Genomic DNA, 72,089 nt, shown 5'->3' with positions numbered 1-72,089 from the left:
TAACTATAAATACAATGTCTGTGTATTTCAAAAAATATTTTCGATATAAATAGTGTTGTGCTGTTAAAGTAAAATATACTTAATATAGTTGTAATTGCCGACAAAGGGTTGACTAAAGCTTGAGTGTATGTTGACGATACAACAGTATAATAAAAAATATTGATTAGGTATCAGTATATTAATTTTACTTCCATATTTAAATTTCTTAAAACGCATAAAAATAAGAACATTGATTTGCGGATATATAACTCGCAGTGCTAGACCTTGTCATAATGTAACCAAACCGTATTGTCGTTACATTGTTTGTTTATGGTCATAATTTTGATGTATCTATGTGACAGTACTTTGTTTATACTATGTGTTGCTCAACATATACTTAGCCTTACATGGTGTTAAGTCAATGACCTAGGTTGGCGTTGTATGTCTTCCTGCAGCTCTATACACTGAATTATAGAGAATTAATTTTTAGGCTAAAATAATGATGTGATAAGTCGATGTGTATAAAAGCGAATATATTTTAAAAATAGATTGATATCGAAAATATTATTTACCGCATAGTATATAGATTAGTTGTAAATTGAAAAAAAATGTGACCAGAATCTATAACCACTTCATTTTCATTACATTACAATTTTAAGATTATTTACATTGTTCGTGTTTTAAAATACAGAGGAATGTTTTTGCATGGTTTATTAAATTAAAAAAGAACTTATTTTTAATATTAAAAATATTATTATAGCGCAACAAACTCTGGAAAATATAAAGTTTTTTGTTAGCACTTCGTTTAATCTTATAAAATGAAAGCTACAAATAGAAATGTTTCTGATTTGCAGTGTTTGAAGCGATTGTTAGTATTAAAAATATTTATGTTAACATCCTTGGGCCATTGTGAAATAAAATGAAATAAAAATAATTTTATTGTTGTACGTTATGTGGTGAATAAAAGCTTTTAAAGATAAACTTGTTTTATTTATTTTTTAATATTAAAAAATCCTTTTTAACGTTGTTTTATTTTTACGTACAAAGAAACAAACAATAGAAATTAACATTATTTGTTTTGATTTTATGCATTATACAATTAAACACAAACTTTCAAGGATATTTATATTTAGAGATTTAAATAATATTTATGGTACTGTAGGCTACAGCAGGAAATATCGTGCTTAAAATCTGGAGCAGCCCGCTCTGAGAAATGCTGAGTAAGGTAGCCATGACTCCTGGGGAGGATCAAGAATTAGCTTAGCAACGCACTTGCGATGCTTCTGCTATTGCAGGTGTCTATAGGCTACGGTAACCGCTTAGTATCCTGTGGGCCGAATGCTTATTTGCTACTCTGGTCAAATAAAAAAAATATTATTTCAGTTACTTAAGTCTGTCTCTCACTGACTGATACATTGACAAAGGGATTAGTCCACAAGTTTAAAGTCACTCAACGCGCTAGGCTGTGCTTGCAAGAGAACGAAATTAGTCGACATCATTGGCCTTAGTCCGTTTATTGCAGACGATTTAGACAGTGTCAGACAGACACTGTGTCGCCTAGGACACACTTCAGGAAAACGTAGAGTTGCCTAAGCACTGCGCCACCCTCTCGACCTTACTGGCTAAGCCCACAGGAACGACGAGTCGATACGTGGAGCCAGTTTGGCTGCAGGAGTCTCTCTTATTTTAGAGCTATGCCACGAATGCTTGACGGAAACCCATTCCGGTTTTCAAATAAACTTTTCCTTCTCCAGGACCCTGATGATTTTAAGCCAAGTTTATCCCTCGGTCGCTTTTTACGACCCCCACGGGAAGAAAGGGGGTGGTGCTATTCTACTTGGCTGACACCACACAGCACTAATCGACATAGACTAACATCTCTGTAACCTATAGAGACACTTTAAATATGTGTATTCAACCTACCCATTAACATTTACATATAACATCTAACTACGTCTTATTTATAGGTATTTTTTGAAAAAAAAAATATCATTTAAACTACACAGAGACCTCTCTGTATTCAACCGGTAGATCTAAATCATTCATTATTTAGTCATATCGGTCTTATATTCTTTTATCTGAGAAATTACAAAGGACATTAATGTAGTTTTTGAATTTTATGGGGTTACACTACATTAGGAAACATTTTGCTCGAAATTTTATAGCAGCTCGACAGGAGAAGGACCTCAGTCTAACTAAAGATGACAGCCAAATTATACTTCCCACAAGTATTATTATATTTCTGTTAGGAGTAATATAAACAGATATCCTAGTAAGAGCTAGCCGAGCTACGTAGGATCGACAACGCGCTTGCAATGCTCGTGATGTTGTAAGTGTCCCTACTACAAATATTAGGGTAAGCGCAACCATTTGGCTAGCAACATGTATATCATTACAAAGTATAAAACAAAGTCGCTCCCGCTGTCTGTATGCTTAGATCTTTAAAATAAATATATGTAACGGATTTTGATGCGGTTTTCTTTAGTAAATAGAGTTATTTCAAAGGAAGGTTTATATGTATAATACATGCATAACATATTAAAGGAACACTGATAGTTTTTGCAACCGTGCGAAGCCGTGGTGGGTCGCTAGTTAATTTATAAAATGAATTTTTTTTCCGCATTTACTTTTTCTTACGGAGACGCAAATTGGTAGCCCAGCAGATGTAACGTACCTGCAGTACCCTGGGTATTCGCTCGAACATAATTTTAATTCTCACGCTGGAGTCTGTATGTTTGCTCGTGATGATGTTTGCTGCCGGCGTCTTCGTAACTTAGAGATACCTAACCTTTCCATCATGTGGTGTTTATTGGATACGGCCATGGAGCAGATTGTGTATGCCTGTACCTATCGGTCGCACAGTGGTGATCGGGAGACGACTCGGATGTTCGACTATCTCAGTGAGACGGCTGACATGGTCCAACGTCGGTATCCAGCTGCCCAAATGCTATTTCTGGGGGATTTTAATGCTCACCACCAGGACTGGCTGTTCCCATACCAGAATACCGACCACGCCGGGAGAGAGGCGCTCAAATTTGCTCTGTCGCTAGATCTTACCCAGCTAGTCCAAGAAGCAACACGAGTACCAGACGTTGACGACCATACACCTAATTGTTTGGACCTTCTGTTGACAACTGACCCAGACCGGTCCTCGGTATCAGTTGCAGCTCCTCTGGGCACATCTGATCACTGTGTGGTAAAGTCAGTATCTAACTTTCACCCTCTACATACAGGTCCTACCGGAACCAGACGTGTGTGGCGATATAAGTCGGCAGATTGGGATGAGATGCGACACTTTTTTGCATCCTACCCTTGGCGGCGGACTTGCTTCTCTTCCAGTGATCCGTCGAGTTGCGAACAATAAATATCGGAAGTGATACGTCAGGGGATGGAGTACTTCATTCCATTTGCTGATGTATCACTTGATGGCAAGATCCCTAGGTGGTATAATGCAGAATGTGCCGAAGCTGCAGCCCGTAAGGACTCAGCGTTTGCAGCGTGGGCTGAAGCCCGTACCCTTAAATCTCCGGACATAACTACGAGGAAGAGAGCGTTTAACTCGGCTGCCAAGTCCTACAAAAGGGTTCTTAAAAAAGCTCGTTTCAACCGTATTAAACGCATCGGAGCCCAACTAGCTTCCCATCCGCGCGGTAGTAGAGCATTTTGGTCACTCTCTAAGTCGGTTGAAATGAGCTTCTGCCGTCCCTCGCTGCCTCCTCTGCTTAAACCAGATGGATCGCTGGCCTTTACTGCGACAGACAAGGCTAACCTTTTAGCGAATCTGTTTGCAGAAAATTCGCTCCTTGATGCAGGTAGTGCCTCACCGCCCAGACATCCACCTTGCGACTCTGTTATCTCAGAACTACGCATTCGCCAAACTGAGGTTTTGAGAGTACTCCGTAACTTGGACGTGAATAAGGCTAGTGGTCCTGACGGGATACCAGCAAGAGTACTTAAACACTGTGCTCCTGAGTTGTCTCCTATTCTCACGCGCTTGTACCGCTTCTCTCTAAAATCCGCTCAAGTTCCTAAAGCATGGAAGATTGCCAACGTACAACCTGTACCTAAAAAAGGTAGTCGTGCCGACCCGGCTAACTATAGACCTATCGCGATCACCTCCATACTGTGTAAAAGTTTGGAGCGTATACTGAATGAAAAGCTCCTAGCATACCTTGAGTTGAATGACCTCCTGTCGGACCAGCAATACGGTTTCCGCCGTAACAGGTCCACGGGGGATCTTTTAGTGTACGCCTCGCACATCTGGGGCGAAGCCTTGGACAAGCACGGAGAAGCGCTAGCTGTCTCACTTGATGTATCGAAGGCATTTGACCGGGTCTGGCATGAGAGCCTATTGAGCAAGCTTTCAGCTTACGGAATACCCCCGGGCTTGTGTGACTGGATATCAGATTTCCTGAGTGGACGGTCATTCCGGGTGGTCTTAGATGGCTCCTAGTCTGACTTGATGGCGGTTAATGCCGGTGTCCCTCAGGGATCAGTTCTCTCTGCAACCCTCTTCTTGATTCACATAAATGACCTCCTCAGGCCCGGTATCTTTGGATACGCGGATGACAGCACTGTTACGGAGAGATACGTATCCGGTCCCCGAGCTGGTGGGGCTGAAACTCATGAGCATAGAGAGGCTCTGGTTGAACGCATGAATTTGGCTTTGAAAGAGGTATCCGATTGGGGTGACGCCAACCTAGTCAAATTTAATGCTTCCAAAACGCAAGCGTGTCTTTTCACCGCTAAACGGAGTCCATTCCCATTGGCTCCGACTTTCCGGGGTGTATCTGTACCGATCACCGATAGTATTGATCTTCTAGGCATAAATATTTAGTCTAATATGAACTTCGGACAATGCATAGAATCCAAGGCAAAAATTGCTGGTAAGAAACTTGGTATCCTCAATAAAGTCAGGCAGTACTTCACACCGGAACAGCTTCTTACTCTCTACCAAGCACAAGTTCGATCGTGTATGGAGTACTGCAGCCACTTATGGGATGGCTCTGCCAAGTACCAGCTCGCTGCTTTGGATTCTGTGGATCGACGCGCCAGAAGACTCATCGGTGACAAATCGCTGGTTCGCTCTAGACTTCAAAGTCTCGAACATCGGCGCAAGGTTGCCTGTTTGTCGGTATTTTACAGGTTATATTTCGGAGAGTGTGCTCTAGAACTATACAATTTGGTTCCACCATCACCTTTCTACCACCGAACCGCAAGGCATCGCATGAATCTGCACCGCTATGTGGTTGAAATCCCACGATCTCGCACTAAACGATTTGCTTCCTCGTTCCTAATACGCACCGCAAAAATTTGGAATGCCCTTCCGGCTTCCGTTTTTCCAACGAACTATAACTTGGGTATCTTTAAATCAAGAGTGAATAGGCATCTTCTAGGCAAGCGCGCACCACCTTAGGCTGCATCTTCACTTGACTTCAGGTGAGATCGCAGTCAAGCGCTAGTCTATATATTTGAAAAAAAAAAAAAAAAAAAAAAAAAAAAAAAGAATTCTAGGATAAATTGTTAAAAATGATTGCTATTGCAAGAAACGTCGTTGTAAAACAAAAGTTATTATAAACACATAATGGTTATAAAAAAGTAGGGATAGTATCATTAGTCTCTAGGTAAAATGTTCGATCCCTTAATATATACAAAGCATACATTTTAAAACAAAATTCTTGTAACTATTTTGCATGTGTTCAAATTTATTATACCTAATCGTTAAGCAATCATCAAAACAGATCTAACCGTTTTTCACTGAGATGTGTTCTTTTTTATTTTTCAGGTTCTCAAATATTTGTTGTGTTTGAAATTTTTTCATTCTGGTAACCAAATTATACAATAATATTGTAATTGTTTTTGAGATAAATGATCATTGGTACAAATGTATTTGAACCAAATTTTCATCCTTAATAAAACAAAAAAAAGCCCAACAAAATACTAAATGCTTTTACCAAAAAATATACTCTTAATAAAAAACTTTTACTAAATAAAAATACACACATATTTTCATTTTTTTGCATATGACTCAATGAATGTGGACTTAATTATTGTGGTGTTGAATCAGTCACGTGCGCTGTTTTACTTTTATTTTGGACTCTCGCTAAAAAAACGATACTCAATGAAACAATACTTTACCCCGAAATTTGATCAATTTTCCCGTGTTGGAACACAGGACACGCTTGCCTGCTCATTTACTATTTCTATAAATAAAAAAAAACGACGGACACGTTAAAGAGGAAAACATCATTTTTATTCGATTGTCCACCTACATAAGTCTTGTTACTAGTTGACATTTGGGTAAAAATTGTCCACTGTTCTTTGCTAACTGAAGCAAAAGTTTTCAGCGATTTCCCTGCCAGACTTGATAAATATTTCCCTGAGTCCATACGTCATTTAAATCTGTCACGTCGTTTCCAAACTACCGAGTAACAAATGGACAAATACTATATGATTTATTACACTAGTAAACTCAAATATTCAAGTAATTTTCACAAAAAAATATATATGAAGGTAAAATATTAGTTTGATTGACAAAAAAAATAAAGACTAAATAAATAAATACATTATTCTAAAATCACACATCGCGATAATCTATTATCGAATTTATCAAATAAATATTGAGTCAAACACCAGTTTCTTTCTTGAGGGAAAATATTATTCTAAAATTTATTATTAATAATATTGTTACTTATAGGCTTGTTGTTTAAAAAGTTACTATTATTCTCAATCATCATATTCATATTCGTCGCTTAAAACTTTATAAATAGGCTTTTATTGCTACGTTGTAACGATTTCTTTCCACTTCCCACAAAAAAATGACATACAAGGAAAAAATGATTTACTTACTTCTTTTTTCACATTATCCAACCAGTAACCTATTAAAAATATAATTTAAATAAAAAAAGTTCGAATTAAGTGTAAAAAAGTAACATATTTAAAACTATTACGAGTCATTCCGACAATTATTTTTATTCTGATATTTTTGAAACGTAATCATAAAACATCACGAGCGATAACTCGGTGAAAGCGTGTGAATTATTCATTATTTATGGTGGTACATAAGTATTACGTATTTCCTCGAAGTTTTCGGGATGAGGAAACCTTCAAAATGAGTTCATAAAAAATGTAGCGTGGTATATGTTGCGTTACGTTCCGTTGACCTTCAAAAGACCACGACGTGTCTACTGAATAGGTAATCAATATTTTTGGCTTATATTTTAATTTTAGATTTTAAAGAACGCTCAACATTTTAAATAAATAAATACAGATTTTTAACATACACGCTAGTACTACTTACTGGTGGGATACTTAATAGTGTATTTAATGTAACAGCTGACTAGTATAGCTAAATTTTCTTTTAGTTTTATTTGTATAATATAATTCGGGGCGGGAATTAAGCCCACAACCACTAGAGCGGAAAGCAGGGAGACTGGAAACCGTGCCAATGGGCTAGTCATATAAAATTAAAATTTTAGTCCCCTAGTTTCAAACCAATAAAAATTTTAAGTTTAATTGACAAATAAAACGCATTCTGAAGCGTTGTTATTGCAGGCATGAAATTTTACGACGGGATTATAAGTGATAAAGTAAGAAATGCATTTGCGCATATAAAGTTTTTAAAAGTTCGTTTTCTAACGGGGCTAAAGATTAAATGATAGTTTTACGGGCGTAAGTTACGTACATAAGTTAGAAAAGTAGGAAATTTTAGTCTTTTGATAAATTGTCGATGGAAAATTCCTTTGGAAATGTGGTACTGCATAATGTACCAAATACGGAGACTAAAAGAAACTTCTATGAAATAAATGGCTTACAATTTAATACGCCATACTACAGAGTTGATTGATTTACGCATGTGTCATTTGACAGTAACGTGACGTTACGTTAGTTACGTTAATTTACGTCATAGTTATCACTGAAAACTAAAAAAGCCCTAAATTATTTTTCACTAGCTTCTCCTAACCATAACCTGTAACCTTCTGTTATAATTTGCACGTACAGCAAATACACAATAAACGCTATTGACGTCCCACCGCTGGGCTAAAGCTTTTTTCCACGTAGGGAGGGTTGTAATTCTACAACGCTACTCTATTGCAGGATGCCGGATAATATCCTTAGGATAAGTAACGATCAGTTTCGAGTTTTCTTGATAAAAACTGACGGCTCTAGGTGTTCTCCGAAGTATGGTTAGAAAACCCATTAGGACATATACTCTGACTAGAAATAAATATATATCTATTTTGATTGGACTGGACTATCTTTCTACCCGTTTGCGTAGGTTTGATGATCATGCTTTGGGTTTCGCTTTTTCTCCACGCTTGTGGATTTAACTTCTGCCCCGAGTCCAAGTATAATATATACTAAACGTATATTATCATCATTTACAACAACAAAAAACAGATACTTAAAAGTAAGACAGTGACCAAAATGAAACTAAACTAGGTTGAAAGCTAGGATTCATTATTATTAGGCAAACATTTATTATTATTAATTTTGAACTCTTGAGACATATTCTGAATTATGACTACTAAAATGTATGTGTTTGTAATATGTTTTATATAGTATAGTATTTATGTTGCAAAGTACTTTCTCCTTTATAACATATTTTTTCTATAGCTCTAACTTTTAATTTGCATATTATTGCAATAAATTGTAGTATTCATATAAATATGTGTAGATACTACATCGTATAAAAATCTGTTTTTTGTGAAGCGGTTAATAATTCCCAAATATATCCGACCGTGACAGCCCTCAGCGTCGGCTTTCTATTGTTGTCTTTTATGAGATATTAGCTTTGATCTTCAGTGTTTTGCTTTTGTGTAAGGGGAGGAAAAATAACATCGATTTGTTTATATACAAAATGCCGTAGAGTTCGTTTGTTTATCGTTTGTTGGAACTCTTGATATTGATATGATATTGAGATTATAAACAACCAGCTTTCCGCTTGCAGCCTAACTCGCCTGGATTACACTTTATGGCTATTCCGTTATCTTCCGTTAAAATACATTTTTAATACTCAGTGATGACGTAGCCTTCTCTTGGTTAGAGAATTTTTTAAATCTCTTTGTAATATTAGTACAGGTAAGGTTATACAAGTACAAATGAATGCTCTAGTATTTTCTACCTCAAGTGCAAATAATAATAAAGTTTTTAAAAAGAAACTGCCGACATTAAACCTAAAAAACCAACATGGTAGCTCCTCTGGTTTAATTAATGTTTAAGCTAAACTAAAACACCTGAGTTACTTTACTGCGTTGTAATAGTGCGAGATATCCTATCACCACCCGAGTGAAATGTGAACAAGAACAATTAGGACGAATAATTGACTCATAATAATTGGCAATACCATTGGCACAGTTTGTGACCCTGATTTCTGCTCCGTGGGTTAAGCGTTCTCATCCCACCTCCAGGTGGGATGAGAACGCTGGATGGAGGATGGAGTCTGGGTGTAATATGCGTATATTATTGATATGTACGTTTATTGAAAAAAAAATTGTAGCAATATCAGTCGGCTGTTACCTATAACATTATCATTAAGTAGGTTACTTTAGGAACAGACGAAAGTGTGTGTATGTTGTAGATATTTATTTCCCTGTATAAAAGTAAAGCTACTTCTACTAAATTATTACCACCCGAATGACATTTATACAAGAATAATTAGAATGATTACACCCACTAAGCTACTCATAAAAACTCATTCAAACTTTGCAAGTCATTATTTTTTTTTTTATTATTTTGACTCACGCTGTGGACTTAGAGTTTTGATGAGTTTATCTTATGAAACGTCGATTCCTCGTAATTGTAGACAGTGACGCGCCAACATTTAAGACTTTTTATTATATCTGTATTTTCTTTTTCGTTTCTTCTTCTTAGACAGTATTAACAAATGGATGATATCCTAAACATTACGTAAATTATTAAAGTAATCAAATTTAAATACGCTAAGTATAATATTCGAATTGTAACAAAAAATATGTGTATTGTACATTAAAAAAAAAATCTACTTGCAAGTGACTGTGTAAAAACTGTGATTGAAGAAGTACAAAATGTTGCAGAAATGGCTTTTGTGAGCGAGTGAACGCTAATGTCGCGAGATAGGGACGTCTACGACGACATAAAAAACGATGGCCTCTATATCTGGCTAACTTTACAATACACATTTATTTAAGTACTCCTTTCAAATGTTACGGAGTTCATTCTAAGAGTGATATTAGCAGTAACTGTAGGAATAAATAGCAAAGAGAAATCGTAACATTGTTATTATTATTTACGCTTCAGCCTGTAATATCCCAGTTCTGGGCATAGGCCTCTTTCCCCATGTAGGAGAAGGATCAGAGCTTAATCCACCACGCTACTCCAATTCACGTTGGCGGATATATTCCCTACCATGAGTAACGATCGCTATCAGGTGTACATGGTAACAACCAGGACCGACGGCTTAACGTGCTCTCCGAGGCACGGTGGGAAGACCCACAAGGACTGTACAAACACCCAGACCACGGTTAACACTTGTATGGCCAATACAAATATCAATGCAAATATATCAACGCAAAAATATTTAAGTGAGCAATGACTAAATGAAGTGAAAATATGTGAGGAAATCCCAAAATATTTAAATTGAAAGCGTCCATCCTCTAATCCCTAGAGGTGAACGGTTTAGACTTCGTGACCTCATATCTAAAACTGAGACTTAAATAATGTATATTGTTATTACCTGGTTGACTTCTCTATCAAAAAAGTATTATAATGTAATTATATAGTAATGTAATACGGTCACCAACCCGCCTGCCCAGCGTGGTGACTATGGGAAAAACACATGAGTTCACGTTATTTTTGGCGTTAACTTGTGGAGGCCTATGTCCAGCAGTGGACTGTATAGGCTGTAATGATGATGATGATGATGATGATAATAATATGTTTTTAAAGGTTCACAATTACTCGATGTAAGGGTGGACTAATCCAAAATATATTGATAATTATTTCGCCACGCGGTTTCTTCCGCGTAATTAAATTACTTATAAGTTTCCGATTTCTCGAGAATATCGGGATAAAGAGTAATATATGGGTCGTTTCGTATCTTTAGCTATCTATGTACTGTTTGTTTCATTACACTGATTGTAATTTTTACATGAAAGAGTAAAAAACATTCATTTATTCTATGTTACATCAAAATTACTAAGGAATTAGTTTTGTAGTTTAAATACACCTATTACGATTCAACCTACAACATCTCACTAGCCATGGCTCTATTTCTCGATGTATGAGAAAGATCAGAGCTTAGTCCACCGTGCGGTTCAATTTAGGGTCGGTGGATATATTCGTAATATCGCTATCAGGTGTATATGATAACAACTGAGTCCGATAGCTTAACGTGTTCTCCGAAGTTCGATGGAGAAACCCACAAGGACAGACATCCAAACTTGAAAAAAATATTTGTACAAATACTAATATATATCCCGAGTCAGAATCGAACCCACAAACCGTTTTTGCCATTAACCCTCCCTGCCCTCCTAACAACTTCCCGACCCCAGATCGCCCGTAATTTATTTTTCCTTTCATTTTCATTGTATTGTCTTTCTTTTACAATGAGTTTCATCCTAACATTTTTTTTTTTTGTTTCAAAAGCTCTCTGCACTGGTCTAACTGCAACCTGGAGGCATATTATTACTTAAGATTACAGATAGACAGTCCTGTGACTGCCCAGTAAATCTAGGACGCCTACCGGACGTGGTATCAAACCATGGAAACGCTGACGGAATGTTTCTGTTACAATATCTTATTAAGAAAAAAAAATCTTGTAATCTACACATTTTTCATTGCTTGTGTGTATAGTCTAAGCATTATGAGTGGATACTGTTTTTTATAGCTTGTTTCTATGTTTTTGTTTCTTAATGTTGTATACACTGACACATACTCACAACACACTCGCACTTACACTCGACATGCACAAAGACATACACACTTACACATAATTATCTTAAATTAGTTATAAAAATCATATTAATTTATGAAAAAACCTGTCAGATTACAGTATCGCTTTAATTTTATTAGGGCAATATATTTAAAAAAAATACTAATTACTAAAAAATCTGATAAATATGCCTCATATGAAAACAATTACTAAGTTTGTTTTTTTTTGTTCTTATTAATAGTAAACGATCTAAACATAATGTATATTCCTTCAACGTTTACTTTGAGGTGTAAATGAGGTGACGCGTAAATAATTTGACCTGAGTACTTTACAGCTACCAACGGTCACTATTGATTTGAGCATGTCTCAAAAGTCGAACTAGTGAAGTATAAGGTAGGCCTAACTATTTTGTCCTTGGCTGGACTTATTATATTAATGAAATGCTTGGATTGTAAGCTTGCTTAAGACAAAATAGTTTGTTCGAAATTGACAGTCCGTATTTTAAAGTACTTACACGGCTCCTTATAAACATATATAAGACAGATAAGAAGGAGAAAAGCGAGCACGCAACAACCACTTGTGTTAAATTTTTAACTACACGGACATAGACATTAAAGGAGTTCCAGCTTTTGTCAAAAAGGTCGCTTTATACTCGACTCAAAAACTGCCAATTTTAAGATAACAATAAAAATAAATCACTATTTTATCATATGAAATATCCAATCGCATCCAAAGTATAAACATGTATACAACTTGAAGCGTTTTAAGCGAATACGGAAGTTAAAAACTCAAGTAAAAATTCAGTTAAAAAAACTGAATTCCGTAAATAACGTTACAAGCGCTACTTAATACCGCTCACGCAAAATGTCTTGTAACCTGTCGGCACTTTGTAAGATTAACTTTTAAGCATATTAAGCTACAGAGAATAACACAGAACATTCTTTTCTGAGATTTTTAAATATGTGTATACTGATGAATTTATTATTAAAGGTACTTGTCAAACAAACAACAATTTCGAGTCTGAATACAAATTTAGAGTGTCAAAAATGGAACGACAAAAGATTACCAAAAAAAGACCTTATGGGGAAACAGCTTCGCTTGCCCTAATTATAGTTACACACGTTACACACAAGATAGTCGGGTAATGTCCAAACATGTTTATTCTTGCCTGACGTCACTTAAAACGTTTGGGTTTGAACAAATACGTCACACTTGAAATATCATTTGGACGAGAGGAACACTCTATTTTAGGGACGGTGTTCCTTTGACGAATTTTTGCCCTATATTTTTTTTTAATTTTGTTTTTCTAATAATAGCTTCTCATTAAAAATAAACAGAATGTTAATATTTATTACATATCGAGCGTATTTTTATGTTTTTTTTTTTAATATAGAAATTCAAGACAAATTATAATTAAAAATGAGAGGCATTATATATATATTTAATAATATTATGTCACGTAAAATTATATAATGATAATAATACAGTTCTACTACTTTCGTATTTTTAAAAATTATTCCATACAATTTTTTTGTACTCTCAAAATAGTAAATCAAAGCTTGACTGCATAAGCAGAAATTGTTATGCGGGTCACGCTTGGAACTTATTTAAGCTATGCCATGAGTGCAATTCTAAAATGACGCGTGCTACTACTTCAGTCGTTAAAATTCTTTCAGATGTATTAATAAAATCTTATTATAATCATGTATTATTAATATAAAACCTTAGATAATACTTTTGTTTTTTCAAAATAATCGAAGACGCTCTGTAAACTTAATTTTGTTTGTGACGATTGTGCAAGTAAGCTTGGATCAATGTACATAATACGATAAATCTTAAACGAAACTTATAAAACAAAGATTCTGAAAAGTTACTTAAGATTTTTTTATAAAAATAGAAAAAAAATTACTTTTCGCTATAAAACCTCTTTGACACCGACAGCGAGTTATTGCCAACTTACCGTGAGATAATTGTTCTCGAAAGAAGTTCGAAGTATCGAATAAGATGGAATGAAATACTCTATTTTAAAGTTAGAAAAAAGCTTTGGATAGAACCTTACTAAAATATGGAATAATTTTTCATGTTTTACTTAATCGACTTAACTGAAATAGAGATATATTTATTTTTCAATTATGTCGAACAAAACTTTTGATTTTTGTGAATAGTTATTCAGTAAAAATAAAAGTGCAGTATCATTACAGTATAAAACAAAGTCGCTTACCACTGTCTGTATGCTTAGATCTTTAAAACTACACAACGGATTATGATGCAGTTAAATAGAGTGAATCCAAAGAAAGTTTATATGCATAATATAGTAGAGAAACAATGATAGTTTTTGCAACCTTGTGAAGCCGGGGCGGGTCGCTAGTATCATATATAGTGAATAATAAAGACATGCCGTTACTACGATGTAAGCTAAAAATAGAACAAATTGAATGATTTGAATGAAACTTGTTGTAGTGATTAGTTCAACATATCGAATTATATTTGCAAACAAAACTAAAATACTTTATGGACCAAGAATAGGACGGACGAGGACACTTGAAAAATGGAGTCGGATGTATACGAGTAGGTAAACTATTCTTTGATTTATTGAAAACATACTTAATTAAATGCTTAATGGAGACAAACGTTGCATTTTTTTTTTATAAAACTTTAACTATACTATAGGTACAGTATTTTCAAATATTAATGTTAGTTGAAGTCATTCTTTTAAAAAAAAATTTTTAAGAGTAAATTGATACTTTAAAGCTGTATTACTGAGATTTGGCAAAAGTACATCTCATGGAAATTTTTGACAAATATACATACAAATTATAAACTTTAAATGCATTGTTTTTGTTTAAACTAACGGAATCGTATTGAGCGAATGGAAGGGACCGGACTCCACGACACAGGGAATCCTAGTGTGGGGACCAGAGACATACTGTTCTTTCTGTGACTAAATATAACTGATATAATGTGTGTTAATGTTATGTACTAACGTTTGAAGAAATAAAGATTTATTTATTATTTATTTATTTAAATAAAATTAAAAAAAAATAAAGTAAATTTCAATCCTATAATTATACAGTTTAATATGGTTTAATATTATAGTTTAAAAACAAATCAAATCATATAAAATTTGAAGAGTATTTTAGTAGCAAGCAGTAAACAAATATTATTGACAGGAAATCAGAAACGTAATTACATTGAAAATGTCTTCTCTATTCCCTAAAGTTGAATGTTTAGAGTTTAGTACTTTGCAAAATAACGTCCTAATCTCTAAGGTTTCTAAAAGCTTTGAATTATAAATGTCACTGAAAAAAAACTTTATCTATTGTTTTATATTCCACCAGAAATAGTGATAACTCGATAGACAATCAATAGCCTATCGACAATCCAAAAAAGCTTGAATTGAAAATAATGGAAATGGCACTATTGATAGGTCAAAGTCAGTGTCTAGATGTGAAATTCATGTATTCAGTGAAATGAATTTACGATAGTTTTACTGACTGTTTTAACACTATTGGTCCTTTTTTTCTTTTCTCGCATTTTTAAGAATACTTTAATTACCAGTTTTCTATTTAAAAATTGGAATAATATTGGCTATCATTACATCATTACAGCCTATACAGTCCACTGCTTGACATAGGCCTCCACAAGTTGACGCCAAAAATAACGTGAACTCATGTGTTTTGCCCATAGTCACCACGCTGGGCAGGCGGGTTGGTGACCGCAGTACTGGCTTTGTCGCACCGAAGACGCTGCTGCCCGTCTTCGGCCTGTGTATTTCAAAGCCAGCAGTTGGATGGTTATCCCGCCATCGGTCGAATATTGGCTAAGCGAAGTTTAAAACGTTTTAGGGGGAAAAATCCAATCGATTAGCGGTATTTTGGTAGAAGCTTAGCTTAAAATTTTATTTTGTCTAAATATCTTCTAGACTTTAGAAATTTTGTAAATTAATTAAGCCACGCTTTCTTAAGATCATTACCATATACTAGCTGTGTTCCGCGGCGTCACCCGCGTTAATCGAAGATTTCTTCTCTGCGGAATCTACATTCCGAATCGGTGGTAGCTTTACTTTTACAAAAATAATAACTTATTTTTAAAGTTTTAATTTGTAAAATGACAATTCGAAAATGCTCACTATTTGAATAAAGTTATTTTTGATTTTGATCTAATTTTGATTTTGATTCTGAATAATAACGCAATAAAATCGCCTTATCTTTTTTTGTAATAATTAATTCGTTGCGGAGTTATCTTCTAAAATTGCGATATCTCCTAAGATATTCATTGAAATCAAATGATGTCAAGAACAATTTCGTTCAAAAAGAAATGCTTGTAATAAATAATGTATTTATTTGGATAAGGATTTATATAATGTCTATTAAAGCACCTTCGCAAAAAATGCGTTATTTTAGAACAAACTTGATTAGCATAAAAAGGTTATAACTAATAAACGAAGTATAGAAATGTGCTGTCGCGGACTTTTAGAACTATTAATGGCAATTATTTTCGTTTGACATGATTTTTGTGTAGCTTTAACCGTTTACACAGAACACGCAACGGAAACCCTAAATATTGAATATTTTTCCCGTTATCGTTACATTGCTTATTAATGCTCAGCTCCTATTAGTCGTAGGGTGATGTTATATAGCCGATAGGCTTTCTCAGTAACTGAACTATCCAACACAAAAAAATTCAATTTGAACCTATAGCTCCTAAGATTTGTGTGCTTAAATAAACAAACAATCAAACAAATTCTTTAGCTTTAAAATATTAGTAGGTATAGATGATACAAAATGTATGGACTGAAAAGCAGCTTTAAGCGGAGTCTACGACCTTTTCACCAGGATTTTTGAAATAGAGACTTGGGGAGTAAGATGGTGAGTGCATGACGAAAGCGTTACAAAAAGTGTGATCGGGCGAGGCGAACGGAGCAAGAGAGACCAGACGAGCACACACTTTCAGAGCCGCCAGTTACAGTGCCGGCTTATTGCTTAAGAAGTTTTACTTCAGTCAGTTTATTTTTCATGCTTGGTGAATCAACCTACTTATTATTGATACACTGACATACGTGAGTCCCATTGTTCATCAACGTTAATTACCATATCCGAGAAGCTTATCTAGCTTATTCATTATTCACGTATCCTATAGTGCAATGTAATACAACCTCTAATTATTTTGAACTAAGATTAGAGTGTCCTCTTAAATTTTAATGAATAATAAAAATAAAAATATAATATAAATAATAAATCCACTGAACTAATTAGTAGTACCTATATTCATTTCAGAATATCCGCAAGTATTAAAATTAGTGTCGCGCGGTATTAAATTGTATGCACTTTTTTATACAACTAGAATGACAAAAAATCGTTAAGTCCGCTTAATGGTAAGCGATTTTAACTATCTATAAAAAAGAGGAATTTGTCAATTCGTATATTTTTCTGTGTGTTATCTCTCATAACTTTTTATTGATTGGATCGATTTCGATGATTATTTTTTAATCGAAAGGTAGTGCTTGTAGTTTTATATTAATTTGTTAGACACCGTCGTGCGTATTTACTTTAAATATTATTTTTTCATCAACGTTGTATTAACTTTTAAAGTTGTATTACTTGCCAATATAATTTTAATGGAAGTCAGTTTTTTTCTTTTGCGATAACGTGTTGCCACGCATCATTTTTCTAGGACCTTTCGTTACTTACTTACCATCTTTGGTAACGACTTTATGAACAGTATTATATGGCTATAAAATTCTGTGAGATTCAGGTGCTTCCACAATTGGGCTGCTCCAGATCAGTTAGAGAATAATTAGTAAGACAATATCTTTAATTCAATATATATTTTTGAAATGTATTGTTTTTCAATATAATTTTGATATAACGAGACGGAGAACATATTATACATGTATGTGTATAAAATAGAAGTACCTTGCATTATACAAGGACGACGCAATCTTTATGTAAAATGCATTAGTTACCCTTTATGATTATCCGAATCTACTAACTAGATACGACATAGACTAAAATCAATCATTACGAGGTGAACTCTATTTATGAGCAATGAAGTAAACGAACATAATTAGACAAATAAAATCGATTTTTTTTTTTGCTTTTTGTTTTTATTTTACGGAAACCATCTTTCTCATTTTTCTCCGCTTCCAGATTCAGAGTTGAGCTGATTTTTTTTATATTTTAAAATAAAAAATATGACCAATTTTTTAAACGATATCTCTTTTTATTACATTTTGGCTCACAAGTCCCCATCCCCTTTGTAGAAGTTGTCTCAATAACAACCGGCTTTAACAACCATATGGCTGCAAAAGATGGCAATACAATGACGAACTTACCGGGTCCTAATTGAAATGCTTTGCTAGTATCATGTTGTGTAGCCTTTAGGTAACTATTGAAATGTGTTTATTTTAAAACGACAAAAAGAAGCCATATTTTATTATTCATTAACGATTATAATTTCATCGTTTATTTGTTTTATAGCTAATGTATAAATCGTTTAACGCACGTATTTTTGAATTATATAACTTCTTTAAAATCTTAATATAAACATTTTTGAAATATTAATACCATTTAAGTGTCCATACGTATTAAAACATTCAACTCAAACCTAATCCCAAAAATTCCGTCACATTTATCCAGAAAAGGTCCGTATACTGTAATTAACAGACAACCCAGATCTTTTCAAACTAATAAAGAATTCTCTCAATGCCCCCGTAGGATGAGACCTTGATGAAATAAACTTTAACAAAGTCTAATACGAAAATAAATTATGTAATCTAAGAAAACTCTTAATAGTTCTTCGAGGTTACTCCCACTTACTAAAAAAATGGGCCACTTACTGAAAAAATTACTAAAAAAATAGACTAAAAGAGTCAGTTAAAAAGTATGTTAAAATATCCTTCAAAGGACCTAGTATATACCATTTAGCTTCAGCCAGTTATATCCCACTGCTGGGCATAGGCCTCTTTCCCCATGTAGGAAAAGGATCAGAGCTTCATCCACCACGCTGCTCCAATGCGGGTTGTCGGATATATTCCCTACTATGAGTAACGATCGTTATCAGATTTACATGATAACAACCGGGCCCGACGGCTTAACGTGCTCTCCGAGGCACGGTGTGGAGACCCACAAGGACTGCAAAACACCCAGACCACGGCAAACATCTGTATGGCCAATACAAATGTCTGTCATATGCGGCGATCGAACCCGCAACCACCAACGCAACAGCCACAAACCAGTGATTTGCGCCAACGCGTCGTCTATACCCTTTATTACACAAAAATAAATTTAAACACCAACAAAAAAAGAGACGTACAAGAGGCATAAATAACATAATATAGATTGGGTTGAATAAACCCTTTAAAGCTTGTAATATAATCGTGAAAATAAAATTATGGCTAGCGTTAATTTCTCTTTTTACCGATGTGTAGCTTTCGACTACTAAAATATTGCCGATTGCTGCTAGCTGCTAGTTGCGCGCATTTATTAATTTTTTTCCATCGTATTTCGTACGTAGCCTTTTTAAATAGTTTTAATAGAATAATAATTCTTGTTTAGAGGTTTTATATCGAAGTGATTTTTAAAATCAAATATTTTTTTAGGGTATTTCTGAAGTACCAGAGAAAAAATTCTATTTAATATATTGAAATTCTCGTGTAATTACAGCTAGTCTTCAAATTATTAGTTGTTTTTTTTTTTAAGTACAGAAACATTACAGCTAGTTTTATTTATAGTTTTGGTAAGAGTCGCTAGTTAATACCAAGTTTCGCTCCTAAATAAAACATCTAAATCCTATTTAATAGTTACAGAACATCTAGACTACAGAACTGTCTACATCTAGTAGAACTGTCTGATTAGAAAGAGAAAGAAGAAATAAAATATTTATAACGAAGATCAATTTTATGAGTGCTACTGAATATTTTCACCTCTACAAGGACCGAGTCATAGCCAAAACTTTACCGTGAGGTAATTACTTTAAAAGATATTAGAAATTTTAAGAATTAAGTTAATTAAAATCAAATTTTAATATGATAACAAATTTTATACAAATTAAAATAAGACCAATAAGAAAACTTATTTCTAAACTTAAATATACATAGTTAAAACTTTTATCTCTTCCCATGTTTTTGTAATTAGATATACTAAAATACAGAGATTTGATTATTTAATCTATTATTTTAAGTTAATCAATTTTTATTAATAAATTTGAAACAACTTCATGAAAAATCTTTTTAAAGACCATACAAAAAATTTCTTGTTTCCATTAGGGTATTATCTGTATCTTACTGTTTATTAATTAAAATAATTTACGTTACATAATAATAAATATCTAATATCATAAAGTGAAAAAAAAATACATTTGCGTGTTGAGTGTATGTGCCATATGAGATTGACATCTTTGTGTTACAACACACCATATTATCAAGATATTAGAACCTAATCATAAAAAATTAATATGTAACCGAAATCGACGTTGTTAATATTTAATGTTAGATAACTCTTTAGGTTTCAAATACCATACTAAGTCATCTGTTCTTTAATTTGGCAATTTAATGGCTGTGTTTTAGGTAACTTAATATATTTAATATGGTCGAGTTATATCTATAATCAAAACAATAAAGCTAGCATCTATATATAGTATAATATTTTACTTATATAGCCCATTTCTCAAGAGGATATAGGCTGTAAAGCATCACGATAAACAACAATGCAGGAAACATAAACGCGATAACAGAGCGGAAAGCATACACAAAAATCGATTTCTGGTTCCCGTAGTATCTTACGATTGTATGTAATCCTATATGTGACAGGATCAAAACATGTTTGGTGTCACATCTTAAGCTTTTTAGTCTATTAGAGTAAGTGATAATCTGATAATATATATGTATACTAGCAATACCCGTGCAAATAATACGCATTAAATAAGTAAAATAATTGTCAATCATTTTGACTGTTTCAAAATTTAAGCCGTCATATATATAATTTTAATAATTAATTAATCTATAAAAACAAAAGCAATAATTTTTTTGTTGTAGATGCCGTTAGAGCAAGCTATTATCTATAAAATGATGTATAGTTTATGTGGAGTAATTGTGAGATTTTTTTTAAAGGGAGTCAAACATCTTAACCATAGCGTATTAATATGTGATCATGTACATTCTCTATAAATAATACGTTATGTTTTGACTAATAGTGGCTTGTGATTTGACTAATGTTATATGACTAACAGCCTCATCTATGTTTTGTATTTTATTCTATTTCACTATAATATAAATTAACACATCAATGTTAAAAAAAGTATGTATTGAAACCTAATCGGTTTTAATATTAATTACTTTTTACAGTTTTTTTTTACTTATTACAATTAAATAATGATTTCTCTGTGTTGTATTTGTATACATAAGATTATATATAAGATTTTATAAAGGTAGAATATAAATTTAATACAAAATGAAAATTCAATAGTTTATCAATAAAAAAGAAAATTTAATTAAACATTAGGTTACTTAACATTTTGAATATCATATCAAAAATTGACCGCTCCAGCGGGGTTCAAACCCGCGTCTCCGACTTACCGTGTCGGCGCTCTAGCCAATTAAGCTATGGAACGATGCACCCGCTCGAGCGAAATTTTCGATATGATAATTTTTAATTTTCGGTTTAAGCGAACCGTGGCGCCGTCTATAGTGAGCTCTTTACAGAAAACCCGTAACTATTCAAAGTTTCATATTACAATGAAAATCTTTGACAGGAGACGACACCGTGCTATTTTTAATATCTAAGATTTTTATTTTTGTGTTACCCACATTAGGAATTCTAAACATTTTGAATATCATATCAAAAATTGACCGCTCCAGCGGGGTTCGAACCCGCGTCTCCGACTTACCGTGTCGGCGCTCTAGCCAATTAAGCTATGGAACGATGCACCCGCTCGAGCGAAATTTTCGATATGATAATTTTTAATTTTCGGTTTAAACGAAATTTAAAAATTATCATATCGAAAATATTAGGTTACTTTCGAAATCATTTGCAAAATATGAAGAGCAAAAAAATAGCAAAATGCAACTACTCAGACTGATGTATCTCATAAATAAATAATACGACTTTTTATCGTTTAATGAAACTGTTGACATTTCTTTAAATCCTACTTTTTAATTGTCTAGTGTCAAATATTTATATACTTTCTCAAATATATAGACTGCTCATTTGGCACTATCGAACGCCATTTTAAGAAGAAGAAGAAGAAGAAATATATAAACAATGAAAAAAAAGTGACAAACCTTCCTACTAAGATTTTAAATCTAATAAAATGTCCCAAACTCTCTTATATAAGAGATGTTGTTAAATTAATCGGCCATATATAAAAATCTAATAATGGTAGATATATTTTATTACTTGAAATACATTTTTCGACTTTATAAACCACAAATACAGAAACATTATATATAATTGTATATTTAATATATTATATTAATGAACAAAACAGAAAATTAAAGCAAATATAAAAAAGTCAGTAAATAAACAATTAGCGTTACATCCAAGACTAGTATTAACGTCATAAGTGGGATGAAAATGTGGCACAGATGAAACGAGTGGTACTGCAATCAGAGTTTCACGCCTACAACACACACCCTTTTAGCATTTAAGGGTGCCTCCTCCGCTGATGACATATTGTCTGTATCGCTCTGAATGACTGTTGAACTTTCATGATCTGAATACTTAACGAGGAGATCATAACTCATAAACATTTATGTCTCTGTTGCTCGATATTTCTTAGATTCTACCGTGATTTTGACTTTCTGTATGTCCAGGTTAAAGTAATGAACATAGATTAAATAGAAAATGTAAAAAAGTAACAAAAATAGATAAATATAGCCTCTATACACTGACCATTTTCTTTTGTTTAATAATTACAATAGTAAAATTAATATAAAGTAAATACAATTATAATTAGCACTAAACAATTACAGTTTTTAAATATTTTAGTAACCAGTTCCTTTGTCAGATTGTCCTTCGACATAGACCTCCCCTAGAAACGAAAATATTGTGTAATTATAAAACTAATATCACTTACTCTGTTTTTTTTTTTCTTTTTAATAAAAGGATCACTTAAAGTATCAGAAATTATTTTAGATAGTGTAAAAAAATAAAAATTACCTATAAATTAAATTTGATACGAGGATTGGAGGCTAAACAATGTCGAGGGAGCCTCTCAGGAGTTACGAATCGCGTCGAGCTTGAAAGGCAACCGCTAGCGGTATCGCGGAAGTGCAACTGTGTCCCTGTGATTCCGTCCAGGCGTGTCGAAGGAACACCCCAGAGGTTTTAAAATATTTCCTCTGGGTAAAAAAAAAAAAAAAAAGGCTAAACAATGTAGATTAGTATCTTCTTTTATACATATATATAATATATAATATATAATATATAATATATATGTCCTTTATTTATCATTCGCTTACGAAGTCTAACAGTATTATTTAGCTGTGATCGTCTGTAGGAAATTTCCTGCTGTGCCCTACCAGGCTACCACACTAAAATCAAAGCAATATCCAATATGTAAGCAAACAATTGATGATGTCGAATTAATACAATTCACCAAATTTTATATATAACTGTTGTTGCAATTACAAATAAATTTTTATTAATTAGAGGTGATAATTGCATTTAATAAAATAACATAGACATCGCTTAACGTCAAGTTTTATAAATAAATTAATTAATTAATTTTATTAACAAACTAGCTGACCCGGCGAACTTCGTATCGCCTAACAGTGACTTTTAAGTATTATCACAAATCTTTTGTATGGGAGTATAGAAAAGTGTTGTTTTTAGACTTTTTCAGAAAATTTGAATTTTTTTTTTTTAGAATTTTTCTCTCCGTAAGAACCATCCTCGTACTTCAAGGAATATTTAAAAAAATAATTAGCGAAATCGGTCCAACCGTTCTCGAGTTTTGCGCTTAGCAACACATTCAGCGACTCATTTTTATATTATAGATTATCACAATAAGGTTTTATCTAATTTAACAGATTAATATAAATAATTCACAGTCAAATAGAACAGATCATATTTTTAAATTAAAGTAAAAAACATCCAAAATGATTATTATACATATAAATGAGCTCTGTCAGTACCGTAAAGGCCTTTTGGATAAATTAAAAATTTACATAGAACCGAAACGTTATCCTTCAGGAATAAAAATGTTGCCTAAATTGAAGGAACGACTGCCAATTTTCAAATGTCACGACTCATTTGTTCGTAGGGGCTTTAAATAAAACAGGGGTCGGAGAGGACGATGATGAGGTCATCAAAGGACGTAATTAAATTAGGCCGAATAAAGCCTAGCTAGTAGGGATTCACGAGGGGGCTTAACCTAAATGTCCTTTACTATAATTCCAGGCTATGTATCTATCTAGAGATTTGCTTAAGCTTATCTAGCTTTGTGTTATGTGTGTAGCAAATTCGATTTTTTACAATAGTAACTTTTTATTTTATTATAATTATATTTTTGTTTTCCATAATTCAAACTTATATACTTTTACGTACAGTATATTTTTTATCATTAATTAAAAAAAGAACATTGTCTTATTCGAATAAATATGTAACTAAGATATATATAAAGTAAATAACCATAAATAGCTATAATTACTGGATGCTCTGCACTCATGAAAGGGACAGCGTCTAGCGCTGCAAAACCCTTGAGGCTAACCGAGCGAGCTTTTTAGTCAGATGAGAAGGTTGAAACAGATGACGACAGATAACATATTGGTTATGTTGCTACAAATTAAAACGCACTGGTTTCTTTTATGAAAATGCAATAAGAAACTTGTCAATGTGCATTCTCTATTATAATTTTTTATCTTACACTAGCTGCCCGGACAGACTTCTTTCTGTCAAAAGTTGATAGTAAATATTATTATTTTTTAATTATTATTTTTTAGTACTTAAACCTTCCGTGGGCCTTGAGGAACATACAAAAAAATAATTAGCCAAATTTTAATTATTAAATGAATCATAGAGTTCATCTACGATTTTATTTACGAGTACATTTCTGCAACCAAAAAATCATCAATCTAAACTTTTTAGCTAAATGGACGTCAAACCACGTTACATTAAATAGGCAAACTCTCTGGTCTTTTCGCCGAGGCCAGCCTGTCGCTGGAGGGATCCTGTTGCCTGCAGATCCGGGACCCTCCAATTAAAGCGGCTGAAGGCTCCCGCAGGGGTTTTGGTCAGTAGTGCACCCCCAAGTGCTAAGCCGACATACGGTCTAGGAATGCCTACCCGGGCATCCTGGATATCACCCGTAAATGGGTTACCCTGCGATATCAAAAAAAAAAAAAAATAGGCAAACTCTTAGTACAAACTAAAATAGAAACTTTAAAAAAATAAATAAATGAGTCTTTAACTCCATTCCCTCATAAATAATTATTATAATTCAACATTTGACTAACAGTCAGATGCATTCTTGCCATTGCTTTTTCTTCTTCGGGTTAAAATGGCTTAATTATAAATTAATTTAATAACAGTTTCTCTTAGTTTAAAAAACTAGAATTTTTTAATGATATAATTAACTATTTACATGTCAGTTCAGAAAGTAAAGTAACGTACGTAAGTTACGGAAAATATTTTAATACATATTTCTAAGCCAATAAAGGTTCGCTTGCTTTGTACCTGTAACTACATAACACAAATTGAAGAAGTTTTAGTTTAGAAGGCCTAGCATTTGAGGACCTGAGTGGGAATTTAATGAATATAGCAAAATTTTAGTTCCGTTCCCTCTAAACTTTGGTGGGCTTGGCTCAGTTAATCCAATAAGCGTGACACACATTAAAAGATAATTATCTACATTGTTTTTTTTTTTACTTTAAATAATTAAAAAATAATAATATGATAAAAATAATTAAAACAAGGTTACAAATATGTGAGGTTGGTGGAAATAAAAAAAAGCAAATAATAATTACATAAAGTATTTACTTATTGTAAGTAGTTGTATGTTTGGTTAATTAAGAAATTGGAAGAGTTAAAGCTTACGCTGAGTTATTTAATTACTATTACAGATGAGTTATATATGATGCTGCCGAGGAAATTAGATGTCGATACGTTAGCATTGCAAGCGACGTGCTGTCAACTGTGTGACGTTATTTCCGCCATTTTGAATTTCAATCTTTAAACGTATGTTTAAAAGGAAGATAATGATGCAGTATATTTTATTTTATTTAAATGACTAGTTTAGGTAACTTTTATACTAAAATGTCAATTTGTTTTAATTGATATTATATTTTAATTTAAATATTATTAATTCTTGTTCATTATAATAAAAGTAAAAAATATATATATTTATTTGAATTGTGAAAATATAAAAATATAAATTCTGTGGTTCAATCCCTTAAAACTGTAAACCTACTACAGTACTTACTAACTTTATTGATAAAAATATAAAATTTTAAAGTCATAAAGTTGTGATTCCTACTTTAGATTAGATATAGATATTTAGTGCATTACAAAAAAAAGTACGACATGATTTTTTTTATTATTATTTTAGTGTTCTATTATTCAATTTAATTATAATTTGACTCATTAATATTATAGTTTAATTTTTAAATATCGGAGTAATTGCAGTCACGTGACGAAACTGACACACATACTTCTTTTAAACAGAAAACTCACAAATAAACATTACTTTCAATGTCTGCGGTGGACAAGGATGCTGATGGAGATTCTCCTTTGTATCCAATTCGAAAAGCAATTTCTATTAAAATAAAATATATTGTTTACCGTGGCGCGAAATAAGATCAGTCTAGTTTTAGACGTTCCTGAATTACACCAGTGTTGACATTTATAGCTATTGTCTCACTGTCGGAAGTCGTAGCTCGCGGTTTTATGGCCTACGTTTTCCTTGAATAATGAAGCTTTCTAATTCCAAAATAATGTTCAACTTGATTACATTTCGTTTTAAAGTTTATTGATTTATATACCATATGTACATATATATGTATATAAAAATCAAATAGTCAAACCTTTACACATAAATCTTCATAACATCAAATAATAATAATAAAATTACGGTAAAAAATCTAGTCCGCATAAAACGCTAACTGAATCCTCTAAATTGAACCCTAAAAAAGAAAATGGCTTGCCCTCAAGCTTTTAATCTGTGCTTAAGATCTTATTTATAGGTTTTCTGAACAACTCCACGACGTTATTCCTAAGGAAAATTGGATTTTTTTTTAATATTAATAGACAATTTTTATCACTATAGACTTATAATATAATATAGTTAGCATCCTACTGTTTGATAACGTTCTACACTACTATTAAATACTAGGATTGTAATACATTCAGCCTCCACGCTCCACAACGGATTAGCGTATAAATATATCTCAAATTTTCCCTGATATATGCAAATTTACTCATGATGTTTGCCTTTGGCGTCGAGTGTGGAATGAATTTGTCAACCATTTGAAAACTTCACAGTGCTAGCTCAGATTTTGCCATGCAACTATCGGTTTTCCTTTCGCTAGCACACTAATATGACGTGGTGACGGATGAGTGCATAGATATCGTTATGAATCGATATCTGATGAATATATGATGAATCTCGGTTATCCTAGTATTCAATTACTTTATTAATCATAAGTAGAACGTAAAGAAAAAAGATGACCTAGTGAATAGTAATAATCTTTATTGCCATGAAAGACTATACAATGTACTCATTTCTAACGGCATCTACACTAAGCACAGCTTGTATCGCAGATGCCTGGCATGCAATTACCAGACGAATAGTTATTTAGACGCAGCTCGAGCCGATATAAACTATTTTATATACAATTACTAAACAAAATAAATTAAGATAAAATAACACAAAAAATTATGTGGTGTCATGGGACACCAGGTAGGAACGAAGTTCCTTCGGATAGTATAGAAGCAACACAATTTGAAAAAAAAAATGTTGAATTTCATATATATTTCCTGGTTCTTGATTGGTTTTTAATTAAGTACATAAAAGTATTTAGGAAATTTAGTATTTTAGAAAATAGCAAATACCGTAAAATAAAATAAATCAAACAAAATAATAATAATAATAATAATTCAAACTATTAAGTGAAATAAAAAACATATGGCTTTATTTATTTTTGTCGACAGTATAAAATTACATAAATAATTAAAAAAAATACTAGTAATATTTTAGTTTTACAAACGTCATATTATACAGTCGTGTGACTATTACTACGTCACTTCCGTTATGTATTTTTCTTACGGTTTTAGTATCACATTTTTTTTCAGTTCGCTCGCCCAGCCAAATGTCAAGCCTGCCGTAAGGAACTTCGTTCCAATATAATATTAAACGTAATAATAACATATTCTCGTTGTATGCGTGTGTTTATAGGTGTGCGTATCTGTGAGCGCGTGTGTGTGATTACAACAGTTTTCCCCTTTTTTATAGTAAGTTTTCTGTTTCTGCATAATTCAGTCCTAACAACCAATGTTCAAGTACTTGTTTCAGTTCCTGAATAGATAGAATAGAACATGAGGTTAGAATAGACGGTCCTAGGTACAAACCTAGGCCATTAAAATTAAGTTCTAGATTTACCTCACATTTATCGGGTAATTCCTTAACATAAGACTGATACATGGACGTTTCTAGCAAAATTCTGAAAAATTCCTTCTCCAAACTGCAATAAAGCAGCACGACTGAGTTTCTAACAATAATTCATCATAAAGTAGTAGAGACTTTGCAGAACAGTGAGTCAAGTTATTACAATACATTAAAAATAGCAATTACAATTAACATCATACACAATGAATATAAGCACACTCAGTCATGATACAGGATATCTGCGGCGACAAGTTATCGACGACAGCATGTCACCGCCACCGCTCTACTTAGAATCGTACCACAAAATCAAGAATGTATGGCGCAATTACACGCTAAACTAAATATGCGGGGCCGACTTGCGTAACATAACTCTGTAGCCTGTCTGATTTTTTAAAACTTTAGATGTCATTTTTTTTTTTACGTATACACGGTATTATAAAGTATTTTATTTGCACAATAATGTACGTAGTTATAAAGTTAATTTAAATGCCTTGAATGTGCTTATCTCAAAACCTATTTGGGTTTAAGTAAACTTACTGAGATTTTTCATGCTATTAACTATACTTCTTATGTCTTATATTATTCTATGTACCTATTTAAATGTTATTGTTCATAATACTTTGGGTAACGAAACATTTCTTCCTTAAAGGATTTTTTTTTATTAAAAATCATATCGTTAGCTGAGGTAACGACAAGTTAAGGTTACACATTATTAGAGACTTATAACACAACTATCTGACGAGAAAAACTACAAAAACAAGATAAATCCTAAGAAATATTCTCGTGGCTGATTCTGGTAAATAATCCATTTCAATTAGGAGGCTCTCTTAACAAAGAATTAGAGAAAATGAGTCTGGAATTGTCGGTCGTCAGTCACGTCTCTATCTAGCAAATAAATCTCCAATGAATACTTTCAAATCCTTGTTAATCCCAATAATTTGAATATAGACCTTTGTTATCACGTTATGGGACATTGAAATTTATTATAAATCAGAGATACATAACTTTTTTAGAACTTTATTTTTAACGAAGAAAAAGACTGCTTAAGCATGCCATGAGCTTATATTAACACCTAAAATCACTAGGTAAACTTACTTCAGATACCTCAAAACACATCCACTTTTAGTAGTTCCAATTGATTCATTCGTGTTTTTATTTGAAACACATCCATAAATTCCTAGTGTTTTATAATAAGCAGAGGTTTTCGAATGCAATATACGCTTTACTGCTGCTCACAGAGGCATTCCAACATAATGAAATAGTTCCTTGCAATATTACGTTTATTAAACGTGACTTATTACTTATTAGATGCTTTAATTAATTATCTTCCTATAAAGATTTGATAGAAATTGACTTCTTAATTGAAATATGATTTGCTATCTAACGTACATTTGTACTACATATAATATTTATATTGAATCGTCATACTATCATCACCAATCATATAAAATAGTATCATTCAGCAATATTTTACTTCGTATATACCTATACAACGTACATCACATACTTTTCAAGTAAATAAGAAAATTTTGTTATGTGTTCTATAATTAAGTTTTTTGATCAAAATGACAGTATGCATTGTAATAGGCTTTGCTTAGTTAATGAATTAGCTTATAAATGTTCTACTTTTGGTCAAAGATATCTTATTATTATTATTTTTTTGTATATGTAATCAACAACAATCAATACTGAAATTTTTATGTGCTCTCCGAGATGCTATAAGAATACCACCATAAGAACCTAATACTAAACCGGAAAAATTTTTTTATAACAGTAGAGCTAATATTGTAGTACCGAGTGGAATGCACCACGGCCCTAGCGTTGAGTTGTAAACTCGCTTCAATACACCAGCACGGCTGTCGCTTAGTGTATAAATTTTAATTCAAGCATCGCAGTTCCTAAAATTCGACATGAATTTCGTAAACTTTACTAACAAAGTTTCATTCGGTTCAGTTCGGGAAATGACGGTATTTGTTATTTAATAAACACCAGGAATAACTATGTTATATAGATTGAATAACTGCATAGGGAAATGTTTGATTCTTTAGCGTTAATTCTACCATTAGTCTTTCATGGGTACTTATCAATCCTCAAAGTTACGATTAGAATTTAGATTTTTTGAATCTTTTTTTTTTTTACGATTTTACATATTTACTGATTACTTCCTGATAATCATTTTTTTGTGTCAAGGTTCTAAATATTTGTACACCTCCTGTTCACTTTACTTAATTTTGTTCTCTTTACCAAAAATAGTTTAGATATCGCGTTCTTAATAGTAAACTTGTGTAGATTTATTATTAAAATGTTAATTTCAATAGATATATTAATAAATAGTTAAATTTGAAGGCGGATCTTAGAAAATTCAGGATCTTGAAATATTGCTACAACCTTTATATGTAGTACAGAGTTAAAAAAATTGTGTTCTTAACTGAATCATCCCATATATGTGTCATATAAATGACTTAAATGTATTAAAGTTAAAAAAATACATATCTGCGTAAGATTTAAATTACAACTAACTAGATATACCAAATCCTAATAACTCTACATAATAGAAGAAGTAGCTTTTGCCCATTGCTGGTGCATTTACGGACTGTTCCGTTATAAATGTAAACAAAAAATAGTATTAAGTGAGGTGAGCTATTATTTCGGAAATAGTAACGGACGAACAAATAGCTTGTCAAATAGCTCTCCAAATAATTCAGGCTCGAATACGACCACGTATGACTCTACCTACCCGAACACACAAATAATCCCTTGATTCGTAAACACCGACGTCGCCTGATTAGCCGACAAATATTCGTGGAGAGTATCGAGCATACCAATAAATTGTTTATAACTATATATTAGTGCATATATATTTACAACTATATTTGATGAATATTTAAACGTAAAATATAACGTATAGACTAGTGTTATCCGTAAATTTTTAGTATCTGTAATATAAGAATGAAGTTGAAAAGAATTTTTAGATTTTTATGCAGTTATACAGTATCGATCACAGTTAAAAAACATTTTCAAGTTTCAATATGTGATGCGCTAGGTTTAAGTATCAGTTGTCGAGATTTAAATTTAAAAGTGTATTTTAGTCTAAAATAAATAGTAAACTTTTTCCGGTTCAATAATGTGAAAGTTCGACTTCTCGGATATTTTCATAAACATAAATATTTGATTCTAGCCCGCATGTATGCCTATATCACTCTTCTTACTATGCCTTAGAAATCACGTAAAGTTGTCACTACAAATAGTTATCGTATAATAGTTTGTTATAGTATAATAATCTGGCAAAGGTAGAACTGACTTTAAGTGAGATAGGGCAAAATAGGATATCTTATGTTCAAAATTTGGGGCAATCCGACAGGGGAAGTAACTTTACAGAAGATTACGGCTAAATAATATTACTTTCAATCAGTGTTGTGTTCCCGTGGTGAGTAAGGTGACCAGAGCTCCGAGGGATCGAGGTAGAGTCGGCAACGCGCTTGCGATGCTTCTGGTGTTGCATGTGTCAATAAACTACTCTAGTCATTTATCAACAAGAGAGCCGTACGCTTGTTTGCCTATCTAGTAGTATAAAAAACTGCACTTTGATAAAAACATTATTACCCTAACGTGATAAATTAAGCTACAAGCCTGCTACTCTATGAAGACACTTTTTGTTCAGCTTTAAAACATTCACAGACTACATGTTCAATTATTTTCAGTAACGTCAATAAAATATTCATGAAATTGCACGGAATTTAATATCATTGTATTAGTAAGTGAATAAACAATGATCAGAAACTATGTGTGTGGACAAAGTTCACCACGAAATTAATTAGGCGTATTAGCTTGCAGAGAGCATACAGATTGTTTGAGCTCGTTCTTGCTGACCTGTTGAGCACGTCGGGCGAACTGCCAAGTCTCGGCGGGCTATAAAATTAATTCTCAGATCCAATGAGATTGCACGGTTGGCTCGTTCAGATCAATTGTCACTTAGCCAATTATTACATAAACTAGATAACTTACTTTACACCTACTAACTGTGACTACAAACATTGAATTAAACATTTCTGTAAATAATTATTTCTGCGTTTGTTTAAGTTAATGGGTACCGCGTATACATCCATGTGCATTTAGTAAAAGCGGTTATTTTAATAATAATATTACAAACAGACACTTCAATTTTATTTATTTTTATAGATTTGGATAAATTAATTAAACACAAAATTGCAGAACAATATGTGCCCGTAATTATAAAATGAAAACGTTTAAAACCTTGATAAGATAAAAAACTTCAGTCCTCCCGTGACCATAGTTGCTGTAAAGTATCTGAAACTTCGGGCATCTAAAAAACATAATAAACCACGATAAAATCCGAACAAGTTGTTTCATTATAGTAACAAACTACAATTTCAGTAGATATACTATAAAAATAACAATTAACTTTAAGTGTTTGTAGAAGCTAAATTCAAATGTTTGTATACACAGTACATATACGAAAACAACATTTTTTAGAATTTTTGTCTGTCTGTCTCTTTTTTCCAGCTAATACATCCATATGCGTTTAGTAAAAAGCGGATATTTTAATATTGCAAACAGACACTCCAATTTTATTTATTTGTATAGATAGAAATGAAGCGTCAACAAGTCTAGCAAAGTTTAGCGTGAGTGAAATTGCTTTAGAAAGCAGTATACTTTGAATAAAATATATGTTTACTTAGTGTACAAATACTGTAGTACTCCTAGGGTAATGAAATTAAAGAAAATCTTTAAACAAAACTTGAATTTCATTTTAGAGGTATTTACACTTGAGGATAATACTAAAATGTGTCAATATTATATTAAAACTTTCGTTATGAAGTCAATGTAAATGACAATAAGGTTAGATACGCCAAGCATAATCATTTTCACAACCTGCTGAAAATTAATCGAACCTTCTTAAAGACCCATTATAAAGAAGTGGTTTACTTTGTCATAGTTTCTCGAATTATGTTAATTTTAAGGTTAAAGATCTTTATTTTCTCATTTAAAACCAATCAGTCATTTTGCATGAGAAATAACAACATCTATATGACAATTTTAGTTCGGGTCCTGTTTGTAGGTGGCAGACCTGGCAAGTGATTTTTTGAATCATGTAACCAACGCGTGAGAGAAGTCCAAGGAAAAATAAAATGGTAAAAGAAATTCGTAGTCAATCTACGTCATTTTGTGTGATGTATTCTTTAAAGTCTCCGTTTGAAAATAGTTATTTAATCAACGAATTTTGATGACCTTTTAATTTCACCTATTTTATATAACAAAAAATCTACGATAAACTTATACATATAATATATTACTTAGTTATAATATAAAGTTTATTCCTATTCCATTTTAAGCCATTAAACGTTTCAACGTAAATAATAGGCGCTATATTTTACAACTTAACGGCTAGACCAGGTGACGCATGAGTGAACTACAGTTTCGCTTATCAAATCTCCTTCGCCATTATGTGCTAGATTATTACTTCCGATTAGCTACTATACATATATACAGTCAAGTAAATACAATACCGGTAAGTATTTTCTACTTACGTGCATTAAAATGTCATTGTTTGGGCAGACTAAGGATTCGAAGATTGAGTTTATGAAGTGTGCAAGGTAATACAAGCAATGTATTAAAAAATATTTTTTAAGATTTTTTATAATTATTTATTGCAAAAACACATGTAATAATTATATTACAAAGAATATCAGTTAAATAGATTTTCAACATTCTTAATGTATTGTAAATAAGCAAAACTACAAATTTGTGGGTAGTTTTTTCCTTTCTATATAATTGCTATTTTAACTTCTTCTTCCTTTCGTTATACTTTGACAAGCAAAAAATAATTACATACAAATTTTAATCAAAGTTCAGCGGGCTTGGTATTTTAATGAGTTAATTTATTCTTTGACTGACATTTTTATATAGCTGTTGTGCTTCCTAAATTGCTATAAAAATAAAAGGCAGAAACACTGAAACACTCGGCAACGTTCATATTAAACTTAAAGTGATTTTTTTTCATTGGAACTACTTTTACAAAGGACCGCAAATATGTCTGTAAAAACTATTTAACAAGATTTTCGATACAAAAATCGTAACCAGTGTTTTACATTGTACGTGTAGATAAAATAAAACCACCAAAATTAAAAATGCAATATGACAATTTTATTTGATGAATTTTGCATGATTTTAGCTTCTCCTCGTATAATAGGTTACTACCCGCCTCACCTTTTATAACTCTAGAATTGTAGGTAGTGACCTGATTTTGATTACGTTATGTCAGTCACGAGTTTCAGTTGAAATAAGCAAATTTCTCTGGTTTATATTTGAGTGTGTATTCAAGCCAGTCCTGACATTTTGTATTCACGTTAAGTACGGCCGAGATAATTATGTATAATTTTACATGTAATATTGTTTGTAAGGAGACTGATGTACCATATAGTTAGAAATGATTTAACTTTTCATGTTACCTGTATACAATGTTAATCAAAAATAAATAAATCATAAATCTCTGATAATAAGTCTTTTTTCATTTATATGCTATCGTCTTTTATTTGTTTCTTTTTTAACCCACTTCAAAAAAGGAGGAGGTTACTAAATTCGACCGTATATATATATGTATTTTTTTAATTTTTTTTACGTATGTTCGGGGATAACTTTGTCGTTTGTGAACCGATTTTAATAATTCTTTTTTTGTTGGAAAGGATATATCCCTAGTGTGGTACCATGATAAGGAAACTAGGATCTGATGATGGGATCCCAGAGAAAGATCCTGGTACCACACCAGGGATTTCTCCTTTCCAACAAAAAAAGAATTATCAAAATCTTATCATAAATGACGAAGTTATCCCCAAACATACATTAAATTTATATATATATATGTGTTGCACCGAAGGTGCGATATATATATTGAGTTTCCTCAGGCCGAATTGAGTAACCTCCTGCTTTTTTGAAGTTAGTTAAAAAAGACTTCATCCAAACCGGCAGCGAATCATTTTAACTCTTTCTACTACTAATCCTTCACTATTTACTAAAAATACCGAGCTGAGCTCGGTCACTCAGGTACTATTAATTAAATAATCATAACATATTAAGGATCAAAAGGTTTAGCGTTTTGAAATCATAATTATATGTAATCCTTTGCTTCTATTTTTTGATAATTTATTTTCAGACACCCGCTTGCATAACAGTCATCACAGAGAAATTCAAGGTAATTGGTCGTACACGTACTAAGTCACTCGTATGTTAAACCGTTTCACTTAATCATACAGATTAATAATTATCAACAGAGAAGCTATTTCAGTTAATGGCCTGGAAGTATATTACTTAAGTGGAGTACAAATGGAACTGTGGTCAAATAGATAGAATACATACACAAACACTTCAGCCTATCACAGTCCACTGCTGGACATAGGCCTCCACAAGTTCGTGCCAAAAATGGCGAGAACTCATGTGTGTTGCCCCACGCTGAGTAGGCGGGATTGTCGCACCAAAGCCGCTGCTGTCCGTCTTCAGTGCGACAAAGCCAGTCCTACCAATAAAAAACCAGTTAAAATTTGGAACTACAAAATTTTTGTTTCGTAAAAAAAAACGCTTTTTTTAATATTTAGCGCTGTTCTAATATTGTCAATAACATTAAAATATGCCTATCGCTAATCTATATATACAAAATGATTGTTTGTCTAAATGTCCTTTATAGAATCGTAAACTATGCATTTGATCATGTCATGATCTTCAGCAAAGTGAAGTACATGAGCCTACAAAGGTTTCTGATGCGCGCAGGGTACAACTACTAATATTATAAATGTAAATTTAAGTTTTTTTGTTACGCTTTCACGCAAAAACTACTCAACCGATCATCATGAAACTTTGTACACGTATTCTTATATTCATATTAGAAGTAATGTAGGAACTTTTTAGTAAAAAAAAGTCAATGCGAGCGAATCCGGGGTAAAAACTAGTACGTATATAATGGACGTGTATAATAGAAAATTCAGACCGTAATAAGACACGCACTAGAACAGTGTGGCGAATTACGATATCATTTTTCTCTTTAATAAAAGTAGAGACATTGACTCAGCTATGAGACATTTGCGACCTATATAGTAAATTATACAATACAGACTTACATATTATGCTTCATTTATTAGCAGTTTCAACTTACTTTACTTATGTATCAATGCTTTTTCATTCTTACGTTATTACGTTATTAGGGTAAATTGAAATATCATATTGTAATTTCTGCGTATCATTTGTTTATATCTATTATACAATAGCTTATAAACAAATCACTATTTGCAAACTAGTTTAACACCATGATGTGAAGGAGACCTGCCGTGGTTATCACTATGAGATCACTTTTCACTTCTCGATTTATAGACAGAATGACGTCTGCAACGTTACCGTAATATCGATTTCGAGACGCAATGACTGTTTACAACGTCAACGGTTATAATAAAAAGGTAAGTTCTCGGCTTCAGTTAGAGATAAACCCTAACACCGACGTTCAGGACCATCTATTGATTTTTTTTAATTTCATCTGTTGACGAACACTTGTAGCTTACTCGTCAAACCCATTGTCTTCTTCACAGCCCAAGAGTAAAACAGACTTCATTATAAAATCGAAGATGGAAATCTTGATACGCCGGGTAAGCACGTTGAATCCCAGACCGGTTACATTTGGGCAAAGGCGCTTTTTGCTTTTTGATTCGCGCGTCGACGTCGTCATGAGAGCCACCGCTGTTGGTCACGGTGCTGCCGATATATACGAATTTTGCGTCTAATTCCAGCGTTATACAATTAAGTCTGATGGAGCGACTTTCGCATGACTGAACTCGCATTTCGACGGTCTTCCTAGCGTTGATTCGTAATCCCTTATCTTGAGACCTTCCTCTCATAAAGACTCCAGCTTCATTTAGAGATCGGGCCGTGAAGAAGAGATTAACACTATGTCGTTTGCGTAGTCGAGGTACGAGCTATCGGTCCATGCGATTCCTCTAGGTGTTTCAGTTACCTTCCACATGGCGTCATCAAGCAAGACGATGAAGAGCAGCACGACAGGAAGCAGTCCTGTTTGACTCCTGCAGTCATCGAAATTGGTTACCCTAGGAGCAAATTGGTTCACAGTATAATTGTCCGCAATTATACAAGGGCCATCGCATACTGGGATACTTGTTTGCGGAGTTTTAAACAAAATGAATGAAAATTGTCGGCCTCAATCAGTTGGGTCTAATCGCCGAGCTGTCGCTGTCGTGTGTCACATAGTGTGCGCCTACATTAAGCCTGTAACTCCCGTTAAATGAAAAGATAATTTATTAATCCGCAATACAAGTACAAAGTCTCAGTTACACAAAAGGCAAAGTTACTTCGTAAACAACTTGTACACTCTTAAGGGTACTTAATACGGATTCCGAAAAAGACCCGTAGTGAGTTATATTATACTACTAAGAGTCTTTTTCACTGGTTTCTAATAAAATTACGTAAGTGAAGTAAGTTTTTGATAGATTTTATCAGTTGGGATTAAAACTGGACCTAAAGGTTTCTACTACAAACTATCAATTTACGACGCGTTGGCGTAGCGGTCATAGCACTGGCTGTCGCGCTGGCGGTCGCGGGTTCAATTCCCGCTCACGACAGATATTTGTATTGGCCATATAGATGTTTGTCGTGGTCTGGGTGTTGTGCTTGTGTATTGTGTGTGTTTCCGGACCCCCAACACACGAGAAAATCCTACTGGGGGCCGTTGAGTGTGAAGCGTTTATTTATTTATTTATTTATAAATAACTTCTTGGATTCACAGATTGGGAATAGAATTTTTTTTTCGTGCCTCACGAAGCCAAGGACTAAAATTTCTACTTGGGCTTTGAACACTCTCAAGGCCTTCCACACAAACATTTTAAATGTGAAGAAATACATAGTCAGTATCTTTACGGTGAGGTTGAACGTTGCACTAGCTGGGATGTGCTTCTCGAACTCTTTCAACCGGCTATTTATCGAATAAGAGAGCTCTTCCACCGACTTCAGAACTCGTTCAATTCATTTTGTTTAGTGCGCGATAGAGTGAAGTAATAGTAAACCAAGGCAAGTAACAGTTATTATAGCGTAAATAAATAAAATTAACTTTAAAATCAAAATATAATTGAGGTCCAGTTAATAACACGTCTACGCAGTTTAAATTCTAACCGCCAAAATAAACCTTTATTTTCCACTAAATCTATTCCACTAATCGAGTTTTTGCAAAACTAAATCTTTTCTGTTCTATTTTTTTTTACATCATTAATAGCATTATCTTTTTTATTCATCTTTTTTTTGTATTTTGACAACTGACAACTGCAACATATTTTATTTATACTATTTTTTTGTGTATAAAAAATATCCGCGATATGTGTGAATAAATGTGTTCTTTTCTTTCTTTCTTAAAAAAACTGTCTATTTGTTCAAACTCACCTCATTTGTTAATAATACGATTAAAAACTCATTTAATCCTAGATGCTATGCTAAGCGAGCTTGAAGGCTATAAATACCAGGCTCTGACTCGTGTGTTGAAAGCAGTAACCTTTAACGACGATCGATGGATGTTTCAGTTCAGCAATTAGAAAAACCAAAGCATAGTATCATGGTACAGTTTTGTGATTAAAGTTATGCGAAAACCCTCTATTTAGATATTAATAATTAGGTCAATGTTGTAGTGACTGTTTGTTTTTTCAGATTGCTTTTAATTTAATCTTTACGACGGGTATGTACAGTTGTCACAGTAACTGGTTTTAGTGGTAACGATTATAGGTTCGATCATCATCATCATTACAGCCTATACAGTCCACTGCTGGACATAGGCCTCCACAAGTTTACGCCAAAAATAACGTGAACTCATGTGTTTTGCCCATAGTCACCACGCTGGGCAGGCGGGTTGGTGACCGCAGTACTGGCTTTGTCGCACCGAAGACGCTGCTGCCTGTCTTCGGCCTGTGTATTTCAAAGCCAGCAGTTGGATGGTTATCCCGCCATCGGTCGGCTTCATAAGTTCCAAGGTGGTTGTGGAACCTTGTTATCCCTTAGTCGCCTCTTACGACACCCACGGGAAGAGAGGGGGTGGCTAAATTCTTTAGTGCCGTAGCCACACAGTTCGATCCCTGCACATAATAAATGTTCGTAAATACCATATAGATGTTCGACTCTCGGTTTGGGCATATGTGTCTATTGAGTATTTTGTTCATAGTATCCCGATAAGTAGTCGAGTGGGAAGATTTTATATAACAAAATAGACCAGTTCCTGTGGTAAAAATATAGTGAATAATCTGTTAACGAAATAAATAACAAAATATTTGCAACCAGGTAGATCGACTAGTTACAATAAATATATCGTTTTTCATATCCTTCAAAAACACAGTGAAAGAAAATCAAGTATAAATAATTAAAAAAAATTAACTTACTGCGTTATTACCAACAATCGACGACGCACCTGAGTTTTTGATGAAACGAGAGCAAGAGAAATGCAAAATATTCAAAAGTTTATTTAAAATATAAGTTTCTCGGCTGATTTATTGACACAAAGTTGCAGCGCCAGCTTTTAAATTCGGATATTAGCTATGTTGTATATTTGTAATGTATGAGGTAATGCATCTTAGAAGCTGTGTAGACTCTTTGCTTTTATATACTTTGGTCCATATTTAAACCTTATATTTATGACTTTAATAATGTGAAAGAATGGTTACGTCAGACTGGTTTTAATTTTGTTGTTTGTATTGTATTGTTTACTAGAGTAACAGCTAGTTGAAGAAGACTTTTTGAAGAGGCTTTAAAATGTCATTGTACGACAAACTTGGGCGGAGTGTGCATAAAAACGGGTGAAACTGTTACGAACATGCATAAAGACAGCATAAGAGATCTTCTGTCTAATCGCTTTGATCAATCATAAAAGAAACCTTCCTTCAGAAAGAGAATAATACAGTAATCAGTGTAGAATTTCGAAAAAAATATAAAAAACCCTTTTGAGTTTTGCAAACTATCGTAATGTGTATGCTACAGTCAATGGTTGAGTGAAAGATGACATATGAGGGAAGGTCATCAGGGAAACTAAGCCTAATCAAAGTCGATCTAAAACTAAGTTTATTAAGATTATTTTTTATTTTAAGAAGGCAGAAGTACACACGTTATCCGCACCAGGCAAACAGCAATTTCGTAAGAAATAACCTAAATTAAAAAACAAAAAAGAAATAACCTAAATTTTACTCTTGCATTAAAATTTGAACCCACACAACCATACATACGCAAATACTTAATTCAAACCGAGATCAAACTTGCAACTGCAGTGCATTAAATTAAGTCCACAGCTTAGTTACGATTAAAACTTCACATAATAAATAAAAGAACATACTTATCCTAAAGTTTTTAAATAAAAAGAATTGAAAAAAAACCCTATACGCTCTGTTTCTGAGCAATACATTCTGTCCTATACAAATGAAGGCTGAGGCTTAATTCGACACGAAGCTCCAATAAGGCTTGGCAGCCATTTTGAAAGAAATTTAATAATCAAGAGACACGGTCATTAATCGTTGTGTACATACAGAGAACAACAAGTCTATTCTCAAACGCACGGGCTAGAGACTCACGTAAAATCATTCTCTTACACTTAAGAATGTCAAGTCTGTCCAATTTCTGACTTAATGCGTATCTAGGAATAAAACTAAAAAGATTGCTTGAAACATTATATTTAATATTAATTTACTAACTATTCCATAATAAAAAGATCATTTGATATTAAATACGGCTTAATCCACTTATCTCTTAGCTTCATTGTCATAGATAAGTTCGAGAAAGGGAAACACACAAGAGAACAATAAAGCCTTACGCAACGAGCGTAAAAATAAATAAAATTGCGACATAAAATATTTTTCAAGGTGTTTAGTGAGATTATTGTTTCTTACATTTTCTATAGGCGGTATAAAAGATACAGCAAATCATATTTATTACGTCGGCCATCTAAAAAAAGCAGCTTAATGGCCTTAAGAGTTTTTATTTCTGCTTTAAATCATTTTAATTGTGTTTGTAAGGGGTTAACGACGAAGGCGAGAAGCCGATGGTTTTCGCCGGTATGTGCTATTTTGCTAGATTTTTTGTAGTTATTAGTCTCATTATTTGTTTTTTTTTTTTAATATAATAAATACGACGTCTTAGATAGATACCACTATATTATATTATTATTATTATTATTTTTTTTTTTTTTTTATATATCCACACAATACACACACGGTCGTCTGTTCCTAAAGTAAGCAACTTAATGCTTGTGTTATAGGTAACAGCCGACTGGTATATAGCTACATATTTTTTTTTCGATAAACATACTTATAAATAATACATATATAAATATATAAATAAATATTTATATTACACCCAGACTCGGGGTGGAAATCGAACCCACAACCCTCGGAACAGAAAGCAGGGTCACTACAAACTGCGCCAACGGGCTAGTCACTATTGGTATAAAATATTTGTCTTATGTCCGATTTTCCGATATCTTCTTTTATCCGATTTAGATATAAAAAAATGTCATTAAGTACATTTTTTTTACAAAGGTTTATGTTGCAGATATCCTATTTAGATATTTTTCTAATTAATTAAAGTTTCAGATTCTACGAATCGAGGTAACTCTAGGATGGCATGTAGACGCTAATCCCTTTCAGGGTTATGGGGTTTTATACTTATTTACATGTGCTACTAATATGTACATTTACTAAGAAAAAAGAAATAATAAACTAAAACGTAGGCATCAAATATTAGGAACTATAGGGATATTTAGTTTCAAGGTCCGCGGATACGGATACGGATACGGATATCCGGAACATCACTATTAGGAACGTACGACACTGCATGCTAAACATATTTATTGCATTGGTTTTTATCTAAATGTTACCTTTACAACAACCGTTTTTCTCTTCAAACGTTTAATATTGTAACAATCATCGTTCGTTTTTTCCAATTCAGGTTGAAAATTTATTTAAAAATACATTAGTAACTGCGGAACATTTTATGGAAATTAAGATAGCTCTTCTTTTATATAATTTAATTGAAATCTTAAAGAGACGTCACAATTTCAAAATAACGCGCCTCCGAAAATTCATTAGAAATCAAAAGATTAAACAACAACAATAAATAAGCAATTTAGTTATTATAGACAGTATAAAAATTTACATTTATTCGACGTTATCATCAAATACTATTACTATAAACGTGCCAAGTCTACTTGAGCCAACTGGTTTTGCAAGAGACGATGGCAAAACACCGGACGGTATGAGTTTGATTCCATGGATGGGCCGGGTACTGGTATGGGGCGCAACCTGTTCAGATACGCTAGCCCCTTACCATCTACATGGAACCAACAACAGAGCTGGTGCGGCTTGTGAAGCGGCTGAAAAAACTAAAGCATACAAATACGGGGGTCTAGGTTCCGAATATGATTTTGTCCCATTCGGTGTCGAGACCCTTGGTCCGTGGAGTCCTAGCGCTATAAGACTTTTTAAGGAAATAGCAAAAAGGTTATTCGACGTCACAGGAGACTGAAGAGCTGGCAGCTACTTGGGACAAAGAATTAGTCTAGCTATTCAAAGGAGGAACGCTGCCAGTATCTTCGGAACCTTGCCTAAAGGGACTCCTTTTAATAATATTTTTTAGTTATTATATTATATTATATATATATATATATATATATACTAGGTGTGCCCGCGGCTTCGCCCGCGTTGAAATTAGTGTGTCACAAAGTTTTCCCGGCAAACTTCCAGTGAAACTCTCATCAAAATCGGCTTAGCCGTTCCGTAAACCTTCCTCTTACCAATGGTGGAACCCTCTCTCCAATGGTGAAACCGCATTAAAATCCGTTCAGTAGATTTTGAGCGAATCGATCACATACACTTTTGGAGACTTTGTTTTATAATACACGAACTGTTGCCCGCGATTACGTCCGCGTGGTTATGCAGATATGCATTACTATTAAGATGTTTAACGCAAATTATTTTTTTATTTCAGTCACTTCAAATGCTTATCAAACTGAGTAACTTTTTAAAAGGCATAATTTAGTATAATTTAATAGTTATTTTTATAAAACCTCTGTGACTAAGGGGCCCGGTAGCGTTGCACTGATTTCACTTTATAAATAAAACTACCGGGTTTAAACTGTGGTTCGGACGAGATTTATTGCACTAATTTAAACTAACGGTTAAGGCCTACTAGTCACCCTTGACCTCTCGCTTGGCCTGGTCTCTCCAAAACAAATTTTCGTTTCTTCATATGGTATAATATAAAACAAATGATAGCGCGATTTATTCTACTACTAACGCCATCTTGTAGTAAATAATAAAATTATCTAAATTAATAATATATCAAACTTATAACTCAATTTACTTCACAAGTAACGCCCTCTTTTGGTGAATAGAAAAAAATTATACAAAATTAGCTTTATAACATGATCTTAAACATACCGCCCACCAAGGACGTTACTGAGGGGACGTCCTTCAAAATTTTGATAAAAGTTGTACTACGTTACAAAAGACTTACACTACATATAGAACTTATTTGATCTTACTTTAAGTTTGATCTTGAAAAAAAAATACAATCCTTATACAATAATAAATCAAAGAAACGAAATTTAAATAAATGAAAATATTTGAACTTGAACTGCATCAACTGTTACTAGTATAACAAAATTAAAAATAATTCAGAACTTATATAAAACTAAAAATCTATCAAATCCTTTAAATGTAAGATTTGGATTTAAATATAGCATACAATAATTAGAGTTATTAATAATAACAATATCACATTGTTATTACAATATAAAGATGAATTGAACCTTAAATTTATGCTTAATAAACTAGGTATAACTACTATGACAATGGTTTACTTAACTTAAAATAACACAATAAGATGTAATTATAAACAATTGATAAAACTATGTTATTCTGCTACAGGTAAAATACAAATTTTTGATAGTCTACCTGCAACTCTGATAATGCCCTTGGCATCAAGATATGGACATAATGATTTTAATGAACTTGATTTTAATTGTAAATATCCTTTATCCTTTAATTGTGTATATTCTTTTGTATATATTTCCTTTTGTGTTTGTCTTATACAGCATTCTAACGCACCGTCTAACTCTACCTTTTGCAAATATAGTCCGTGATATATTTTGTTCTGTTTTAGAAATCTTCGACAGTACGCGATTGTTCTGAGTAATTTCGTTAACGTCGAAAATCGTTCAAATAATCCGTTTTCAGGAACTAAGGCTACATGAGTCTTCACTGACTCCTCCATATCTACCTTAACTTCAGTCTTATAAGTTGATCTACTGTAGTCTAATTTAGTCGCTTCTAAGAATGCCGGTCCACGAAACCATAAATCACAGGTAAGTAATGAGCTTGGTAGTATTCCCCTTGATGCAATGTCCGCTGGGTTATTCTTGGTGGAAACGTGAAACCATTGAGATGCTTTTATATTATTTAAAATTTCAGATGTTCGATTGGCCACAAAAGTCTTCCATCTACTTGGGTGGCTATTTATCCAGGCTAGCACGACTGTAGAATCTGTCCATGCTCTGATGTTGTCTTTAGGTATTTTCAGGACTTCAGCTGTTTCATTTAACAGTTGTGCCAATAGAACTGCGCCACACAACTCCAAGCGAGGAATACTCACTTGTTTTACAGGTGCTACTCTGGTTTTTGCAACTAGTAGTGATACATGTACTTCGCCTCTGTGATCCATGATCCTCAAATAAATTACCGCTGAGTAAGCTGTTTTAGATGCATCACTAAACCCATGAAGCTCCAACTCATCATTCAATTTAGTACCAAGCCAACGAGGTATCCTTATACAAGTAAGTAGTGATAGCTCTTTATGATATATATTCCATTCTTCAACCAATTCTGTTGAAAGTTTTTCATCCCAATCCACACCTGCAAGCCACAATTTCTGGATGAACACCTTTGCTAGTATCACACTGGGAGCTAACCAGCCTAAAGGATCGAACAATCGAGCTATGTTTGAAATTATAGATCTTTTGGTTACAGGTGCAGTCGTCGTTGGAGGAAGATTCACGGTGTACTGAAAAGTGTCATCCTTGCGATTCCAGGTAAGTCCTAAGATTTTCATTATATTATCCATTTTTATTTCTACTCCTTTTTCTTCACTGTCTATTTTATGTATTTTTGAGTGTTCTTTTATATCTATGTCCTTAAGAATATCTATATTTGTTCTATATTTATTTATTTGTCCTTCACTGCATTCCATTAATTTTATTTTGTCTATTATTTCTTGATTGTTACTATTCCATTTCTGCAATTCGAATCCACCTTTTCCTAATAGCCCTGTCACTTGCTCATATATTTCTATTGCCGTATCTACGGTGTAACATCCTGTCATTAAATCATCCATATAAAAACAGCTGAGAACTTTGTCCTTTGCAAGTGGGTAATTTTCACCTTCATCTAAAGCCACCTGGTGAAGTGTTCGAACTGCTTGGTAAGGCGCAGAAGCTGTTCCAAAGGTGACCGTTGTCAATTCATAGTCTCTTATTTCCTTTTCAGGGTCGTCACGCCAAAGTACACGTTGAAACATGACATCAGTTTCTGCTACCTTGATTTGACGATACATTTTGATAATATCTGCAACTAGAGCTATGGAATACACCCTCCATCTTAATACAGTGTGTCTTAAGTCTGCCTGAAGTGTCGGTCCAACCATAAGAGTATCATTCAGTGAGACTCCGTTACTGTTCTTTTGTGAAGCATTAAACACAACCCGAACCTTTGTGGTAGCTTTATCGTCCCTTACCACTGCATGGTGAGGTAAGTAGACAGCTGCTTCTTTATTCAGATCATTCACTTCAACAAGCCTCATATGTCCTAATTCTAGATATTCATGTATTACTTCACGGTACTTTTCCTTTAAGTCCTTATCATTTCTTAATTTTCTTTCTAATGAGATTAATCTTTTTTCAGCTATAGCACGTGAATTTCCAGACCTCCAAGATAGATCTACTTCCTTAAAAGGTAACCGAACAATGTATCTTCCGCTTTCATCTCTTCTTGTTGTAGAACTATAAAATTCTTCACATTTTTTCTCTTCAGGTGTGAGTATTTTCTTTTGACTACTTTGCTCTTCTATTTCCCAAAATTTCTTGAGGATATCATCTTCATTTACTTGTACATGCATTACATTTATTTTTTGTGACCTTTCCATATTTCCTGTAGAAATTGTTCCTGATAAAACCCACCCTAAAGTAGTATTCTGTGCAATCAAATTACCATAAGGATTTTTAATAATGCCATTTTTTATGATGTAACTATAGGCGTCCGCCCCCAACAATATATCGATTTTATTAGAGTTCTTAAACCCAGGATCTGCAAGAAATAATTTCGTTGTATCTAACCAATTCAGTGTGGTTTCGATGCTGCGCTCAGGTAAGTAAGATGTTATTTTCTTTAATACATACGCCTTTACTTTAATTACAAATTCGGGGTCTATTCGGGATTGTATAGTCAAATACACCATATGCTTTACCACGGTTGACTCATCCTTTCCAAGACCCGAAATAAGACCTTGTATAGGAATCTTTTTCAGTCTCAGACACTGTACAGTAGCCTCTGTTACAAAACAAGCCTGCGAACCCTGATCAAGCAAGGCACGGGCGGAATAATACTCACCAGTCCTAGACTCGATCTTTACTAATGCAGTGGCTAATAAAACCTGACTGGGACGAGTCACCTCTCCCGTAGACAAGCAAGAAACTATTGGTGGTGAATTAGTTGAAGGGCTAGATTGTTGTGCCGAACTGGATTGGTTTGCCTCATGATCTATATGAAGCAGAGAATGGTGACGCTTCTTACAAACTCTGCAAGTCGCGTCCCTTTTACAATTATACACGCTATGATTACTACCCAAACAGTTAAAACAAATACTGTTGTTCTTAACAAAATTACGTCTTGTTTCAATTGGCTCTTTAGCGAACCTTTTACAAAAGCAAAGCTTGTGGAACTCTGAACAGTACTCACAGCGCATAGGTGAACTCGTGGCTAACATTGACTTTGAACTATGAGAACCATCAGCACTCTTATTGGCCCGATGAACAGTGACATTTTTTGGCTCCATACACTCCAAAGCTCTAAAACGTTTTTCAATAAAAACTTTAAATTGGTCAAAGGTTGGCAGATCGTTGTTGGAATCGCTATTAGATATATATAACTCCCACTGTTTACGCGTCTCGTTATCTAATTTAAATGAAACAATATGTATGATAATAACATCCCATGTACTCACATTTATATTTAGATTTTTAAGTGCATTTAAACAATCACATGTGGTGTCGAGCAATTCTTTCAACGACATTGCTGATTCCGTATGTATGCGTTTTTGACCAAACAATCTTTTTAAAATACAATTACTTAAATATTTTTTATTATTATAACGTTTTTCTAACAGTGCCCAACACTCACTGTAATTAGCATCAGTTATTGGAGTGTGGCGAATAAGCTGTTCAGCTTCACCAGACAGGTGACTTTTTAGATAGTGGAGCTTTTGTACATTATCAAGAGACTCATTTTTGTGAACTAATGATATGAAAAGATCATGAAACGTAGTCCATTCACCATATTTGCCAGAAAATATTGGTATAGCGATTTTTGGCAACTTAACAAAAGAATTAGGTGACTTAGTTGAACTAGAATTACTATCACCTTGTACAGAACACTTGCTTACACTAATTTTATTAAGTGTTGTTTTCATAAGGCTTTTATACATTATATAAGTGTCCTCCACCCCATCATAAATATCAACAACTTTTTGACCTATATCCTCTATTTTAAACTTTTCATATATTTTAGTATTAGTATCTTTAAATAAAGACCAATCTTTCTCTAGTAATTCTTGTCTTGCTTCTATATATTCGACCGTTAATTTGTCTTTATTACATTTTTTAAAGTTAGTCAATCCTCTAGTTATAACATTTTGTAAATCCTTTAAAACATTAAGCAATCCGTCCATTTTTATAATGACTTATAATATATTTTTATTTCAATTAATAAAGCTGGTAATCTACTACAAATATATTACAAAAAAAACTAATATCTCAAAGTAAATATTGATATAAAAAGAAAAACACTAAGTTATTAAACAATTTATAAAGCAAGACCCGATTGTAGTTAGTATAAATATTACAAGTTAAATGAAATGAAATATCATAAAATTTTCTAAGTCTCAAAAAATGTTTAAAATTTTACAAGTGTTTTAGACACATTAAAGTTTGACGGAAATCGGACATAGACTTCTCGTTCCCCCGTTTTTTATAAAATATTCTAAGTCCTTAATTAACATGCACAGTTACTAAGTTAATTTTAAATTAAAACAATAATTTTCTAAGTCTAAGAATGATCACAAATATATAAGTCCAAATTTCTTCGAATTTTTTAAAGTTGAAATCTTCATATAAATTAAGTTCAATTTAGCTTGACAAATTAACTTCCAAACAATAGTTAAATAATTCAAAATAATGTACTCACAAAATTGCACTTCACACAAACTCAATATGATGATCTGCTTGTGGCGCCCTCTGGTGGCCAGTTGCACGAGTCCGCCGTTGGGTTGCTGCGTCCGCCCACCAATGCTGGGCTACTTTGCTGTTGCTTCTGCTTCTGCTTTGTCACCGCTTCTTAGGTGACTGGCATGTACCCTTTATTGCAGCGATCCACTGCAGGTACATGTAACGGCCGAACCGTTGAACTCAAAAATCCCGATATTATCCGATCTCGATGGACCAATGACTAAGGGGCCCGGTAGCGTTGCACTGATTTCACTTTATAAATAAAACTACCGGGTTTAAACTGTGGTTCGGACGAGATTTATTGCACTAATTTAAACTAACGGTTAAGGCCTACTAGTCACCCTTGACCTCTCGCTTGGCCTGGTCTCTCCAAAACAAATTTTCGTTTCTTCATATGGTATAATATAAAACAAATGATAGCGCGATTTATTCTACTACTAACGCCATCTTGTAGTAAATAATAAAATTATCTAAATTAATAATATATCAAACTTATAACTCAATTTACTTCACAAGTAACGCCCTCTTTTGGTGAATAGAAAAAAATTATACAAAATTAGCTTTATAACATGATCTTAAACACTCTGTATACACCACATTTTTAGTTTTATTTTCAGGCTGTATATGTTTCATACAAACTATCAACCCTAATTAAACCCCCTTAGAGGTGGAATATCGTAAAATCCGTTCTTAGCGGACGTCTGCTAACTATAATCTACCTCCCTGCCAAATTTTATCTTTGTCCAACCTGGATAGATAGACCATCCAGCGGTTTTTGAGTTCTCGTGATGAGTGAGTTAGTGACCTTTCTCTTTTATATACATATATATAGATTACGATGCATTATTTGGACACCTCTTCACCATCTATAGAGCATATATTTTAAATTTCAAGTCTCTTACTTCAAAAACATAAGACTTTCATACAAACTTCCGACCCCTGCTTTATCCCCTTACGGTTTGATTTTCGTAAAATCAGTTCTTAGCGGATGTCTAAACCCTATAAGAAACCTACCTGCCAAATTTCAAGTTTGTAGCTGTTATAGTTTCGGAGGTTTCGTGATGAGTGAGTCAACCTACCATCCCCCGTTTTAACTCCAAAAGAGAGTTGATTTCTAAAGATACATTATTTGGTCACCTTTCTACAATCTATAGAGCATACATTTTAAATTTCAAGTCTCTTACTTCAAAAACATAAGACTTTCATACAAACTTCCGACCCCCGCTTTATCCCCTTACGGTTCGATTTTCGTAAAATCAGTTCTTAGCGGATGTCTAAACCCTATAAGGAGCCTTTCTGCCAAATTTCAAGTTTGTAACTGTTATAGTTTCGGAGATTTCGTGATGAGTGAGTCAACCTACCATCCACCGTTTTAACCCCAAAAAGGGGTTGATTTCTAAAGATACATTATTTGGACACCTTTTCACCATCTATAGAGCTTACATTTTAAATTTCAAGTCTCTTACTTCAAAAACATAGGACTTTCATACAAACTTCCAACCCCCGTTTTATCCCCTTAGGGGTTGACTTTCGTAAAATTAATTCTTAGCGGATGTCTACGCCCTATAAAAAACCTACCTGCCAAATTTCAAGTTTGTAGCTGTTATAGTTTCGGAGATTTCGTGATGAGTGAGTCAATCTACCATCCCCCGTTTTAACCCCAAAAGGAGTTGATTTCTAAAGAAACATTATTTGGACACCTTCTCACCATCTATAGAGCATAAATTTTAAATTTCAAGTCTCTTACTTCAAAAACATAAGACTTTCACACAAACTTCCTACCCCCGTTTAACCCCCTTAGGGGTCGAGTTTTGTAAAACCCGTTCTTAGCAAATGTCTACGCCCTATAAGGAGCCTATCTGCCAAATTTCAGATTTGTAGGTGTTATAGTTTCGGAGATTTCGTGATGAGTGAGTAAAGCTACCATCCCCCGTTTTAACCCCAAAAGGGAGTTGTTTCTAAAGATACATTATTTAAACACCTCATACATTTTAAATTTCAAGTCTCTTACGTCAAAAACATGGGACTCTCATACAAACTTCCAACCCCCATTTTACCCCCTTAGGGGTTGAGTTTCGTAAAATTCGTTCTTAGCGGATGTCTACTTCCTATAAGGAGCCTACCTGCCAAATTTCAAGTTTGTAGGTGTTATAGTTTCGGAGATTTCGTGATGAATGACCTTTCGCGTTTATATATATTATAGATTTATATATACTTAAGGTTTTTTTGTTTAATGTAATTTATCTTCTCATAACTACGATTTTTATAGTAATAGCATTTGATGATAACGTCGAATAATTTAGTTAATATTATATTTATTAGAACAGAAATGTATGGAAGTATTCAATTGATCAAATATACATTTTTATTAGTAACTAGCTGACCCGGCGAACTTCGTATCGCCTAACACAAACTTTATCGTATGGTATTAAAGTTCAAATTGACTTTTAAGTATTATCACAAATCTTTTGTATGTTAGTATAGAAAAGTGTTGTTTTTAAACTTTTTCAGGAAAGTTTTTTTTTTTTTTAGAATGTTCTCTCCGTAAGAACCATCCTCGTACTTCAAGGAATATTTTAAAAAAAGAATTAGCGAAATCGGTCCAACCGTTCTCGAGTTTTGCGCTTAGCAACACATTCAGCGACTCATTTTTATATTATAGATGGTGATGAGCATAACCATCAAGTGTGACATTTTTTTTTTTATTTCTTAGTACAATAACATTATAGCAGACGTTTTTTTTTCATATGTATTATGAAAATCGTAGCAAATAAAAAAACTATGGAAATCCATTTAGACAACCTTACACAATTTTATAATTGTGTTTGAAATATGGCTTCTCATATTGTATGTAAGGATTTCCGTTTACCCTATCATTTTCAGAAGCTAAAAAGACATCTACGATTCATCGCCTCGAGGAGTCTTATTCCATCAAAACTAAAATGACAAGCTACTTGTGTTTGTTTTCTTACTAAAATTTGTAGATAAAATTAAATGAAATTATTTTATTAAGTTATTTTAAGACAGAGGTTGTATTTGTGCCTTTAATAGTAACAAATTAACTAAATTGTAATTATACACAGCATTTAAAATAGTTTAAATTTCTTTATCTAGTCATGTGAATATGAATGAATATTATTATGGATTTTGTGTTCGTCGGCTGTCATCGTACAGGTAACGAACTCGAAATTTAAATTGTATCTATGTCATTGTAATTTCTTTCCTTGATCTTTTCATAGATTGTTGAGTATAATACATTGTCCACACAACCTGTACATACGTTAGAGATTGTTACATTTATCTAAATTCTTAAACATAAAAAAATAAAAATGATGACTCGTGGATCCAAGGCGCGCCAGGCGGAGGAACAACTCCGGCTGGCGCTCCAGGAGCTAAAGACATACAGGGTACAGTGTGAGCAATTACTAAGGGAGAGAGACGAAAATGAGAAGGAGTTAGAGAAGATTTTCAAAAAAAATACAGAATTAAAAAATCAAATGTCACAAATGTATACTGAATATACTAATGTAAAAAATGAAAATGAAAATCTTCTCAAAATAGTCAATGGGTTTGACCAGTGCAGAGATGAGTATGAGGAAACCCTCAAATTCAACAGTGAATTGAAACATCAGCTGCATGAGGCAAATAAACAAGTTATTCAGCTTAAAAATATAAACCATAGTCTAACAGCCTCTCAAACCCAGTGTCTATACAATGAATTGGTTGAAAACGCACCAAACTTAGTGTCTTCTGTCTCAAACTTGAAAAATAATATTAGTGTAATAGATTTGACCAGTGATGACTCGAACACTACCATCCCTATGCCAAGTAAAAATAAATTAAAAAAATATATCAAAATTAATAAACTCATCAAAAAATGTCACAAATTCTTAAAAACAAAAAATATTTATAAAAAGTATAATAATATTTGTAAAGAGAAAATAGAAATTAAAACAAAAATGATATCATACTGTCAAGAAATTAATATATTAAAAAAAGACTATGAGGCGGATGTTAGCTCACTGCGGTCTGAGATTGGAAATTTAAAGCATAGTTTAGAAATATTAACATCTAAATACAGTACTGCTCAGAAAGAAATTGCTGAACACATATCTGCCATGGATGACCTGGTGAAACTTGGCAACAATAACCTCGAGCGTTTTGACTCTTTTATTAATTATCATAATTGCGAATGCCACCTTTCAGCCTCCGGTCCAACAGGGCAGATAGATACTAGCTTAACTAGTGAATCCCTTACTCGGCCTGCGGGGACTCACACCGACCCCAAATATTATAATGTACAACTACCTGTACATTCCATATCTATTCCTGAGGAAAAAAATAAAATAAAAATTTACAGTGATGAGTTAGGAAAAGGTATGGGAGTATTATTGAGTGATTTTTGTGTGGGCCAGCGAGTAATCAATCATTGCATGCCCGGAGCCACTTATAATCAAATAGTAAATAGCATTTTGAGTGAGGCTCACTGTCCCAACACAACTATTATTTTATTAATTGGGAGAAGGGGTAATGTAAACAAACACCTAATGGAAAACATTTTAAATAGATTGAATCAGTTAAATATAAATAAAATTTTATTGTTTACACTACCTTATTTAGCTAAATTGCCACAGGAAAATAGGTTAAGATATGACATTAATAATCTAATGCACACAATAACTACTTGTAAGTATTTAAATGTAAATATTAAAAAAAGTAACAAAATTGATGTTATTGACATAAATAATTTATGGAACAATAATAATTATATGTTGACATATAGTAGGCTGAGCCTACCATTTTTCTTTAAACGACAGATAGCATCTGTGCTATCATATTATATACAAACTGACATAGCCAATAATCTGGTTACTTTGATATCTGCTCATATTGAGCAAAACTGTAATATGACATTTTCTGACGTGGAATCCGTTCCAAATAATAATTTAAATTAATTATTAAGACAACAGAGGAAACCTCTAGCATATTAATAATCCATGACATTAAATCAGATAAATGTCATAATAATTTGGTAAGGAAAGCCCACAGTTGTAAAAATTTATATACTGTAAACCTGGTGCACCAAAATATACAGGGCATGCTAGGTAAAGATCTTGAACTGGAGTTATTTATGAATGGTGAAAATATCAATATTTTATGTTTAACAGAACACTGGCTCTCTATTTCCCAGTCCATATTTAACTTCAGCGGTCACCAGGTAGCTAGTATGTTCAACAGAGAAAAAGCTATACGCGGTGGCTCTTTAATAATTGTAAGTAAACTTTTTAAATATAAAGAACGTAAAGACATTGTGAGCCTCTCTGTTGAGCAAACTATTGAATTAGCCTGCGTAGAGCTTGAGCACTTCATTGTTGTATGCGTATACAGACCTCCTAGTGGGTTATATGAGTACTTTGAGAAAGTATTGGAAGAAGTTTTGTTAAAATCAAATAATTCTAATAAGGCTATTGTTGTATGTGGGGATTTTAATATTGATTTATTAGATAATTCTAATATAAGTCTGAGATTTAAGTCTATGCTTCTATCATATAACCTACATAACTTATTTACTGAACCCACTAGAATCACTGCTACTAGTGCTACATGTATTGACAACATATTTACAAACTGTAAACCTTATTCTAAAGCTATTATTAATAAGTTAAGCTCAGACCATTGTGGCCAGTTAGCTTCCTTTTCTTATTCTTTAAATGTCAACAAAAATATTTTAAAAAAGACCTTTGTACCTATAAGTGCTACACGTATGGAGAAGTTTAGAGGTAGTATTGTGGCAAAACTTCCTTATTTATCATACATTAATGACCCTAACTACTTATATAACTCTTTATTTAAATTAGTAAAAACTGAATTTTCTACAATATTTACTTCAAAAACAGTCAATTCAGGGGGTCTCTTGACATTTGGTGAATGGGCAACTACTGGCATATATAAGAGCAGGCAAAGGCTTTATGAATTGTACAGTGAAAAAGCCTATAATCATAGTGTATCGTTTGCTTCTTTTATAAGTGCCTACTCAAAAATGTTTAGAAGAGTATGTTCCATGGCAAAATCCTTGTATATTAAAGACAAAATAAGAAATGCGCATAATAAAATTAAAATGACATGGAACATAATTGCTTGTGAAAGTGGAAGAGTCACAGATCGCAGCTTCGATTTTAAGTTAAATGTCAATGATAAATTTGTTACCTCAGACCGAGAAGTTGCATCTGAGTTTGAAAAATTTTTCACTGACATTCCGCTTTCAACAACGCAATCACTTAATTCGTCTCCAGGCATTGCCGAATTTTTGCTAAAGAAAAACGTTAAAGAATGTAATGTAATATTTACATTTAAACCTGTAAACCCCAAAGATATAATAATAGCCTTCAGAAGCCTGGACGTCAAGAAAACAGCTGATCTATGGGGTTTATCTGTAAAAGTCGTTAGTTCGATAATTGATGTTGTCGCACCTCATCTAGCTACTATATTTAATGGCTGTATAGAACATGGTGTGTTTCCTGATCTAATGAAACACAGTAAAGTAATTCCTATTTTTAAATCAGGCAGTACCCTAGATCCTAATAATTTCAGACCAATTTCAGTACTCCCAACATTTAGTAAAATTTTTGAAAAAATCATCCTCGGGCAAATGTTATCGCATTTTAATGCACACAATCTACTACATAAGAAACAGTTTGGTTTTACAAAAGGTCGCTCCACAACAGATGCTAGTGTTGAGCTAATTAGAAATATTTTTGAGGCATGGGAGAGGTCGCAGGATGCTCTTGGGATATTCTGTGACTTATCCAAGGCCTTTGATTGTGTGCACCATGAGACGTTGATCAGGAAACTGCATCATTATGGGATTAGAGATAAGGCACTCAGCCTCCTGAATTCCTATTTGAATAATAGAATACAGAGGGTTGATGTAAATGGTAAGAGATCTCCTGGGGCTCCTCTGGATATGGGGGTTCCACAGGGCTCTATCCTTGGCCCATTTCTCTTCCTTATTTACATAAATGATTTGCCATTTTTTGTACAGGACAAGCATGAGATAGTATTGTTCGCTGATGACACTTCACTTATTTTTAAGGTGAAACGTAATTTACTTATGTACGACGATGTAAACGATGCTCTCTCAAAGGTTGTCTACTGGTTTGATTCAAATAATTTATTATTAAATAACAAAAAAACAAAATTAATAAAATTCACGACACCTAATGTTAAACTTGTTGATAATGGTGTAGAATTGGGAGGAGAGATGTTAAAACCGGTGGAGTCCACTAAATTCCTAGGCATCACTATAGATTCGAAATTGCGGTGGGATCTTCATATTGAGGGGATAGCGAATAGGCTCAGCTCTGCAGCGTTCGCGGTTAAAAAAATTAGACTTATTACTGACGTAGATACAGCTCGCGTAGTATATTTTAGTTATTTCCATAGCATTATGTCATATGGAATCTTATTATGGGGAAATGCAGCTACTGTCAATACTATTTTTGTCCTGCAGAAAAGAGCTATTCGTGCAATTTATAGTTTAGGCCCTAGAGTATCATTAAGAGATAAGTTTAAAGAAATAAAAATATTGACTGTTGCTTCTCAATATGTGTACGAAAATGTTATGTATGTTCATAAAAATATACACGAATTTCCCAGGAATTGTGACATGCATAGCATTAATACTAGGAACAAACATAAACTTGTAGTGCCTGTAACTCGCTTACGCCGAGTCAGTAATTCCTTTTATGGACAATGTATACGCTTATACAACAGGCTCCCAGAAAACGTTCAAAAAGCTTCTATTGCTAAATTTAAAAAAATTGTGAAAAAACGATTGTGTAGTAAAGGATATTATTCGATTAATGATTTTCTAGAAGACAGTACGCCTTGGGAATGATGTGATCGCTTCCAGGCTATTTCAACTTATAAAATTATTGTTCAATTCGATTTGCTTTGGGGAAAAAAAAACATTACTGTAAAAAAAAAATGATATTAGTCCCGCTGAGTTTCTTCCGCCAGTTCTTCTCAGGTCAGAGGCTTCTTCTTTCCGAACTGGTAGTAGACTCATGACGTTCAGTAAGAAATTGTAATAATTTTATGCTGAATAAAATATTTTGAATTTGAATTTGAATTTGAACATACAGCGTTCACATTGCGAAAGCACTTATAAAAGCGTTCCTATAGTCAAATAAACCTTTCGAAACATAAATGCGAATAAATCTCAGTTACCCTCATATCATATTTCAACAAAATGTTTTTTGGTAACTATTAGGTAGAAAGTATTTTGGTAGCATTTTTGTATTATTTTTTTTAAAGTACAAGTTAAATGAGCATTTTAATATTTTAACTGCCTTCCAAAAAAGAAGGAGATCCTCAATTCGATTGTATTTTTATTAAATGTATGTTCAGAAATTTATTTGAGAACTAACAAGTACTTTTCCAGTTACATGTAATAATGCGTATTTGCTTGACTATTTTTTCCTCGACCTACGTTGTATTCTACCGCAAAACTTTTCACTGTGTATACCGATTTTAATGATTATTATTTTTTAATCAAAGCTGATATTTGCCTTGTGATTTAATTTAAATTTTATCGAGATGTGATGATTAGTACTTCTTCTTATTTGTACCTGTGTGTACTCGCAACGCCATTTAATGGCGTTCTTGTGCTCTCATTTAAATTTGATCGAATGTGACTATTTTGCATCTACTTACGTTGTATTACTTGTCAATGTAATTGAAGTCGGTTTTTTTGGTTTGCGAGCAAACGCAATTATTACATTTTTTTTAACCCACAAATAATTGTGTTTGCTTGCAAACAACAAAACCAACTTCGATTATCATCAACAACTAATACAACGTAGATAGTTGAAAATATAATCAATTAAATACGCACTATCAAATAAAAATTAAAAAGCTACTTATCAGGTCTCGCTTAAATTTCAATAGGATCACGCGACAAGCACAAACTTTCGAATTAAGAAAGAATCATTAAAATCGATACATCCAGTAAAATTTTATGAGGCAACACCTACTCTTTTTTTGAAGTCGCCTCAAAACAGGTATTATTTTATAAGGATTCAAGATATTGGAATACAAATTTAATTTTATAAAAATTTCCTAATGAAAGTCGAGCGAAGACTCTTTGGTTAGTACGGTAGGTGATGTATCAGTGAAATCTAGCTATTAATAACGAATCAAACCAGCTAAGTGGTTGTTTTATCTCAAATGTAAATAAATTGAACATAATACATATAAATTTGATAATTAATTGTATCTCACATTTTGTTACGTCACGTTTCTAGTAGAAAAACCATTTCAGAATTTTTTTTTTCTTTTAAAGAAAAAAGATATAATAATAAAATGAAGAGAAAATAATCGTTGTAAAATTTTAATAAAACAATTTTTTGTTGGAAAATAACAACGGATTTTCTGTTTAATATTCTATTTCAGAGTAGTATCAATTTTAATCAAAAATATTTGTAAAAAATACGTTTTCGTTAAAATTAAAAATTTCATTACTTTCCTTGTAATTTACTGGACAATATTTTCCAATTATATTTTTATTTTATTAAAATTTCTGTAGACTAAAAATTTAATAAAAAGTATTCGTAAATCAGTTTGGTAAGTAGTTCAAAAGTAATACCTATACTATGAAAGCTGACCGAGTAAATGGGGTTCTGTCATAAAGATAGAAGATTTAAGTATAAATTTTACATTAGAATACATAACAATTAAGATATATAAAAGATTTACAAAAACATTTAAATTGCAACTAAAATCATCAAACGATACGCTACAAATTAATTATAATTTAATATTTTTACTGTTAATACAAATAAATGAATTACTATTACTACTAAAAAATTAATATAATTTTTTTTTTAGGTAGGTTAAAACTAAACCAAAACAAACGAAGCAGAAACAATAAATCAAATAATATCATAATTCAATGCGAATCCATTTAACCGTCTATTACAACACCTGAACCGGCGTCGGCTTTGTCTATTCAGCATTTACCTGATAACATATGGTCTCTTTATTTGGATATTCACTCTATATCTGGTAGTCGTAACATCAATACACATAATAATCCTCAAATTAAATTAAATTATACGAGACCTATTTTATTTGTTTACCTATGTAATGGTTTATTGCAGAATACATTATTCACTTAAAGCATCGTCTAGATACACCACTGCCAGCTTTACATGAGTACAAGGTAGGTATTTATGTGTAGATGTACAAAATCGGAAAAAGAACAAATTAAAAAGAATACCAAAGAAAAAAATAGAAAATCATTAAACTAAGTACATGAGCGAGAAATACATACACATTCGTGTATATAGATAAACATATACCTACACTTACATAATGTAATGTTTAAGGTTAAATTAGTATTATTAAAAGACTTCGTCTGAGCAGCTTAGAGGGAAGACAAAGAGGATTTAATACTAATATAATCAAGGTAATAGAAACACCGTAAAGTAATCCTACAATAAAACGTAACTCCATCTAAGAAGATTAAACTATCGTGTATCCATCTAATTCTGGTTAGTCGTTAAAACAACAATGAGAAATAAAAATAAAATTAGCTTCCTAAAAATTACATTTTATGGACAAATAAAGGATTTCACAATAAGATAGTAACAGTGTATAAAAATATAACACATAAAGGAACATTCGGGACTTTTATATATCAATACTTTTTGTTATTCACAAGTCACAGCGCACCCGACTCGTAAAACTGGCGGGCCATACGAAATACTACCGTTTTCATTGTAGTCAGCATACAGTTCAATCACGACGGGTTTTATGTGAGGGTCCAGACGAAAATATGTATCCCGTTCTTCATACAAAAATAAGATGTGTCTGTAACCGTTACTAGAATAGTGCTTAGATTAGCATACTATGGTGAAACGTTATAAAATTCGATAAGGACACTTGATTCAGGGGGAAAAGTGAATTATGAAGTTATATAACTTCTTTTCTTTCTTTTTTTTTTTTGAGGCCGCGTTGGCGCAACGGTCACAACTATGGATTGTGCCTGTTGCGCTGGCGGTTATGGGTTCGATCCCCACACATGACAAACATTTGTATTGGCCATACAGGTGTTTGCCGTGGTCTGGATGTTTGTGTAGTCCCTGTGAGTCTCCCCACCGTGCCTCGGAGAGCACGTTAAGCCGTCGGTCCCGGTTGTTATCATGTACACCTGATAGCGATCGTTACTCATAGTAGGGAATATATCCGCCAACCTGCATTGGCGGCTCAACCTCGTTGGCGGACGAAATTGTACTACACAATATTATTCTTATCCCTTCTCCCAAGAGACTGTGCCGAATTTCCGGATAAAAGGTGGCTATCCTAATTCGTAGTATAAGCTCAAATTTCTAAGTTTCGTTTAAGTTCATTCAATAGTCTCAGAGCGATGCGCATCAATAAATAAAATTATTTTTTGGATTTAGTATCAATAATCACTTAAGCCTATCGTAGTCCACTGCTAGACAAAGGCCTCCACAAGTTCATGCCAAAAACGGCGTTAACTCATATGCTTTGCCCAGAGTCACCACGCTGGGCAGGCAGGTTGGTGACCGCAGAGCTGGCTTTGTCGCACACCAGACGCTGCTGCCCGTCTTCGGTCTGTGTATTTCAAAGTCAGCACTTGGATGGTTATCCCGCCATCGGTCGGCCTTTTTAAGTTCCTAGGTGGTAGTAGAACCGTGTTATCCCTTAGTCGCCTCTTACGACACCCACGAGAAGAGAGGGCGTGGCTATATTCTTTGCTGCCGTAACCACACAGCAGCATTCAATAATAGATTTTTCTAAAAAAAAATCAAAACATCTTTAATGTCATATTTGAATCAAGTACTGTATTATTATTATTATTAAATGTTTTTATTTAATAAAAAAATAAAGCAATACCTAAGCCAAATCATTTAAAATTTATTAGGTAAAATTTCGTTCCTTTTTAACCGACTTCAAATTAGAATGAAATTATCAGTTTGACTGAATTTATTTTATGTGTGTCATCTCAGAACTTTTTACTGGATGGACCGTTAACGAAGATTCTTTTTTCAGTCGTAAGGTGGTGCGTGTTGTGTGACCCCATTTAAATTTTTATTGAGATATGATAATTTCTTTTTGAGCTACCTCTAATAATTCGTATTTACTTGACTATTTTTCGTCTACCTACGTTGTATTATTGGTCGATGTCATTAAAGTCGATTTTTGTTTGTTTGCGATCAAATAAAACTATTTATGTTACAACTGCATTTGACCAAAACGTTAATATAATAATAGCTGACATTTACAGCGACCTATTTTTGTCCATTGAAAAGAAGGCCTTAAATTATTTAAATCTGTTACTAAATTAAAATAGAAGTTACCTTGGGCACTTATTTATAATTTAATAGATTAATATACCTTTCTGAAAAATGGTTTAAAATATGTTTCAATTTAAATTACTGGGTACTATTTCACAGGTTTCTGATAGTTTTAGATACATATCCTATATATATGGAATGTGCACTAGATAAATGTTTCTGACATTTTTTTTCTCTTTTACAATCAGACTCATACATAATATATCAAATTGTAGTAAAAAAAAATTACACGATACTAAAATTTTTGTCCTTTGTCTGTCTTTTTGTTTGTATTTTTGGGAGAATTTCACTGGAAGATAGAGAAGGCTGTGGAGCAGCATATAGGCTACTTGCTACGACTACAGAGAAACCGCATTTGACACGCGAGAGTATCTACCGCCTAGATAGATATGAAATATCTAAACATTTTTTTAAATGAAGTACGACTATTTTCATGAGGACAAAACAACTAAAAATCTCAAAAAGTTTAAATAAAATATATAAATAGTAAATAATCAAATAAAATGAAAATACATACTGCATGCCAAAAAAATGTTCTTTGTTTTGTCGTCTGTATAGTTTTTGTTTTTTTATAATTAAAAATGTTTTTAAATTCTTGTCTATATGTCTTTAGAACTGTCTCTGGAACGGCTAGAATAAGACAAACGAGGTCATATGCAACATATTCTTTTTATCCCACAATTCCCATGGGATCAGGATCACGCTGCTAAAAAATTAAGAGTATCCAATAAAGCTAAAGAAACAGACTTTTCGCCATTGTGGTAGTTTGGCCGAAGTTGTCGAAAAACTCGTAGCGCGAGCCGACCCTGGTAATCAAATTGACCTCCTTAACTTTTAAAGTTGGTTAATGAAGGGTTGAACAAGAATCTCTAGTTTGCTCAATTGATATTAAGCCTATGTTTGTATACCCTTTTGATGTTGCAAGTATGTTTGCAAATTGAGAAGAAGTTTATTTGATACAGATAGAGAGACTACTAGAACACCGCTTTATTAAATAAATTTGGTTCTGTGAATATAAAGGACACTAATTTTAAACTTCAAATCAAAAAGATATACTGGAATTAATTTGTGTTCGAAAATTGGTGAATAAATATTTTTGTAAAGCCTTAATAAATTCTTTATAACACATATATTTTTGTTGTCTATATTTGAAAAATCAATTGCCTTTATAGATTATTATTACAACTTTAAAACACAAAGTAATATAATAAACAGGAGTTATCTATCCATAAACCATTATGAAATTTTGAATTAAAAATATACATCACTAACATTTTTTCTGATTGCCGTGGATTATTATATTTTGCATTTTCTATAACAAAAGATATTTTGGTACGTCTACGTTTATTTCTGCAAGAGAAACTTCAGCCGTTTTCGTTCAAGGAAAGGGCCTTGCTGACGCGATTCCGCCCACGTATAGATTATTTCGTATGATCAGGTAACGCATTGCTACTCAGGTAACGTTCACGCTATTTCAAAGAATATAACAAGGTTATTCTGAAAGCTGCAAAATGTAGTTAATTTGATCAGATTCAGCTATAATATTTTAAAAGCAATTTTATACTTAAATCACTGTATTGCATTTTTAACCGACTTCAAAAAAATGAAGAAGATTACTCAATTCGACCGTATATATATTTTTTTATGTATGTTCGGGGATAACTCCGTCGTTTATGAACCGATTTTGATAGTTCTTTTTTTGTTGGAAAGCAGATCTAATGATGGGATCCCAGAGAAATCGAGGGAAACTCTCGAAAATCCGCATATTTTTTTACTGGGTGTACCGATTTTGATGATTTTTAATTTAATCGAAAGACGATGTTTATCGTGTGGTCACATTCAAATTTCATCGAGATCTAATTACAACTTTTGAAGTAATCTTTGATAATGCGTATTTACTTGACTTTTTTTTCGTCTACCTACGTTGTATTACTTGTCGATATAATTAAAGTCTGTTTTTCTTCGTTTGCCTGCAAACACACTTATTATAAGAAATACTTTTACTTAAAATGAATTAACAATTCATTATATTTATATGTGACGACTATTATATAATTATTAAATGCTTTGATAATAAAATGATGTGCTTCGACATTAAGTTAACCATATTATGTACCTAGTTACCTAGTGATAACGTCCACAATACCGATGTCTGGTAAAACTCCAATGAGTTTATATGGCATCTTATTTACTAGTAACTCGTATTTTCATTTTTACATATATCTTAATAAATAAATAAAATAAATAAATAATTATTTCTCAAATTATTTATTTTCACATGACTTACACCACAGTTGTCTTTGACTCGTAGTTCGTAATGTGTTATTATATAAAATATTGTTAAATTTGGAAGTAAAATCGTATAAACCATAAAAGTGCGATATATATTAGCTAGTCAGCTCTGCCCCGCGGCTTCACTCGCGTTAATTAAACAAAAAAAAAACGAACGTCACTATTAACGTTAACGTTAAACGTATGTACCTTTCTCGGTAAATGGACTGTCCAACACAAAAAAAAAATTAAATTCAAATCAAACAAACACACAAACTCTTCAGCTTTATAATATTTAATGAAAATTAAAGTAATAATAAGAATAATTAAATTAATTGAATATGAAAAACTTTGAAAAAGAACAAATGTTTTTTACATACAACTCAAACATTAATATCGTAGGACTAGTCTCATTAAGTTAAATCGGCTCTCAGCGACGAACTAAGCCGATTTTTCCAAGATACTACAAAGTCCACAAGACAAGATTAAAATATTGTTGAATATCATAATGGTGATATAAAATAAATTTGAGAGAAATTAAATTGAGTAAGCCTTTATTTTACATTAATAAGCTAATAGTTAAATAAATATCAAGACATTCTGTAATAAATAAAGAAGTTTTTCAAATATTTTTAGCACAAGAGAGCTACAATAATAACAAAAAAAAAACCGACTTCAAAAAGAAAACTAAAAAGTGAAAAATAAATTTACTTAGTACAAAGTAATTCGTATTTTGATTTAGTTAATCAGAAATGATTAAATAACTATTTTATAATTTTGAAGTCGGTGCCAAGTAAAACAATAACTAGTCTAGTATCTACTCGTAAGTTGTATTCAGTTTTCTTTCATAATTTGTTTCATTGACTATTAGGTTTTATTCTTTGTACTTATTTGTTGTGTGTGTGTTGTTTGTATTTGTTATTGTAGCCAGGTTGTTGTAGTATTTACTTGGCACCAACTTCAAAATTATAAAATATTTATTTAATCATTTCTGATTAACTAAATCAAAATACGAATTACTTTGTACTAAGTAAATTTATTTTTCACTTTTTAGTTTCCTTTTTGAAGTCGGTTTTTTTTTTGTTAAAAATTATTTTATTTTACAATTTTTAGTGATGGGTAGACCTAACAAGTATGCTTTTTCTCTTATGTCGGGGGTTCGGAAACATACACAATACACAAGCACAAACACCCAGATCATGACAAACATCTATATGGCCAATACAAATGTCTATCGTGCGCGGGGATTGAACCCACTAACGCCAGCGCAACAGCCGGTGCTGTGACTGCTGCGCTAACGCGTCGACATACTATGAGTAAAGTTCGCTATCAGGTGTACGTAATAACAACCGGGACTGACAGCCTAGCGTGTTCTCTGAGGCTAGGTTGGGAGAACCACAAGGATTAACAATTAGACCGAAAATAAATATTTGTATAAACATAAATATCCACTCCGAGCGGGAATAGAACCCGCGACCGTCGGTATTTAGGCGCCGCCGACACGGCACATGCACCATTATATCAAAGCGGTCGTCAAACAGCAAAAGGTAACTGCTGTAAATTGTTGAGAAATTCCCTCGAGTGTTTATGGGCTCCATCATCAAACCTGGTCCTGCGACACAGATGATCACACAGCAGGTAGTTGCTATAAATCGTTGAAAAATTTCCTCGATTATCTTTCGTCTCCATCTTCAGACTGTAATGGCACTTGTAACTCATATAGGTGCAAAGTTCTCATCAATAGAAACGAATTAAGTTCAAACACCAGGTAATTGCTATAAGTCGTTGAAGAGTTCCCTCGACTATCTTTCGTCTCCATCATCAGACTGAAATGGCACTTATAACTCATACATATGCAAAGTTCTCATCAATAGAAACGAATTAAGTTCAAACAGCAGGTAATTGCTATTAATCGTTAAAGAGTTCCCTCGACTATCTTTTGTCTCCGTCATCAGACTGTAATGGCACTTATAACTCATACAGGTGCAAAGTTCTCATCAATAGAAACGAATTAAGTTCAAAAAGCAGGTAATTGCTATAAATTGGTGAAGAGTTCCCTCGACTATCTTTCTTCTCCATCATCAGATCGACTCCAAACCTTTATGAAATAGTAGTGCTTTATAGTACTTAATGAAAACATGATTAAATTTACTAGTCACCCTTACGATTTTTGAAAGTTTCCCTCAATTTCTCTGGGATCCCATCATCAGATCCTGGTTTCCTTATCATGGTACCAAACTATGGATATCTCCTTTCCAACAAAAAAAGAATTATCAAAATCGGTTCATAAACGAAGAAGTTATCTCCGAACATACATAAAAAAAAATATATATATATATATATATACGGTCGAATTGAGTAACCTCCTCCTTTTTTTGAAGTCGGTTAAAAATAGGAGAAAAAAACAAACTTTAAATTTTTATAAAAAGGAAGTATAAATGCTTTTCTAAGGATATTCATAATTAATAATTTGTAGGTACTTCGTGACGAGCTAAGACCTTTGATCAAAAGATCTTAGGTATAATTCATTATATATCAATGTGTCAAGAGTAATGTACCTACATCAGTGCTTTTGTGTGATGTTGTGATGTTAATTTTATAAATATATTCCTTGTTGGTATTATTTCTAGCTCAAGCCCAGTAATTAAAGCAAGCACGTCCCTTCAAATTTAATAAAAAGTCTTACTTGAAAAAAAAAGTTAGGTAAATCAAAATAGTCGGATAATCACGTCAAAGATATTTTATCCTTAAATAATTTGGTATTTGTTAAAATTATACTTTAGTTTTTTAAATTTGTTTTTTAAAATAATATGCTTATACAATAATGTTATTGTCTAAACATCATAGCTCTCTAACGAATTAACCTATTTTATGTAGTTTTTTTTTTTTGTTCGAATATTGATTATTAGTTATAACTACGATTTCGTTTGCCTTTTTGTCGATATTCTATCTGGATACTCTTTATTATATTTATAAAAATTATCTAATATATAAAATTCTCGTTTCGCGGTGTTTGTAGTTAAACTCCTCCGAAACGGCTTGACCGATTCACATGAAATTTTGTATGCATATTGGATACGCCTAAGAATCGTACAACATCTATTTTTCATCCCCCTAAATGTTAAGGGTAGTCCACCCCTAATTTATTTATTTGTTTTTTTTGGAACGAAGTTCCTTACGGTAGGCTTGACATTTGGCTGGGCGACCGAACTGAAAAAAATGTGATACTAAAACCGTAAGAAAAATATATAACGGAAGTGACGTAATATCAGTCACACGACTGTATAATATGACGTTTGTAAAACTAAAATATTACTAGTAAACTTTTTTTTTAATTTTTTATGTAATTTTATACTGTCGACAAAAATAAATAGACATATGTTTTTTTATTTCACTTAATAGTTTAAATTATTATTATTATTATTATTATTATTATTATTTTGTTTGATTCATTTTATTTTACGGTATTTGTTATTTTCTAAAATACTAAATTTCCTAAATACTTTTATGTACTTAAAAACCAATCAACAAAATAAAAAAAAATCAAGAACTAGAAAATATATATAAAACTCAACATTTTTTTTTCAAATTATGTTGCTTGTATACTATCCTAAGGAACTTCGTACTGGTCTTCCTACCTGGTGTCCGATGACACCACATAATTTTTATAATTTTTAGATAAGTTATTTATTTTTTATATTATTATGATTTGGCGTTGAAAAATATATACAACCCTAAATTTTCACCCTTCTACCACCAACCACTGTGCACTGCACTGTGTCTTAGATATACGAAACGTAACTGGCTATGAAAAAATAGAGAAAATATGTGCTAATACCTCTCTCTATCTTGCCGCATCGCTCGATCACACTTTTCGTAACGTTCTTGTCACCAGCTTACTCCTCAAGTCAAGCGTGCGTAAAGAAGTTTCATTTCAAAAACATGACGTAATTTCATTGAATTCTGCCTAGTAATTATTATTTTATGTTTTAAAATATTTATTTAAAATTACGTATAACATCAATCTGTTATGTTTGTATTATTACAACACACATTTTGGGAATTTAGTTTTTTTGTGCTTGCAAAAATTCTCGTATTTAATAGAAAAATGTTTGGTTATTTCATATCTATCTGAGCGGATTTCGCCGAAAATGCGGGTTAAAAAGTAGCCTATATATTGCTTCACAATCTCCTCTATCTTCCAGGGAAAGTCCCGAACCGAAATTGTTTAATACTGTCAATGTTTGTTATCAAGGTAAAGCGTAAATAAATAAATAAATGTATTAATTAGTATAAGTACCATTGAATAAATTTTAACCATTATGTTAAGATTTATGGTATAACATTATTGAACCTTTCTACTCTCCACTACCTCGTCTAATAAAAAATCGTACTTGCTGCGATGCGTCACAATTATTAAGACGCATTTCGAAAGGAATGTCGTTTCATACAATTTCCAGGGGCCATGTGGTCTTCATAAATTCGGTGCATAAATTTGACTAAAGATTTTGCCGTAGCGAAGTTATACGCGTAATAGTTGATTCTTGTGTGTTTGAAATTAAAAAGCTTTCATTAATATTTGTTCTCTCTATTCTCTGTTCTATTTTCTTATATGGAAAAGAGGGCTATATCTAGCAGTGAGATGTTACGGACTTAATCTATTTCTGTTTATAGACAGTTTTGTATTTTATTTCTGATATCTTTTGAATAATTATGATCGTTCTCGAGACAAAGGAGTGTGTTTAAAGTTGCAACCGGATTACATGATCATAATACTACTTGAAAGCAGTATTTTGGTGTAGTCTTTTGTTCTATTCAGGTACTTCCCCAGACAGATCCAAAGGTCCATTGAGTGATGGAAGGTCTAACAACCTTTATCTAAATCTTTTAACATCATATTTAATAAATATACTATATATAACGAGACCACTGCACATGGTTCAAACAAAACTAAATAAATAAAATTAGAAGATGTAGAAACAGAACAGTGCTTGTTACTACGTTTAAAAAAATATTAACGTCATAACTTTTAAATGACCTAGTAAAAAAAAATCTACGTCAGCTATAACAAACGGTATATAACTGTATTTCCGCAGTAGAAATAGACATTAAAAAAACTTACATGACTCTTGGATATTTGATTTTTTTTGTATGGGAATATTTCAACGTTTCATGCACCATACAGTTTCAAAGGAGGGTAGAGTTCGATTTTGACGATATAATAATTAATTGCCGAATAAAATTTTTTATAAGACTTTATATATATATACTTTATATTTATATAGAAGCTTACATTTAGAAAAACAGTTATAGTATAATGAAAAAGAATTGTTATAGGTTATACATTTAATTACTTTAAGATCTAATTATATTTTTTCTTGTATTCATTTATGTTAACAAACTAAAATTTCAGACATGACGTGGGTTTGAATGGTTTGAATTGGACGTGGACATGAATTTTATACAGTTTACAAAAAAATATCAATTATTCTCTTTTGAATTTTAAGTAAAATGTTTAGATAAATGATAATTTTAAAATTCAAAGATCTGAGTACTATAAATTACTGGATCAGAGCAAAATACTTGTTTCAACATTTATTAATCTTCTAACTTACTAGGATTTAATTAATCAAGATGCGTGGCTAAGCTGAGTGACAAAAATGAGTCACTATTTTCTTAAAGCGCTTATAGGTATTATAGTCTAAATTTTTGTTTGCTGTCATCTAACCATAAACGCCGAGACTAGGTAACTTTGTAAGTTTTGTACTGGAAAAGTTTAAAGAAATATTCGGTAGGTGGCTTTAAGTAGAGTGAAGAACAAATACAATCATAGCGTCACTAAGCCATCTAGCGGGAGCACATAACATCACATTCAAACTTTTTGATTTCGTAATATACCCACAAGAGGGCGGTATACGAAAACAATTCTACAAAGTATCCTTTCGATAGTTTCTAATTTCAACACGAGTATTCTCACTTTTTTCTTAATCATGGTAGATTTTTTTATGCCAATATGAATATTTTAATATATTTAATATTTTTTTACGATTCTAGTAAACTCTATCAAAGAATGACCAAGAAAAAAATTGACTTGAACAGAATACCCATATCATAGGGCAAATGAGGTCGCGAATGGGGTTTATAAAACATTCAACACGGCTAGCTGTTGTTTTATCATTACATAGTATAATATTAAAAAGTTACTTCCCGCTGTCTGTATGCTTAGATCTTTAAAACTACGCGACGAATTTTGATCCGGTTTTCTTTAGAAAATAGATCAATAAAAACAAGAATACAATAATTTTAGAATTAGAATACATTGATAATTTTAGAGGTTTCTAATGTGATGTCGTAAATAAATACATTTTTGCACATATATTATATATTATATTTATTTTATATTATATTTTATATTTAGTATCAGCATTGCACCCGTGCAAAGCCAAGGCGAGTGGCTAGTAACAAATATATGAATATCAGTTTGAAAACAATAGATGAAAACAACAATAGAATATAACAGATGATGATTGTGAATAGGTTTTTTTTAAATATCCGATTTGACCGAGTTCCGAGTTGACTCATTTAGTCATCAGCTATAAAAAACCTCTACGAAGTCGACTTGGACACATTTCATCCGATGGACCCTATTTATTTCGGAACACAATCCATTTTCGTACATTTTATTCTAGTTAAATTTTAAACTACCCTTTGAAAGAAGCTTCCAGCTCATTACAATCTTGAATGAGTGATCTGTAAATACAACAAAAATAAAACTGTTGAACAGTAGGTATAATAGATTTGCTCGATGCTCCACTCCAGTAAAAATTACTGTATTTAAGGCATATTGTTAGTCTTTTTACACGAGCAGCCTACGGGTAAGTTATACCCGACGGGACGCCAGAGCAGCCTACGGGTGAATCATACCCGTCGGGACGCCAGAGTCTTGCATGTTCAGTATAACAACATCTTTAGGACGCTGTTGCGGCTGCCTCCTATTGCTCGGCCTCGCTTATGTTTGCTGAAACTCATACGGATTTCTATCAAGTAGTAATAATTCGAAACAAAGTTGCCTCTTTATGAAGACAGTTGAGAGACAGTAGAAATAGCCTCCTCAAGATGATTGCTTCACGCACAGACTGCCCAATCCAACGTAGGTTGATGTGCTTAGTACCAGGGCAACAGTGACTTATTGTTTTTTTTTTTTTTTTTTTTTTTATATATGATGCTTTTAATAATTTGGACTGTATTATTATTAATTGGATTTTAATTTTGACTTTGATTATAATTTTAAGTGTGTTTTTTATTGAAATTATCTAATATGGATGTATTTTTAATTATTTTTTTTTGACTTTTTTGATTGGTTTTTTAATTTAGACTTTGATTTTAATTGTTATATTAATTGGATTTTAATAGTTATTGGATTTTTATTATTATTTTTATTTTTATTGAATTTTATTATGATTTGATTTTTAATGTCAATGTCGAGAATTGTATTAAAGGGAAAATGAAATCGGCTTATTTGTTCATACAATTATATTAAATCAAAGTGTCGTACTAACCTTAGTTTTTAAGTTATTAAGTTTTTAAGTTATTATTATAATACTTGTATGGATTTAAATTTGAAATGAATAAATTATTATTATATATAAAGCATTTCTAATCGAATATTCCTATTTAAAATACGAGTACCTACCAACGTTATTTTAGTACAAATCTGCTGCATGAAATTGGATGACATTTTCACAGTTGTGATTTAGGCTAGACTTTGATATGTCTCTTGACATATTGACTTTTATATGTACCGATATACAATCGTATGAATTAATAGTGTACAGATATATAACACACACAAAAATTTAACGAAGCCGATAGTTGTAGATTAGTTAATTTATTAAAACATTTCTATAGTACTGCTTTTACTAATTTATGTAAATAATATTTATTTCTTATTTTATAAATAACGACGATGATCCCAACGGTCACTAGGATGTGGCCGCTGCATTTTCAGTTGCTAGTTTGATCCCTGAACATGGCATATAGTATATAATTAATAAATATTTGTATTACACATACATATGATTGCCGTGGTCTGGACATTTGTGCTTTTGTATTGTGTATGTTTCCGGACCCCGACACAGGAGTAAAGTGTTTATTGTTACTATTATTATTCATTTTGTTTATCAATTTACAACATGTATTAAGTTTGTTAAGATAATCCGTATTTTTAATCCGTTTCCTTAGTTATTTTATTTTCTAATGACACCCATGTAATAAACTCACCATCGTCAAATAGATCCAAACCAAAATAAATTACAACTTGTTAAGTTGGTTTACTCGACCGCTTTCCTCTCCCCAGATGCGG

General features: G+C 32.6%; 1 protein-coding gene and 1 long non-coding RNA gene across 2 annotated transcripts; one reads left to right on the top strand and one right to left on the bottom strand.

Annotated features, from left to right (window-relative positions):
• The first annotated feature begins 37,923 nt into the window (after positions 1-37,923).
• LOC123655984 lies at positions 37,924-38,893 on the top strand. The gene is made up of 2 exons (XR_006743486.1): positions 37,924-37,968; positions 38,289-38,893. It is a non-coding gene; the product is annotated as an uncharacterized LOC123655984 (long non-coding RNA).
• A 5,541-nt stretch (positions 38,894-44,434) lies between these two features.
• LOC123656043 lies at positions 44,435-48,517 on the bottom strand. Its single transcript, XM_045591765.1, has 2 exons — positions 47,955-48,517; positions 44,435-47,639 (listed from the first exon to the last, which is right to left on the bottom strand). Exons 1-2 carry the CDS (start codon positions 48,515-48,517, stop codon positions 44,435-44,437), a joined length of 3,768 nt encoding a protein of 1,255 aa, XP_045447721.1.
• Positions 48,518-72,089: the final 23,572 nt, after the last annotated feature.

Source organism: Melitaea cinxia, chromosome 8, assembly GCF_905220565.1.
Source record: "Melitaea cinxia chromosome 8, ilMelCinx1.1, whole genome shotgun sequence".
Classification (NCBI taxonomy): domain Eukaryota; kingdom Metazoa; phylum Arthropoda; class Insecta; order Lepidoptera; family Nymphalidae; genus Melitaea; species Melitaea cinxia.
The sequence above is the reverse complement of the archived record's forward strand: the minus strand, read 5'-3'. Positions and strand labels throughout refer to the sequence as shown.

Excerpts from the sequence above, each read along its gene's own strand:
- LOC123656043 (XM_045591765.1), bottom strand. The coding sequence starts at position 48,517 with ATGGACGGATTGCTTAATGTTTTAAAGGATTTACAAAATGTTATAACT. Across the intron at positions 47,640-47,954 it reads TACAGTGAGTGTTGGGCACT|AGCTTTGGAGTGTATGGAGC; the intron begins GTTAGAAAAACG and ends AAAACGTTTTAG.